This window comes from Mytilus trossulus, chromosome 12 (assembly GCF_036588685.1).
Source record: "Mytilus trossulus isolate FHL-02 chromosome 12, PNRI_Mtr1.1.1.hap1, whole genome shotgun sequence".
In the NCBI taxonomy this organism is placed as follows: Eukaryota; Metazoa; Mollusca; class Bivalvia; order Mytilida; family Mytilidae; genus Mytilus; species Mytilus trossulus.
The window spans coordinates 18,252,042-18,322,161 of NC_086384.1; the positions used below are offsets into that span (position 1 = coordinate 18,252,042).

Below are 70,120 nucleotides of genomic sequence, written 5' to 3' on the forward strand. Positions count from 1 at the left end.
ACGAGGACAGATAATATTATTTGTATATTTAGGTATAGCCAATGTTTATAGTGTTGGTAATAATCCAATAGTTTTGGATTTTAATCCAATGAAATATCTTATCTTAACTTATATGGTGTTTATGTGTGCGCTGTTTTGATTTCTATTCTATTAATCATCCTAGATTTTAGAAGGTAATCATAATAAACATACCGGTATGTCGATCTATCAATTTCTCATTATTACATTATTACTTAGAGGAGTTCGCTTCTTAGTTGCAAAATTATTAGCTTTTCGAAACACTAGTTTATATTGATAGGGGATTAATAAAGGAATCAAAAGAACAAAACCAACATATATTGAACAAAGTGCTTGTTTTCGAAATATTAGTCATTGAAATTTTGGTGGGAACATATTTTCTTTTGACTTCTCTTAGCTTTGTCATTGACAAGTTTAAGTTCTCAAAAACTATTAAAAAATAATTTAAATTCTATAAAACACTCACAAATGGCTTATAATTATACTTGTAAAAGATATAGAAAAATAAAAATGGGGGTCAATGGGCATTTTGTTAAGGCTTTCAAATGGATAAAACTAGAGGATTCCGAAAATTTGACAAAAATTCCAAAACATGACAAGCAAACTTACGGAAGCGTATTAGCGCCACACATTTTTTTTTTTTATTTTTCTTCCTATGTTTGCGTTATAACGCAAACCTTTGCGTTATAACGCAAACCTTTGCGATATAACGCAAACCTTTGCGTTATAACGCAAACCTTTGCGTTTTAACGCAAACCTTTTGCGTTATAACGCAAACCTTTGCGATATAACGCAAACCTTTGCGTTATAACGCAAACCTTTGCGATATAACGCAAACCTTTGCGTTATAACGCAAACCTTTGCGTTATAACGCAAACATTTGCGATATAACGCAAACCTTTGCGATATAACGCAAACCTTTGCGATATAACGCAAACCTTTGCGATAAAACGCAAACCTTTGCGTTATAACGCAAACCTTTTGCGTTATAACGCAAACCTTTGCGTTATAACGCAAACCTTTGCGTTATAACGCAAACCTTTGCGATATAACGCAAACCTTTGCGTTATAACGCAAACATCTTTATTTCAATTATTCATTAAGTTTTGTATATATGTCCGTCTGTCATTCATTTCGGATGTGATTTACTAGTAGATAAAAAAAGAAACATACAGACAAGGCCAAATCATTATAATAAATATGCATAGGAATAATGGAATAATTGAAGTGCAATTATACATAAATTAAGACTGATTTGTGCATCAGAAAAGTATATAATTTAACAAGAAAATAGATATAGTATATAGTCATATTAAAATTGAAAGATCAAAAATAATGTCATACAATTGTGAAACCTCCAAGTCAAATAGACAAAATGATCTTTCTGCTTTAAAATGAATTATTAATAAGGAAACATTTTTTTTAAATCTCAGAATATGATCAAGATTCTTTGATAGAAAGTCATTGAATTTTCATTTCAATATAATGAAGTATTTTTAAGATGCTTGGGTAGCAATTTGAATAGAGAGAACATAATTTTATTAATGAAACATCTTCATTCTATACATTTATTGCCAAAGGGTAGCTTGTTTGAATGTAACCTACTTTACACAGTTCTCAAACGAGAGCTTACTTTGGAAGTATATTTATATTCGGTTATAGCTATATTAGCAGGGTTGATTTTTTTCTTAGGTATAACCTCAATTTACTCAATTTTCTTTGTAATATATATACTAGTAGTAACTTGGATATCGTTTTTGGGGACCTTATAGTTTGTTGTTTAGTGTGAGCCAATGCTCCGTGTTGAAGACCGTAATTCGGCCTATGATGGTTTACTTTTACGAATAGTGACTTAGATGGAGAGTTTTCTTATTGGCACTCATACCACATCTTCTTATAGTATTATGCTCATTATTAGTCATTGATATGATCTAATTATTCAAGTAGTTTACTTTGCAATTACTACAAAGGTGATAAATTTTATTATATCCAGCCTCCTCCATTAATAACTACTGTTTCCTTTGAATCTTAAAGAAGAAATAAGATAAAACAAATGTTTGCGTTATATCGCAAAGGTTTGCGTTATAACGCAAAGGTTTGCGTTATATCGCAAAGGTTTGCGTTATAACGCAAAGGTTTGCGTTATAACGCAAAAGGTTTGCGTTATAACGCAAAGGTTTGCGTTACAACGCAAAGGTTTGCGTTATAACGCAAAGGTTTGCGTTACAACGCAAAGGTTTGCGTTACAACGCAAAGGTTTGCGTTATAACGCAAAGGTTTGCGTTACAACGCAAAGGTTTGCGTTATAACGCAAAGGTTTGCGTTATATCGCAAAGGTTTGCGTTACAACGCAAATGTTTGCGTTATAACGCAAAGGTTTGCGTTATAACGCAAAGGTTTGCGTTATAACGCAAACATAGGGAAAAAAAAAAAATGTGTGGCGCTAATACGCTTACGTACTATATCTATTTTCTTGTTAAATTATATACTTTTCTGATGCACAAATCAGTCTTAATTTATGTATAATTGCACTTCAATTATTCCATTATTCCTATGCATATTTATTATAATGATTTGGCCTTGTATGTATGTTTCTTTTTTTATCTACTAGTAAATCACATCCGAAATGAATGACAGACGGACATATATACAAAACTTAATGAATAATTGAAATAAAGATGTTTGCGTTATAACGCAAAGGTTTGCGTTATATCGCAAAGGTTTGCGTTATATCGCAAAGGTTTGCGTTAAACGCAAAGGTTTGCGTTATAACGCAAAGGTTTGCGTTATATCGCAAAGGTTTGCGTTATAACGCAAAGGTTTGCGTTATATCGCAAAGGTTTGCGTTATATCGCAAAGGTTTGCGTTATATCGCAAAGGTTTGCGTTATAACGCAAAGGTTTGCGTTATATCGCAAAGGTTTGCGTTATATCGCAAAGGTTTGCGTTATATCGCAAAGGTTTGCGTTATAACGCAAACATAGGAAGAAAAAAAAAAAAAAAATGTGTGGCGCTAATACGCTTCCGTAACTTTCATTAACATTTCCACATTTTTATTATACATTGTTCCGGATTGATCATATGATTATTTTAAGTGTCACATAAGAACGACATTTTGACAAATGATATCGGATATGTTCCTTACGTCATAACTACAATCCCCTTCCCTTTCATGAATTTGACCTACCGAATTAGACTATTTTACCGGATTTGTAATCACATAAGCAACACGACGGGTGCCGCATGTGGAGCAGGATCTGCTTGCCCTTCCGGAGTACATGAGATCACCCCTAGTTTTTGGTGGGCTTCGTGTTGTTTATTCTTTAGTTTTCTATGTTGTGTCACGTGTACTATTGTTTTTCTGTTTGTCTTTTTTATTTTTAGCCATGGCGTTGTCAGTTTGTTTTAGATTTATGAGTTTGACTGTCCCTTTGGTATCTTTCGTCCCTCTTTGATTTAGATATTATATTTTTTAAATCTGACTATTAATTGATACATTAAAATGTCATCTATTCATCAATACATTCTATAACAAAATCGCATTTTATGACAGTTTGAAAGCAACCTTTTCTGAAAACATCATTCTCTACAAACATATCGTGTTTATATAAAGTTGCGATATACACACATTATTTTCATTATGAATGACCAATTGATATTCTATTTTTAACCGATCAGAATTAATTGGTGCAGGAAGCCAGAAAGCCTGGTCAGAACAACATACACTCGGCAGGAAAGCTGACTATTTTGGTCATTTTTAAAAGAGTACATTAGTTTCGGTTACAGAGACCATTATCAAATTTTCAAATGTTTTTATTGTTCAAAATGGAGAACGTAAACAAATCCTCGAGTTTTGCATTCAAGTTGTCAAAAATGATATTTAATTTCCACAAACTTTCGACTCTCAATAAAAAATTGAAAAACTCAAATTGATTTTAGTTGTTTTTGAACATTTTAATGTGTGAATATCCATCTTATGGTCATTACAATTGGTCACCATACCTTATCTTATCTACGGTGATTAATTTATGCAAGTTTGAAAACCGTGACCCTCAAGTATTCGGCTTTAAGCGTTCCTGATGAAAGCATATAAAAAGCGCTTGGGAATCAGGATATTTTTAATAATGTTGTTTTCGTTTCTGTTTTATTACAAACTTGTGTCGATACCACTGCTGATGAACTTTTAGTTCAAGACGATATCATCAGCTCAGTAGTCAGCACTTCGGTATTGTCATCATTTATAACAAACTTTTCTCAAAGTGTCCGTTTATTCCTCCAATTTTTTTTAGTAACTCGACCTTCGTCAAACGGTGACCTTAGATGTAATAAGCTACTTATGTCAGGTGCAAATCCGGTGGTCCAGTCTATCTAGCATAAATTTGACCCTAACCCGAAAGTAATTGCAATAGAAGATTTTTAAGTTTTAATCTTTAGCATTATACCCTAGATATAAATAGAAAAAAATCCCATAAAATCTAACTTGAGGAAGACTAAAAAAATCCCCATGGAAAATTCCCATGGAGATTTGCATTGATAAGGGAGATAACTCTTACAAAAAGGACAGAAATATCAATAAAAATTGATACACAATTATAACTTTACTGCTTCTATTTATCAGAATGAATTGATTCTTGATTTTTTTAGCCGTCTTTAGATTATAACAAACATCTCTAAAGGTCTTTTCATATATTCTATCAAGCTATAATCTAGATTTCGTTATTCATTAGTTGACCATTTATTGAGTTTTAACATGTCAAGGTAAAGAATCTCAAATTTAAGCATGTATTCTTCTTTTTGTGGTTAAAAATTTCTTTAGATAAGTAAGTTGCTAGAAAAATATAATATACAGATATAAAAAAAAATTCAAATTTCACATTATTTTTTCAAAATGGTTACAAAGCTTCAAAGGAATAGGTCCGGTAAGGACCGATTTATGTAGAAGACGCATACTACTGTCCAATAATTAACCAAAAGTTTACATTTTAACAATTTTGTAAAACTGCTATATGTTGGGGCCAAAAAGGGGTCTTACTGGACCTACTCCTTTGCAACTTCTTTAATAAAAAATGCATGAAAAAAATAAAACTACCGATAACACTTCGGTTTTGTACATTTCATGAGCAGACTATATATTATGTAATTTAGTAAAATACAAATTTATAACCCCATTAAAGTATCATACTTTACATAAATTTCAAGAAAAACAACCACAAACTGACAAAAAAGACTCATTTGTGTAAGAGTTACCCCCCTTCCAATGTTAATTTCCATAGGAAATTAAAAATGCTGATTTTTAATTTTCCCTCAAGTTAGACTTTATGGGACTTTTTTCTGTGGATATAAAGGGCATAATGCTATTGATAAGAACTAAAACATTTTCTTTTGCAATAAGTTTGAGGTTAAATCTTAGTTTGACTGGACTACGGTCATGATGCTCAATAACTGTTTCAGATTTAACGCTTTTAACGTTCCTTGTCAAGCTAAATATAAAAAATATATATATGAACTTGTTTTCCATATTTTAAAATATGGCCGACTAATCTTTTATAGTTTTTTTTAAAAATGGTATGGTATTGACATGTATTATTATTCCAAAAAAAAGTAAAAATCAAAAGTACTGAACTCCGGGGAAAATTCAAAACGGAAAGTCCCAAATCAAAGGATAAAACACATCAAACGAATGGACAACGACTGTCACATTCCTGACGTGGTACAGGCATTTTCAAATGTAGAAAGTGATGGATTGAACCCTGGTTTTATAGCGCTAAACCTGTCCCTTTAATGACAGTCGCATCTAATTCCGTTATTTTTACAAGGATGCGTGATCAAAACAGACATAACCGGTAAAATAGTCAAAAATATGGTTACAGCAGTCATCAATGTGTAACAATATTAAGTCTAACAAACATTTACAAAAAACACAAAAAAATATCTATCAAATTAAAAGAAGACATTCCTTGTTTTGCGTGTTGGACGTCAGAAAATGCAAACGTCACAAAAAAGAAATTTTGTTGTTTAATGTATATTCAAAACAATTATAAATTCACATATAGGGAATGGTGGGATGACCATTTTCCTACTTTTTATCCTGTTTTGTGATTGATGTGAAAATAAAATATCTTCTTTTAAGTGTATTTGATTTGAAAATTGAGGAGATGATAATTATACAAAATTTATCACCATATAAGCGCAGTTTTGTGAAACTGAGTGTTTTTTTTTCAAATTTCACTAACTGTTGACCGTCATTCATTTTCATCCCGTCAAATTTAGATTTATATTACTGTAATACTTGTTATTAGACACGTAGCAACATAAACCACAATATTTTCCAAATGCCTAAACAACTGATGCGTTTGCCAACACAATTAGCACACCACTACTTATCATATATAGTAGTTCACAACTTTTGTGTTAGCTCTTGTATATTCTATGAACACTGGTGGATTCAATGCTTGTGTTCACAGAGAAATTTTCATTTTAGTGATGTCAATGATAAAGTCAGTAACAAAAACAAAAAGATCAAAAGTCATTTTCAAATAGATCATAAAACAAGAATTTCGATCAGAAATTGAATTCATAGCAGCGGGGATGTAGAAACCTGAAAATTGATCATCAGATATACTGAGATGTTTTTGATTTGAAGATTTTTTCATGAAAAGAGACGTTGGTATTAAAAAAATAGTAAAATCACAAAAAATACTGAACTCATTGCAAAATCAAATGACAAAACACATAAAAAATCGAATAAACAAGAACTGTCTAATTTCTGATTTGGTACTTGGCACAGGCATTTTAAAATGTAAAAAATACAACAAATGGAAGTTTTTAACGACCTTGACTGGCTATACAGCCCTTGCACGGTCGGTTGTAAAAAATGGTGGATCTTAAAGATTTCACCCAACTGCAGTATGTCTGTCAACTCTCAATAAAAAAAAATTGCTTAACAAATTTTATTGTATTTCTTTTAATTAGCCTCACAAACTAACGTTTTGTGCAAAATAAATATTTAGTTTTTTCCCATTTCATGATAATTCACCTCTGAAATGTGTAAAAATGTAATTATGTGTATCCCCATCGAAAAAGTGAAGTCTTTGTATTTGATATTGAACATTTTTAAGTGTGACTATCCATCAAATTTTCATTTCAAAATGCTCGCTAATCTTCGACCCAAAGTGAGCAATTTATGAAACTTCCAGTCGTTCAAATATTCGTCGTTGAGCGTTTTAATAAAAGTAAATCCAGAAAAGCCCCTATTTAGCTCACCTTTCCAAAAAAAAATATGTGAGCTTTTCTCATCACTTGGTGTCCGTCGTCGTCGTCGTCGTTAACAATTTTTCAAACATCTTCTCCTCTGAAACTACTAAATGGATTTGGATGAAACTTGGCATGATTGTTCCTTAGATTATCCTGCACAAACTTTGTGCTTCGATTTTTGATCCGTCAAAAAACATGGCCGCCGTTACTTAAAATAGAACAATGCAGTTTTTGGCTTATATCTAAAAAACGAAAGCATTTAGAGCAAATCTGACAAAGGGTAAAAATGTTCATTACATCAAGATCTATCAGCCCTGAAATTTTCAGATGAATCAAACAACCCATTGTTGGGTTGCTGCCACTTATTTGGTAATTTTTAGGAAATTTTGCAGTTTTTGGTCATTATCTTGAATATTATTATAGATAAAGATAAACTGTAAACAGCAAAAATGATCAGCAAAGTAAGATCTACAAATAAGTTAAATGACCAAAATTGGCAATTGACCTCTTAAGGGGTTATTGTCCTTTAATGACAGTTTTTCACAATTTGTTCATCATATTTGCTAACTTTAAAAAATCTTCTCCTCTAAAACTACTCAACCTAATTCAACCAAACTTCAACTGAATGATCAGTAGGTGTATAGAATAAAGTTTGTGCTTTATTTTCTATTTCGTCAAAAAACATGGCCGTCATGGCTAAAAATAGAACACAGGGTAAGATGCAGGTTTTGGCTTATTTCTCAAAAACTCCAGCATTTAGAGCAAATAAGACAAGAAGTTAAAGTATTTATCAGGTCAAGGTCTACCTGTCCTGAAATTTTCAGCCGAATTGGGTAACTGGTTTTTCAGGTATAATGCCCCTGAATTGATGATTTTAAAGAAATTGTGCAGTTTTTGGTTATTGTCTTGAATATAATTATATATACAGATAAACTGTTAATAGCAAAAATGTTAAGAAAAGTAAGATCTACAAATAAGTCAATCTGACCAAAATTGTCAATTGACCCCTTAAGGAGTTATTGCCCTTTAAAGACTTTTTTCAATATTTGTTCATCATGTTGACTTACTTTAAAAAATCTTCTCCTTTGAAACTGCTGTATCAATTTCAGCCAAACTTAGGCTAAATGAGTTTCAGAGTATCTAGTATAGATTTTATATTTTATTTCCTTGTATGTCAAGAAACATAGCTCCTATGGCTAAAATAGAACATAGGAGAACATGATTTTTTTTTGCTTTTGAAGAAAATAGGACGATTCAAAGATCATTTAAAAAAATTGAAAAGCCAAAATAATCATTGATGAGAGATTTAACCAAAAAATTAAGGTGAGCGATTCAGGCTCTTGAGAGCCTCTTGTTTACATCACTGGGTCAATATTACTGCTGGTTGACCATCGATGCCAGAGGTTATCATTTGATCAGTACTTAGTACTTTTGGTTCTGACATCGTTTATTACAGACATTTTTCAACGTGTCCGTTTAGCAGTAGATCAATTATTAAAAAAACAACAGCATAAGGCTTATGCGTATCATGCATAACCCTGAAATAAATGCTTCTGTCCACAGATACATTTTCATTTTAGTGGCGGCAATAAAAAAATCAGCTGCAAAAATTAAAAAATCAAAAGTTTGAGATTTATAAGCCTATTTTAAATAGATCATTATACAAGAATTTTAATTAGGAATTGAATACACAACAGCGTGGATGTAGAAACACTTTTCACGATTAAATTTGATCGTGAGTAATACTGAAATATGTGTAAGTTTTAAGAGTATTTTCAATCTGAAGATTTTTCGTGAAAAGAGACGTTGGTATTCAAAAGTAATCGTATTTGTAAATAAAAAAAAATATAACAATTACAGTATGTTAGTCACCTCTCAATAAAATTGTTTGCGTAACATATTTTATTGTATTTCTTTTAATTAGCTTCACAACAAACGTGTTGTGCAAAAATAAATGATAGTTTTTTTCTCTTTCGATTATTTGATGATATTTCATTGATGAAATACATTGGGTCGATATCGCTGCTGGTTGACCATCAATGTTAGAGGATATCATTTACTCAGTATCTAGTAACTTTCGATATCGCTGCTGGTTGACCATCAATGTTAGAAGATATCATTTACTCAGTATCTAGTAACTTTAGATATCGCTGCTGGTTGACCATCAATGTTAGAGGATATCATTTACTCAGTATCTAGTAACTTAAGATATCGCTGCTGGTTGACCATCAATGTTAGAGGATATCATTTACTCAGTATCTAGTAACTTTCGATATCGCTGCTGGTAAACCATCAATGCTAGAGGATATCATTTACTCAGTATCTAGTAACTTTAGATATCGTTGCTGGTTGACCATCAATGCTAGAGGATATCATTTACTCAGTATCTAGTAACTTTCGATATCGCTGCTGGTAAACCATCAATGCTAGAGGATATCATTTACTCAGTATCTAGTAACTTTAGATATCGCTGCTGGTTGACCATCAATGTTAGAAGATATCATTTACTCAGTATCTAGTAACTTTCGATATCGCTGCTGGTTGACCATCAATGTTAGAGGATAGCATTTACTCAGTATCTAGTAACTTGCGGTACTGAAAACATTTATAACAAATCTTCCTCAAATTGTCCATTTGTTTGATGTGTTTTATCATTTGATTTTACCATTTGATTAGAGACTTTTCGTTTTGAATTTTCCTCGGAGTTCAGTATTTTTGTGATTTTACTTTTTATTGATTGTTAAATTATAAACTATTAAAAAAACTTCCTACGGCAATAGTTGACATTAGAAATATTTATAGCTATCAATTTCAAGTGCTGTTATGGTCATATTGCTCATTGTTTTAGTTTTTCATATATATATATATCATTGGCTTTCAAATTACGTTAAGGCCGTGAACGTTCCTGGTGAAGATAAATCAAGAAAATACACAATGCAATGTAAAGTGTTGTTTTCCATTTCAAAAAGATGGCTGGCATGATGAGATTTTTTCATGCATTTTTATTCCAATGTATTGACTATTGTTCTATTCTTTATCACCTTTTTGTTGTTACGATGAGATTCCAACAAAGATGATCATAAGCATATTTGTATATTCGAATTGGAAATAAGGGGAGAAGTAGGACATTTTAAAATAATTTTTCACCTTATAACCGTTAAAAGTTTGTACAAAAAATGGTACCTCAGTTATCTCTCTTTGTATATTCCTACATATAAAATGTTGAACAGTTGATAATCAAAATTTTTCTTGCTTCAACTCGTGTTAAAGCTAGGACAATTATGATTTTGAAACATTTTCTACCGTCAATTAATTGCCCACGGTCATACGTGTTATATCCGAGGGTTTGAATGGATTTATAGAGAATAATTGACAAAAAATGTAAAATAAAGGGAAGAATAATAAAAGGAGAAAAAGAGTAAAAATAAATTAATATATAAGAATAGAAAATTATTCGATGTTAAAATATAATTAATTGAGGATAATGAGCAAAATAAACAAAACAAAAAGAGAATAATAGTATAAAAAATGGAATGAATGAAGGACCTCCAATCTAGAAACTAGTCAACATTTCAATAAATATATTTTCAACTTTGATGTTTAAACAGTATAAAAACTTGTTTAAAACGATGTCTAAAAAGTACCATTAGTTATAAATAATATTCCATAAATGCTTACTTTAGTATCATTGACAAGTTATCATTTTATATTAACGTTCTCTAAAGGCTACAGGCTAATACAGAAATAATATCATCTGTAAAACGTTTTCAAAGTTCATATCAACTCAAGATTTTATAAGTGAATATAGTACACAAAATATAATGATAACTAATCAATTTCAATTGTTAACTTAAATTAACTGTTAAATGTTCATTTTATCTTGTAACTTGAATTATCTTGGTTTGATGATCGGTATTATCATTCAACTTTTTAAATGCTTCAAAAAGTGACAACGTGGGAAAATTCCATTTTGAATTGAGGTATGAAGATTCATAGATATTCTATATTCTAAGGTGTCAAAGTAGAAAGATCGAAAACAAAAGATTATCAATCGAATGCACCGTCGTACCACAGTGTCACGCTACGTCATTGTCGTCTGCTGTTTATTAAAAATTTGTTTGATCATGGTCATGACAAGGTTTCTTCTTATACAATTACAGTCAATAGGTTTAGCCTATAAAACAATAACAATACTATCTGATTAATTATAAAACTTTTTGATTGAAAACGGCTTTTTAACAGAACTTGTAACTGTATATTATTTCACAATATACCAATAAAGTATGGTCCCCTTTGTATGTGCGGTTACCGTTACAATCCAAACATTTGAATACGAATTTTCCCAACATATCAATTTCTACTTTACTTTAATGAATGAAGGTGGGTCTTCTTCAATTTCGAATTAAATAGATAGTGTCTCGAGCTCTGTGTCATGCAGTATTCTAACCGCAAAAACAAATGCACCGACTACGTCTTTTTTGGGTTATTTTTTAACTACTGAACTTTACTCAAACTTAAACAAAATTCATTGTAAATACAACACAGCGACAAAACATTTAGTTTAAACATATTTATTTATAGTGAATTGTAAAAAAAGTTTTTGCAACTAATATCAATTCCTTTCCACTTTGCGGGTGCGAGTGCTGCCTTGTAGCGGCATTAGCCTGCCCTTTTTCGAAATATACAAGGGTGTTTTACGTGCAAGAGATATGGCGCTCTCTTAACACGGGTCAGCTATTTATCGTCCCCTTCCAACGGACTATCATCGTTCCCTCAAGACCATACTCGCAAATGGTGTCAAGGGAGAGCCGAAAATTCAGTCTCCGAAATTTTCATCCCAGACGGGAATCGAACCAGGGACCTTTGTGTTAGTAGACAAAATATTTATAGGATTTAGTTGATGTTTGTTGAATTTCTACACAATAACGCACCCATCATCAACATTTCGATAGAGGTATCGATGCTGTAGATCGTCTCTTTAACCCTCTTGTACTCCGTAACTTGTAGTGGCTGGTTTACGGTATCAACGCTTAAATATCCAGGACTACTGATTTCTAGACCTGAAATAACATTGATTGACTGCTGTCTTATTCCTGTTTATTTTTTCTTTGAATTTGTAGTAAAAAATTTTGAAACAGTTTTAAATTATTATTAACGAAAAACCGTACACAATCATCTGTGCAGCGATAGAATACCAAACTTATTGAGGACATAGAAAAAATAAATTATCATTGAACATTTTTTTCAAAGTCAATAAAAAAAAACCAAAAAGTCAAATAATAAGAGACAGAACAGTCATACCATAAAGGACCGAAACATCGGGTCATTTCAAGGACATATTTTAAGTTAATTTACCATGTCGTTCGGCAGCCTTTTTCTACTGCCATTCAAGTGAATTCCATTCGACAAGTAAAGATATATTATTTGAAGTTGAAAACTATTTAAAATCAATTGAAATGTCATTTGATTTAAGTATACATTAATAAATGTCATCGGGGTCATTATGAGAGAGATGGTCACGTGTGTAGACAAAATCTACAACAGATCTATTCATCTTTATGCTTTAGACACGTGGCGTGTTTTACATGATATTATATATTCAATACAATTTTACCTATTTTAAATCCAAAACCTCATTGAAAAAGCTTTTTGTATTCACTAAAGAGAATCTTTTTATCTATACAGGACTGAACAAAAATGTTTTAAGTAGGGTAATTTTTTAAAACTAAAAAATGATAATAAATTATTCATTGTTTTTTATAGTGTTATCGTATGCATATTGGGGAAATTGCAAGCTCGTGCAATATATATTCTACGAGTGACAATATTCCAAAATATTCATGCAATAACCCTTTTATTGTATAGCAATTTGATATTTGAAAATGAATTTTGGTTTTAACTAAGATTTTGTCCTTGATGACGTCATAAGTTTTGAATATTTATTGCACTTGTACAATATTAGAATTTGTTGCACGCTAACTTTTGGTTACTTTCCGTGGAATATATTATATTGCTATGCAATAATATGTATTATAAACAATAAAACTTAGTTCTGTTTTTCTGGTTTAAAACATTTCGCAGAGAGGGACTTGACATCAAATGATAACTATGATACCATTTGACATGAGCGATACACCAGACGTTAGAAGTGGAGCAGAAGCTTCTAATATTGATTGAGCACATGATTATCCTTTGGTTTGTGTTACTCAGACTATGCTTATCTTTTAAGCTAATGCTTTCATATTTGACCATTGTGATGTTTTGTTTTTATCGACTTTTGAGTTTTGATTGTGGTATAACACTTTCTTCTATTCCTTACAGGAAAGCTTTTGATACAGGAGTTCCAAAGTTTAAATTATCATGTTTCAAATTTTAAGGTCGCCATCATGAGCTGGTTCATCTTTGAAGAATATCTATTTCACAGGTGACGGAGGATACATTTCAATCGTCGTAACCATAATCATGTTCTATTTTACTCGAATGTAACCTACAACAGCGGATTGTGCTGTCATGAGCAACACAATGCCTGCCACTTGTAGAGCAGGATCTGCTTGCTCTTCCGATACACCTGATATCACAACCTATTTTTGGTTGACTCTTTGGTGTTCAGTGTTGCTTTCTATGTTGTGTTATGTGAACGTATCCACATATTTTCGTCGTTTTTCGTTTTTGCCATGACATAGTCAATTTATTTTTGTTCTAAGACTTTAGACAATTAATGTTCCTTTGACGTCTTCGTTTCTCTATCTCTATACTTTCAGTTCATGAGATAATACACTTAAGCATGAAAGATGCCAAAGGATCTGGAGAAGACAGTAAATTGTTAGTGTTATCTGCTCTACTGTCCATATTATGTGGATTTCCTCAAGTATTTCTGACGTTTGAATATAGAATTGGTGTAATTTGCTATGCGTTACGATTCAATTTGAAGTTTAACAAGTGTGAATAAAAATCACAATTCAAAGACTTTTTTACCAGTGGTCTGCTCTGCTCAAATGGAGAAGGTCGTAGGTTCAAAATCGGGACTTTTTTTTTCAGGGTTAGTGAGTTTTTTATTTTCCGTGTTCAAAATGAAACCTGTAGAAAGGGTTTTCAAGTTTAACTGTAATCACAATGCCATCATCTTTTCATCGAATTTAACCTACCGAATAAGATTTATCACTGGATATTTACGAACATGACAGTGCCAAACCTTCTAGAGTACTTTAGATCCCCTATTTGTGTTGCTCAGTCGTCTGTTTTCATTGTTGTGTGTTGTGTGTTGTGTACTATTCGTCTTTTCGTCGTTTTTGTATTTTGTCATGATATTGTCAGTTTGTTTCAGACTAATGAGTATGGATATCCCTTTTTGAGAGTTATGAAATAACACCTCGAGCCAAGCACGCTATTGAATCGATCTATTTTATTTTGAGTCGAAATCTTCACTTTGGATGTTTCAATAAGGCCTTTATTTTGGAAGTTAGTTGTAATTTATGCAGGATACATGGACTTCATTGTTTGCCTATTATAGCCAGCGGCATCACAGTTCACCATAGACTTGTGGCTTTTATTTTAGAAAACTATTTTCCTTTCTTGTTTATGGCATCAACAAATGCAACTTTTCAGATTTTTGTAAGGCACAAGTAGAACGGACAATACACAAAATATTGACAAATTATCTTCCTGAAAACTTGTATTCGTATAAATATTAAGATTACATTTGAGTTCATCTACTCGATCATATTGATAATTTAATTCAATAAAATCAATAAATCATCTAGATATAATTTTATGGCAAAATGAATGAAATCCAAAATACTTTCAAACCCAAAGCTTGTCTAGGTTTAATGTGAAATTTCAAATAAGAAAGCTTTCTCTGACTCGTTTGCCACTAGAAGACGATTACGCTCTCTGTCGTATTGGATTGCTCTTGGTTTAATCAACCCATCTGCTCGAGAGAGAAGCTGCTTTCTTTGAATACCATCAGGAGAAATAACTATAACATTATTGAGTTCTTCGTTTGTTACAAACACGTTTCCCATGCCATCGACTGCTATACCACCAGGCTTCTTTATGACAGCATCATCTTTAACGGACCAGATATTATGACCCTCCATGCTACAACAGCTTACAGTGTTTAATCTAGGGTCGCAAATATAAAGTTTAGATTCAAAAGATGTAATTGATGCGTTCCATGATAAATTGATTTTTATTGTTGACACCGTTTTTCCGTTTTTAGCATCGATATTTATAATGCCTAATTTCGGAGAAATGGTTTGGAATTTGCCATCATTAAATGTAAGACTAAAACATTGATGTTCAGTTTTGATAATTGTCATTTCTTTGCTTTGTATATTTATAGACACAATGCTCTTTTTTTTCAAGCGTGGACATGTTACAGCAACAGTATGCTTATCCATAGCTACTACATCATATGCATAATTCGGTTGTACTGGTATGGTGGTCAAGAGTCCTCCATTCGATTCAAATACACATATGAAATCAACCCCTGATGGTGGGTAGTTACACATTACTATATTGCCGTCTGGTAAAAAATCACATCCATATATTGAATCAGCTATTGTATTTATAGAATGTACGAATTTGACAAAAATGTCTTCAATAGTATTTAGTTTTTCGATGGTTTGTGCCTGTTTATCCTTTTGACTTTCAAGACAGAAATTTCCTGGAATTTTTTTAAACTGAACTAATCCAAATTTACTCACAACATTAGAAAAACTGGCAATATTTTCATCCAACTCAAATGCAATTTTAACTTCATCCAAACTTCCATTTTCTAGTAAAGACCTGAGAAAAGATTCATCTGCGATAACGTCAAAGGATAAACGTCTCAATCCTAGAAATGTTTGTACATCTGAGGCGTACATTGTGATGTCTTCCAACTGTGTCTTTTTTCTAGCAGTATTTAACTTCTTCTCATCTAGATGTTTAAGTGTCAGTTGCATGTCCTTTTCAGCTACATTTTTAAGTTTAGAGAGTTCCTCTTTGAGTCGTATCTCCAGAGTATCCAAGTGCTTGTTTATTTCTTTTCGAATCTCGCACATCTGATATGAAATTATTTCGGGGCAGTCTTTTATACTTGTACAATTTGATTGAACTTCTAATATCATTTTATCGATGTTTGTTTCCATATCTTCTAAAGACATGCGTACTTCATTAAAAGATTCGGAAGTCTTTATGTTTTTCGCAATTTTGTCGATCGATTTGATATCAATACATTCTGAATGATCTTCAATGCAAGTGTGACAAAGGAGTTTGTCATGAGTTTGACAATACAGGTGGTACCTCTCTTTGTGTTCCTCACATATGTTACCAATAGATAACATCGATGTGCGGAGTTCATCATATTTAGCTATTGGTATGGTCATATGATTCAGAGAAATATTTAGTAAACTATGGTATTCCTTGCAATCTTTGCAGAGGGCTTGATTACATTCGGAACACCAGTCTGTACTTGGTTTTGAAATGTGACGCCTGTCACAAATGCTACATAACTTGTAATTTGAATCCATAGCGCACTATACCATTTCAGGACTGGAATAATAAAATATAATAGTTATTAATGCCGGAAAAAAATGTTTGCAAAAAATAGTACGATGGAGCCGACATTCGGATACTAATTGTAAGCGGAAAAGACTATATAAGCTTCTTCTTGTCAGGAAAGAAGGGATAGTAGAACCCACTTGTAGATCGTTAAAATGCAAACAAGAAACTCCAAATAGATTGAACGGCTAACCCAATCAGGATATGCCGTTTAGTTATATATGTGTTCTATGTCCCCTTAGATCAGTTATGTAATGTTCCTATACAAATATAATTAAGCTGATCGTATTTGAATGCAGTTTGTACAAATCTGTTTTATTTTTGAGGTCATTATAATAAAAAAAATTAGCTAACGGTAGCTTAATTACGAAAAATGCCCCCACCTGAAGGCGTCAAATAAAAATAGTACGTGTTTGTAAAGCCTGTATTGCTGATAATTAGCTGTTTTTAAGTACATGTCTATATTTCATAGTTCAAAAGATCAACGACAAAAACACATACAATAACCATGAATTAAGGACCATTTCTCCTTAAGGTTGTCACGACGTATTTGTACATCCTTAATATTGAATGATTTTTGCCGTTTTCATTTTCCATTTATTTGTGATAGTTCAAAAGATCTAATATATAATAAGTTTTTGAGTACAAAGGCAAAACAAATATAAAAATAAGTCAAAATTCGTCATTTCAAGATTATTACTCCTAAAGGAAATACATCTTTGGTTATTTTTAGTAGATAAGTTTCTATCTATCTATTAAAGGTTTTGAGATAATTGACAAAAGCACTACTATAAGTCAAAATGGTCAATTAGCATTAGTATACTTTGAGTTTTGTTTTTTAAGGCAACCATATTTAAAAATAAAGACACAAAACTCAGTTGTATTTCAGCCACATCGGCCATTTTGTTGACCTGCCGGCACAAATTACACAAACCTTATACTAGATACCCTAGGAACGATTTGTGATTTCTGACAAATGTTAGACCCTTTATTCTTTTCTTTTATATTTGGATAATTTTCTCTTTTCTTTGTATTTCGGAACACCAATATTTGTTTTTTCTGTTTTGGGTCTTTTTTTACTATTTATTCTTTATATTTTGGCCCTGTATTTTGCACTTTTTATCCACAAATCTGGATTCTACAATCCCCATTCAGACCCTCATACCTATATCTTCTACTTTCAATATCTATAAATAAATACTCTGTGGATATCTGTTTCGAAAAAGTTTAACAATAAAAAAAAGTCATTAAACAATTATCAGGAACATATTTCAGTTTGGGTTCGTGCATGTCACAAGACCAAACAAGTCTTGCTTGGAGTAACAATGGTGTGTTCTTTTTTTGTTAGATTCTTCTTTGTGATAAGGTGTTATCCTTCTTTTTCTTATTCGATTTAGTACTGATTTGTTTCACCCATCAGCGATTATATTTGTTTTATATGAACAATGAAATATTATTGCTACGTACTTACTTCACACTGGGTATACAAGGTATTAAGAATCTCAGTTGTACTGAAGTATGCCAAAAACGGAAGTAGAATCGTCACATGATATCATAACTTAACAATACTATTCAGGGTAGATAATTTTAAATCATGTAGTATTTAAATAATCATCACTTGTAAAGCATTAAAATCATATTTTGAAAGCAATAAAATCATGAAAAAGATAAAAACAGGCATACATTTACATACGATATCTGAATACAAGTGAAGAAAAGAATCATATAATGGTCAAATTTTAAATACAGCCAGTGTCAGTTGATATTGATTCACTGATTGTTGTAAATTCAAGGTGCAGAAGAAAATATTTCACACAACTTTTTTTGGCACAACTTTTTTGAACCTTTGGTCCTCGATGCTGTTCAACTTTGTACTTGTTTCGAATTTCAAACTTTTGTATCTGGGCGTCACTATTAAGTACAAAATGCACTTCTAACGTATCAACATTTTAAACTTGTTGTCTTTTGCTATAATTTGTGTGTTTCTTCGTCAATTGTGTTCTCCTATTTATTTATATTGTAGTCCTGTAATGTTGTGCTGTCATTTTAATGTTATATTTAACATGGCCATAAAAGAGGGAGGTTTGGCATGCCACAAAACCAGGTTCAACCCACCAATTTTTCTTTAAAAATGTCCTGTACCAAGTCAGGTATATGGCCATTGTTATATTATAGTTCGTTTCTGTGTGTGTGACATTTTAACGTGGTGTTTCCGTTGTGTCGTTTGTTTTCTCTTATTTTTGAGTGTGAATTCACATTACTATAAGACGTGTCACGGCACTTATCTATCCAAAATTCATGTATTTGGTTTTGATGTTATATTTGTTATTCTCATAGGATTTTGTCCAATACTTAGTCCGTTTCTGTGTTACATTTTAATGTTGTGTCGTTGTTCTCCTCTTATATTTAATGCGGTTCCCTCAGTTTTAGTTTGTTACCACGATTTTGTTTTTTGTCCATGGAATTATGAGTTTTGAACAGCGGTATACTACTGTTGCCTTTATTTATCATGCATTTTCATGAAGAGAACAAATGACCAAAAGAAACAATAGGTTGTCTTTTATTTCCGGTCGTCCTTGACTTTAATGGACGTTGCTGCGTAATAACACTTCCAACAAGTTTACACGAACGCCCTACGTTGAAAAAGAGGGGAGAAAAATACCAATATATCAGTCAAAAACATTGATCAAAAGTAATCTGACAATGCAATAGCTAAAAAAGAAAAAGACAAATAGACAAATAATAGTACACAAAAACCAACACCGAATACTAAAGCTTAAGCAACGTTAAACCCAACCAAAAACTGCTGGGGTGATCTCAGGTCCTCCGAAAGTGTTATACTGTCAATTGTTTGGATGAGGACCACGAAATAAGTAGACAGAAAAACATCATGAGGCTCCGACCATACAGCCATGTCCGTTGACGCCCCATACGAAACTTTATAACATTGAATAAAATTTTAAAGTTGACGAAAAACAGACAACAACATTTAAGAGAATCATATCTGTTTGTTTTGAGACATTTTGCCAATATTATTTCGAAATAGGCAATAGTCTATGATTTCCAAAGAATCTCTTATAATTTTATTTTTTTTACCTTATCTAGTATATCTTTAACATGAAAATAAATCTATCTCAAACAGATTTGTAATAGAATATTTAATAAAATTTCATTATTCATCATTATATATGAAAAAGAAAATTAATGACTTTATTGGATACATTAAGAATAACACGATCCATATATCATCTTTTGCACAATTGTCACGTGGCATGTCGCAACAGGTTACGAGTGTGTATACTTATTTCTTTACTAGTATCTAAATTCACAAAAGCTTTATTGATTTATATGTTTATAATGAAATTTATTAAATCAAATTTTATTTATGTTTGATTTAAATTGTAAACTGATTTTAAATACATCTATATATGTGGGATAACATTGTGTGAGGGAATTCGATGTTTGCTGTACCACTGTCCACTCCAGCGCAATTTATGACAATACCACTGCATCAATCAGAATTATTTTTTTGCTGTGTTTTAAGAAATGATTTTGCTTTGTTGTTACGGGGCGCCGAATGGGACTCTTGTGGTTTTGTACTCAAAATTCAATTTTGTACGGACAAAAGTGACTTTTGTTCAACAAAAATGAGTTCAGTTTAACAAAATTTGTATCATACTACAAATTTGAAATTTTGTCATACAAAATTATCTAGCAGCGGACAAAAGTCACTTTTGTCATGACAAAATTCATTTTTGTTACACAGACTTGACTTTTGTTACCTAATTTGAAAATTGAGCGACAAAAGTCAATTTTGTATTTAAATTAGTTTAGTTTGGTTTCTGTGAACTAATTTGCATACAAAATCGACTTTTGTTACACAAAATCGACTTTTGTTACACAAAATTTACTTTTGTTACACAAAATTTACTTTTGTTACACAAAATTTACTTTTGTTACACAAAATTTACTTTTGTTACACAAGATTTACTTTTGTTACACAAAATTTACTTTTGTTACACAAAAATTACTTTTGTTACACAAAATTTACTTTTGTTACACAAAATTGACTTTTGTTACACAAAATTGACTTTTGTTACACAAAATTGACTTTTGTTACACAAAATTGACTTTTGTTACACAAAATTGACTTTTGTGAGACAAAATTGACAAAATTGACTTTTGTCTCAACAAAATTGACAAAATTGAATTTTGTCTCAACAAAATTGACAAAATTGAATTTTGTCTCAACAAAATTGACAAAATTGACTTTTGTCTCAACAAAATTGACAAAATTGAATTTTGTCTCAACAAAATTGACAAAATTGAATTTTGTCTGAACAAAATTGACAAAATTGAATTTTGTCTGAACAAAATTAACAAAATTGAATTTTGTCTCAACAAAATTAACAAAATTGAATTTTGTCTGAACAAAATTAACAAAATTGAATTTTGTCTCAACAAAATTGATTTTTGTCTCACGAAAGTCAATTTTGTCTCACGAAAGTCAATTTTGTCTCATAAAAGTCAATTTTGTTGTTACAAAATTGAATTTTGTCATCACAAAAATGAATTTTGTCGTCACAAAATTGACTTTTGTCTCAACAAAATTAACAAAATTGACTTTTGTCTCAACAAAATTTACAAAATTGACTTTTGTCTCAACAATATTAACAAAATTGACTTTTGTCTCAACAAAAATGACAAAATTGAATTTTGTCTCAACAAAAATGACAAAATTGAATTTTGTCTTACAAAATTGAATTTTGTCTCACAAAAGTCAATTTTGTCTCACAAAAGTCAATTTTGTCTCACAAAAGTCAATTTTGTCTCACAAAAGTTAATTTTGTTTCACAAAAGTCAATTTTGTCTCACAAAATTGAATCTTACCGTACACAATTGACTTTTGTGATTTAATTACCATATCAGGTAACAAAAGTCAATTTTGTATGCAAATATGTTTATATTTGCATACCTTTAAGACAAAATTGACTTTTGTCATGACAAATATGAATTTTGTCTACAAAAATTATTTTTTTTCATGACAAAAATGAATTTTGTCTACACAAATGAATTTTGTCTACACAAATGAATTTTGTCATCACAAAATTGAAGTTCTCACAAAACAAGTCTGTAGCACATAGTTTTGTAAGACAAACATGATTTTGTTATGACAGAATTGAATTTTGTACAAAACCACAAGAGTCCCATTCGGCGCCCCGTAGTTGTCGCGTATTAGTTGAGAAACATTCAATGTTTTAAAAAGGCGATTTTTCTGTATAAAGTCAATGATTATGTTGACTTTTGAAGGCCAAACTTTCTACAGCCTTAAATACGCTAATGAAAGATCGAAAAACTTTACCAATACATAATGACATGTTTATAAAATTATAACCAATCTATTGGTGAACAAATTTTTATTCGTAATTGCAAAATAAAGAACTTAAAATATCTGACATTTTCTCCCTACCCAGTTTACCCCTATACAATTTAATGATGTGGACTGGTCATTGTTATTAAATCGTAGGCAATTTGATTGGATTAAAGTGTTATTAGTTTACCTTCAAACTTGTTTATGCTATTGATTAATTAAAACGTGCATTTCTTCTTCCGTTAACACCCATATACCACAACCCCTGATAATAATCATACTAATAAATAACAAAAAATAGTAAAGTGCAATACCACAGGACAGAGCCGAGGGCCGAAAACACAAAGAACGGGAACATTTAAAAAGGTGATCTATATCATATAATAAAGATCTGAAAATAATGCTAGAAATTATCCAAAGAATCCTTCACGATAATATCGTTTACCGTTTCGGAACACCATCTACCGTGTCTCTATAAACTTTAAACGTAAATTAGCACCTTCAGACCTAATACTGTGAAACCCATAACATGTAATATCAAGAACATACGACAGAACACTTCAATAAAGAGCTCGCGCATCCTATAGTATGACACTGGCGTATTCTTTTACGTAAAACATCAACATCTAAAAATTTGGAAAATATCCAAACAAAAAATAGAATAAAATAAATAAATAAGTAACCTCATCAAAATAGCTAGAAAAATCAGCCCAATGCAGAAATAAATCAAATGTTTCACTGACACTTATACGAATGACACTGAATCGCCTTCTCTCAATCTGTATACGCCTGTTTTGAAACGTTAAATGACAATAGACATATAATGATCTAAAATAACTTAAAATAATCACATCGTCGAATAGATAGCAACTCAACTCGTAAAAGCACTGAAACACGTACAAATATCAAATACGCTGATTATACAAGTCACCAAAATAAAACATAACAACCCACATTATATGCAGTAATTCTACCGAAACAGGCTCCTTTAAATTCGGAGGAGTAGGCAAGCTACGCTTCACATCTTCTAGTAGGTTAATTACTAAAGACGTATTCGTCGGTACACATGATGATCTAATAAGAGAATGTATCCACTGTAAAGAGTAAAACGGTTGTTCAACTGGACTAACAGTATTTATCGAATGTGTCAATACAGCTAAATATAAACCAACGTAAAAAGCTTTTGCTAGTACAGTATAACCATTTTCAATTCTGTTTGTTATTCCAGCGTAAAATACTCAGATAATATCCTTTATAGTAGAAACTGCTAAGATTCCTACATTAGTTCTGAGAGAAAATTCACTTTGCTAACTAGTGAAGCAGGTTAATTCTGCAATTCTTCCGGTGAGTGCCTGCAAAAATATATTTGTAATTAAAAATGAAACATAACTAATAAAAGCAATCTAAAATTATAACTATCAGCTAAGTACTATGCATCTTATTATCCACAAAAAACATATGAAATCTCAAATCTAAAACTGACATTCAAATCTAGTAAAGCTAGTAATCTATACCAAGATATCAAGAAAGATCAAGAGAGATCTATCATATACATGCTCACATCAAAGTGATCTATAATACATGCTCACATCAAAGTGATATTATACATGCTCACACCAAAGTGATATCATACATGCTCACATCAAAGTGATCTATGACTGGATGAAAAATCCATCATTAATGCTATTAAATATGCAAATGTTAAATCAACATTGCCAAATATGTTCTTTTTACTCTACCAGCTATATAAGCATGTATGTAAGTAGAAAGATCCATAAAATTTGTCACTTCAGAAAAGAAACCATCACCATATAGAAAAAAACATCACCATATAGAAAAAGCTTTAGCCAAAAAACCAGCAGAGAGCCAGTATAAAGAGTTTAATTTTCACTGTCGAAAATACTTTAATTCTTGTGGGAACAAAGAAATAGGGGAAACGAACAACCCGTTAATCCCTCGCCAATCAACCGTGAAAGCGTCAATACCTGACGAATTCACATTCCAAAATCTGGAATAAAAAACTATTAATTTAAAAATTGCCATCAGAGGCAAACTAATCAACCTCATGAATAGTCCAGTCGAAATGTGAAACAATTGCTCAGAAGGTGGTAAAAGCATCAAACTTTGCAGAGTGTTAGTTGGGTTCATTACTAACATTTATAGCTATGGACCCAATTCAGAAAATCAAAATGGCGGCTCTGGGCGGCCATTTTGAAATCATGTCCAAAAAGTCAATAAAAATTATTAGAAAAAATATGAAAAATATGTTACTAAACTAATGTTGATAAAGTTTCGTATTTCTTATGACAAAGAATATAAACTGACGACTATTGAAGTATTTAGTGGCCATTTTGGAAACGTAAATTTGCAATATCTTATTATTCGCTATCCTAAATTGTTTTTTGAATTAATACTAAGTTTTATATGCATTTACAACTAGTTTTGCTAATCATTTATTAATGACGGTTGCTTTTCATATAAGATATATTCACCAAGTGCTCAAATAAGGTATGCTTATGTTAACAAATAAATGTATTCAAAGAAATACGTAAATTCTTTTAATTGCAGTTTTGTATGTAGGGCTTAGGTAATTTTTTACCATTAAAAACATCCGTATATAAAATATGAGCACTGTATGTTGAACAGGAAAAATACGTAGGTATCAAAATCACTAGAGTGACCAAATCTAATAAATAAATAAAGAATTCTGCAACGGGAAGAGAAGACACGTGATGATTTACAATGCCAAGCAAATACAAAAAGAGCAGACATAGACATTTGAGCTGGTAATCAGTCATTTTTTGTAAGCATACAACTGTTCAACGTTGATGAAGGCCATACAATGGGAGAATCAGAAGGCAAAAGTCACTAATCCTGTCAAAGCAAATCTTAATATATATACTCAGGAAAAACAAAATGAGTCACGGATTGAAAAACCCAGTAAAATAACCAGCCACAGTTGTGATAAATCAACAAGAACAATGATTGCAGATATTTCTTTATTTCTTTGTGATGAGGTATCTGACTATTATCATGAAGCATCAACAATTGTGATTGACAATAGAGTATGTGACTGTCACTTGAACTACTAACCATTGTTCTTTTAGACAGATACAGTGCTGAAGATTAATATTTCAGGAGCCGATCTCATGCTAAATGTGTGTTAAAACTGCACAACAAGTCAATAAGACAGAATTCGAGACACAGAAAGAAAGTCAAAAATATGTTATCCATTGCAATGGGGCTTGCCAAAATAATAGAAAACAGTGACGGCTCATAGTCTGAAACAGATATTGTTTTGATATTTGAAATTGATGATATGGAAAAATGGTACAGTAAACGTCCTTAGTAAATATTAGTTGTCATGGAAGGGATGATTAATACAACATTTATGAAAAATTGAATACTAGCTACCATAGATGATATGCAAGCACACACGAAAGGTTGCGTCTTTCTCTGGATTTTCAATGAATATGTTGGGGAAGTTCTGAAACAGGCCATGTCTTTTACAAAATGTTTAAGTCGTGATGGGGAATGCCTCTTCATAGTCAAAGTAACTAGAATAGTTTGAAGGGTTAGGCTTGCTACTTTAGAAAGGTTTACAGGGACATTCATTGTAGGCTTTCAAAATGAATCCGTTCCACAATCTTTGAGACATCTTACTCTCTATCGGAGGACTGATCAGTTGCAGTTGCATCCTTTCGATGACGAATTGCACAATTGAACTATTATAGCTGAGAAATGACGAGTGTTGTCTTCCACTCATCGATATTACTGGATGTGTCTCAATGGTTGGCCATCCTGTATCTTTCATACTAAGGAACCTTGTATGCTTGCAGATATCCTTTGTTAGTTACATTCCTATTTTGTTAGATGTGTTGCATCAGTCCTTTCTTCCATGATAACTACAAGTTGTTCCAGGCGTTTATTGTACAATTAAGCGTGATCTGCAAGCTTGGAGATTGGTACAATACCTCTGCCTGACCGTGTGTCGTCAATCTATTTTATTATTTTGAAAAGCACAACTCCAAGGATAAAAGATTCTTGGCTTTCTTTCTATGTCTTTTATTCTGCCTATTTGCCATGTCAAGTTTTATCAATCATTAGGCAGGATACTGGTGATTTGACATCTCCAGCTCTTACTTTGGCTAAGGAAATATGTCTTGTAGTACAGGTGCACAGTCATGTCCCATTTTTTGTCGATTTTTAAATTTCGAAGTATCATGGAGATCTTCAGATACATCACCACAGAAAAAATACATTGCAGTCATTGTTTGCGTTGATTCAGTATCACTTAACAGTGTCTAGTTACTTCTTGTTTTCTTTCAACTGGCAATTTATCTTCAACATCAGAAGTATGTTTTCCCTTTTACTGATGAAATATTTTGAGATCTGAAAATTTGTTTGACAGGAATTGTGCCGTCTGGAGTGCTTCTGCAGTTCCATAAACCTCATTCAACTGTTTCAAATTGAGCGGAAGAAAAACAAATTCAAGACCCAACATTGTTGTATGCCTGCATCAAAAAGCGTGATTGCCAGCTCAAAAGTCTATGTCTGTTCTGTTTGGATCTGCTTGCCATTGCATGCAAACCCTCACATGTCCTCTCTTGCCGTTTCACACATTCCTTCTAGTCTAAACCGTCATTATTTTCTTCTGATATCTAGCTCCAGTGTTTTGAAAATCTACAATTTTGATATTTTCCAACAACAACGTTCAGTCATAACTTATTTTATTTTCTTAATATCTGTTTTACAAAGTTACTTAGGCAAACGTGTAAGTAAGAGTTAGAAATTCTTATACTGATATCTTTATTTTGTAAACATGTACATGCCTTATCTGACCATTTTATAAATATATAATGCATATTAGTAAAAAAAAGTGTGAATGCAAACAGTGAATAAATAAGATTAGCGAATAATGTCATATTGGAAATTCATGTTTTCAAAATGGCCATCATTCTAAATGGCTACCAAAAAATAAATACATATGAAGTCCTCAGATGACAGTCCTTGTCATCTGGGAAGTATATACCATATGACTTTATAATAACTTCCTGCAGCAAGCGCTTAACTGATAAGTCAAAGTGAACACGGTTATTAAGGAAATGCAAATGTGTAAATGCAGTATTACGTATGTAAATGTGAAGGACAATGTGATAGAACATGATAGACAGAGTGAGGTTTGACAAATCATGTACATTTCATTTTTGTTAAATATCATTGAGAACATTTGAGCAGTTGGTCTTCCTATAACATTAATTACTTGTCTGATATGAAATTCATTATGTCTGCAATCAAGGTTTTTGAAAGTTGTTTCAAATGAACAATATCAACAAAACGAATTATCCTGTAATCAGCCAACTATTATAAATGACAGGTATACAAACATTTTCTTGCTTTATCTATACTTGTAAAATAAAATCCTCCTGTTATTCTATGTTGAACAAGCGGTGGCAGGAATATTGCTTTTAGAGTAATAGTTCATTTTATGATCTTCTTCGTGGTCGCGTTTTAACTATGTCGATTACTTTTGAACATTAGAGACATGTACATTGTCGGAAAATATAAAGTAATTTGTACCCTCTACGAAACAGAAGAAAAACTCGGGGAGGGGGGGGGGGGGCTGGGTTCATAGGCTCGCTTTTCGTCCTGTTTATAGAGCTCAAACAAATACATTTGTATTTCTTCGACATTGGTTGTTTTTTTTAAATTTTCATCAAATAATGACCTTTTTTGGCTTAAAAAACAAAGATTTTACAAGATGGCCGCCATTCAATATGGGTAATATTTCCAAAAACTTTATTCAACAAGACAATTGGAACAGCACTGTTATTTTAATACCCAGGTTTCATGTCAATATCTTCTCTAATATTTTTTTTAGATTTTTTTTTATTAATCTTTAGAGATCAAACGACCGCCATTTTAAAATGGCCTCCTCTTTCGCAAATTTTGACTTTCAGAGTGGGTCCATAGCTTAAAATGTTGTCCATGACATATACTACCACTATTCCAAATTTCATGCTTTTACCCCAATCTGAGCAATTTTGTCAAAAATCTGCACAAATCGACTGGACTAGAAGTCCCCTAAGGGATTCAACTATCTTAAATACAAATTCAGAATTAGCCTGTAGCCAATCATGTTAATCAACAATCCGACTAAGATAATCTGCTCTCTTATCCTCAGTACGAAGGCTCACTACCATGTCAATATAAACATTGTGCAATATATATGTGCTAAAATGTCTAAAATCAAATTTTTGCAATACTGATGTCGTGCTCCATTTACTGACAACATTTTAGTTGTGGTTAATAGTAATCTTATATTGTTGCAAGCTAAAAAGTTTATCAACGACAAAAATACATATTTCACTACTGTGAACTCCTTCCATTTGGAACTTGTAGAAACCTCACATTCTATAAACCACATATCGTGAACAATATTACATGGGTTTTCACTGTACGCTAGAGTCTGCCAAGAACTTCAGATTTAAAAGGTTTAAAATTGGCTTCATGTGCATTTAAAACCTTAAATCTTTTTATTAATAAGACCAATACTGTCTACAGATAAATGTATATTACTGTTCCTGCATGAATGAACATTATTTATATCATTAGACAAATGTTTTGTCAATAAATATACAATATTGCCTATAACTTGAGAAATAGATATATTAAGCTGTCATGGCTACCAAAGAAGCTATATATCCCTAACAAATACTTTCCATTTTTGCTAAACACAAATCAATGTATGAAATGATATTCATTATCTGGTTTATACAATTGTCAGTAATAGTAAAAACTCCTTCATCTTAGCCCCTGAAAATATAAGGTTTTAATAGTAGTCCACAAACGTCTCAGCCTTGGGTATAAAACCGCTACTTGTTGTATTAATTAATTCCTCATCGTCATTTGCACCGAATGCATCGTCTAAGTACATAATAATCTGCTTATTTTCTCCTCTCCATTTTAAAGAGATATTCTAGTAAAACTATAACAAGCAGAAACACCGTTAGAGTCCCATACAAATCATAGATATTTAGTATGAGGTGGAAACATATAGACTAATGTGTAACACACTTAAAAGTATATGAATTGGTATAAATGTAATGTTTTGCAATACGCATATCTTCAAAGTTTACACTTGTCTTCCGCAAATACCTGTCATATTCTGTCTCAAATCTGATTTTAAACGTGTTGTTTAACTGAACAGAAACAGTTAACGGATTCACAACAAAGTGAATATTTGACATCCCTACAATTAAATCATAGCTAATAAATTAGTAATCGCTGATTTAACAAAAGAGGTATCTTAAAAATAATAAATTATTTGACAAACAATAATCGATATTGTATTTGAATAGAAAGGTAATATACAACCATCTCTAATAGTATCTATAATAAATATAGGCGTATCAATATCCATCTAAAATTGAATGTTTCTTTCTGCTAAGTCTATCCTTAACAATAATAACAGGTTGAACTACTTGATATTCAATAAAATCATTGTTCAAATTATAACCAATACAATTATCTATTATGGCTAAAAATTATAGATAATTTAAATACTCATCTTTCAAAATTTCACTGAGGCCAGGTTTGGTGGTTAATTGTCTACTGTTGACATACGGACTGCTGGACCTGAAGTGTGTGTAGGACCCACAAGAGTAGTATGTTCCCTTTTTCTTTTCTCTTCACCTGGCAGTGGTACTCCATCAACTGATTAACACCCTGTAACTTATCCAAGTCCATCAAATTTCTCTCTACCACCAATAATTGCCGACTCAATACCTTTACTTTGTTGATTCAAAGCAGTTAAAACAGTTCTCAATGAAATATCGGGTTCACCTTCATAATCCAAAACTAAATTCGAACGTACTAATCGACCAACACAGCAAGAAAAATTAACGTGACCTATCGAGTAGACCCTGTCGTGCCGAATGATTTAACCGCCAAATCACACAAACCACTTAACATAAACGCCACCTATATGGGCAGACAATTCAGAAGAAAATAATTTCATTCTAATTCATAAAATCAACCGACTGAAATTATATGAATGTTTACGGTCACTAAAATGACCTTCAGACTGGATACTGGACGAGTCAATATTATGTCTTATCAATGAAAGTTAAAGTACGAAAGGTAAGAATTGCCAATTATTTTATTTTCAGAATTTTCGGAATATACAGTAGAAAGGTTATTTTTTAAAGGCCTATTGTGAAGATTAAAGAGAAAGTTTACAAATAATACGTTTTGTTCCATTAAACAAGTGATTTTCGTAAGAGAAATGCCGAAATATATTTTACGCACGACTACGGCAGCTAAAATTATTATTTATCATAATAAAAAAAAAGCATTTTTCAGTCTCATTGGAATATGTTCATTACAATTATTCCGAAACTTAAAAGAAGTAAGTAAATAAAGTCAAAGTAAATCCGATCTGCCTATTTCTGCACATCAAAATTCAATACGATCGTTTAAAAGTCAATTTCGTCTACCTCACACAATCTTGTTAGGCACTATAGTTGATTAGGTAAGTCAACGATCTTGGGTCGGGATATATAAGTACCCGGCCATGTCCACTTGTATTGTTGTCCATCTGATGAGTTAAGCCTTTTCAACTGATTTTTATAATTCGTTCTTATGTTGTACAGTTATACCACTGTCCCAGGTTAGGAAGAGGGTTGAGATCCCGCTAACATGTTTAACACCGCCACATTATTTATGTATGTGCCTGTCCCAAGTTAAGAGCCTATAAATTCAGTGGTTGTCGTTTGTTTATGTGTTACATATTAGTTTTTCGTTCATTTTTTTTAAATATATAAGGCCGTTAGTTTTCTCGTTTGAATTGTTTTACATTGTCTTATCAGGGCCTTTTATAGCTGACTATGCGGTATGGGCTTCGCTCATTGTTGAAGCCCGTACAGTGACCTATAGCTGTTAATGTCTTTGTCATTTTGGTCTTTTGTGGATAGTTGTCTCATTGGCAATCATACCACATCTTCTTTTTAATATTAAATTACTTTACTGAAAATTGGTGTTTGTGAAAACACTATTTATAGAAATAGAAGAGATAGTGACAAAGGTATTTGAGTCGTGAAAAGAGCAAAATGTTAGTAAACACCATGATGGATAACCTTTCTCAAAAACATTAAACTGATATGCCAATAGTTATAGTACAAAGAACTGTCAAAAGAGAAAGAAAAAAGAATAAATATTTTGTATAAAAAAGATTGTTTGTTTAAACATATTGAACCCAGACATCAATATAGTGTATGCACTTGTTATGCAGCACGAAATCTTAACATAGAAGATTCACATCTCATTTGTTTATGCAGCACGAAATCGTAGTATAGAGATTCACATCCCATTTGTATATATTTTTTTACCTTTAGATTGTGTTTGTGAAATTCTAATAAAACTACAAGGGCATGTAGAGATTATTAAATCCTTTTTATAGCGTCTAGAATCTAAAAGCTCGCAAGGTCTAAGGGTTTCAAGTGTTTACATCTGAATATCACAACCTGTTTGATTTGTTATCATAAAATTGAGAAAGGAAATGTGGAATGTGTCAAAGCGAAAACAACCCGAAACAGCCGAAGGCCACCAACGGGTCCTCAATGTAGTGAGAAACTCCCGCACCCATAGGTGTCCTTTAGCTGGCCTTTAAAACTATGTATACTTGTACAGTGACAATGGACGTCATACTAAATTCCGAATTATACATAAGAAACTAAAATTAAAATTCATACACGACTAACAGAGGCTAGAGGCTCCTGACTTGGGACAGGCGCAAAATTAGGGCGGGGTTTAACATGTTTAAGAAATCTCAACCCTCCCCCTATACCTCTAGCCAATGAAGAAAAGAAAACGCGTAACAATATGCACATTAAAATTCAGTTCAAGAGAAGTTCGAGTCCGATGTCAGAAGATGTAACAAAAGAAAATAATATAAAATGACAATAATACATAAATAACAATAGACTAATAGAAGTTAACTGACATGCCAGCTCCAGACCTCAATTAAACTGACTGAAAGATTATTTCTTCATCATATGTATATCAGAAACAATCCCTCCCGTTAGGGGTTTAGTATCATACTTTCATGAAATATATGACATTGTATGAGAAGAACATAACCCGTGTCATGCCAACAACTGTTATATAATTAAATGTGTTTAGTTCCGATGCAAATTCAAGAGTTTGCATTTCACTCAATTAATTTTAAGCATAGGCAAAGACCTTTTTTAAAAAGATTTTATAATAATTTTCTCTCTTCTCAAATTGATTTACCATACTATTGGTACTTCAGGAAAATATTATAGTCAGAAATTGTTTATTGGTTTGAGACTTTGATTTTTCTGAATTTTCCTCGGAGTACAGTATTTTTGTCATTTTGATTTGTAAAGACCAAATGATTTCATGTATTAAATCACTCAACATAAACGTGAAGTCCTCCATAAATATAGACATGTTTGATGCATCAAATATTCAAATAATTTAACTTCAAGTTGTCAAAACAAACAAACCATTACATAATCTATATATTTACTGAAGAATGTAGTTATACCGCTCATGAAATGTTTACTTGTGTATTAAGATTTTTATGCAGCCTAGCAGAGTTGTACAATTTGTATTTCTGGCTACATATACGTTCTAAATAAGTGTTTGTCTGCCGAAAATGTGAAAATTGCCACTTAAAAACTGAAATTTATATATTTAGATGAAATGCTATGTAAAACGCCTTTAGAAAAATACAGATAGAAAATAATATTAATATATATGTAATTTGGTAACGTGATTCGATGACCTTTTCATGTTATGTAATCTGGTACCCCTCCCCCCAAACAAAAAAAAAACCAACAAAAACATCACAACATACAACCTTATATTTGTTAAAGTTAGGCATTGCTTTTTTTTTGTTTTACCTTGTTTATATTTTCCCCCAAATACACATATCAATCGTTATCAAACAAGAATCACACGATTTGATGTTCAGGCTCTAGCTGTAGGATTTCTAAACCTACCAATTCTCAAGAATATAGTTCGCAGGGGGGAAATAATAACCAGACATAAACTTAGCATTTGTGCATCAAAGTCTACCAGTTTTATTCGTACTATTGAATGGTACGTGATTCGTGTAGAAGCAGAAAATAATTGTTCTAGTCTTCAACATTTTACCCCCTGTGGACCGAACAAAGGGGTTTACACACTTGTGACAATTACTGATCACACGATCACAATATTCGATAGGTTATGAATTGAAGCAGACTTTTAAATGATAATGGTAGTGAATATAAAGGGCATTGAATACATTTATTAATATTTAAAAAACAAAATCATTCGGACATGCAATACAGAAACAAAATTAAATGAAAGTTTACAAGGTTTGGTACTGAACATCCACATCTTGTGAGAGTAAACCAATGGATTAAACCATCCAGCAGAAATGAATCTAACAATCTTAATTTGACCTATTGATATTATTTCTAATGCTTTTTTGTTATTTAGTGTTAACATGGATCTTGTCTATATACCTTAAATTACTACAAAGAATTCTTCGTACTATGAACATCAAAGTTTTTTCATGTATCCTTAAATACTGTTCCGGAACCTGAACAGAAAGAACACGAAGTTTTACCAAACAATAATTGTATAGTTTTATTGTTGATATTCACCCCAAGTGTTAGATTAGTTTTATTGATAAACACGAAATTTCCTGGTATTCCTAAATGGAAGATTATGATCAAAGAAGAAGAAGCATACCTGGAAAACGGACAGAAAGTCACAGGACAAAAAAAGTAAAGGGACATAATCCACAAATTAAAAAGGACAAAAAGTCAACAAAAATTGTTGAAATATATTTTTAAATATTTTCTTTTTATTACATATATACATTTTTAAGCTAAGGAAATTGCTCATCGACCTTGATAAATGAAAATGTATTAAAATTCTAATCATGCAAAGGATATGTTAATTGGCAAAATGAAGCCATTTATTTATCAACCTACTTTGACATTTTGTTTTCGTCACAATTATTTGATCATTATTGACATTTATTGAATAAATTGAAATATCAAATTTGCTTCCTATATAAAACTTTGAGAAAAATACATAAACATATTTTCAAAATAAGTGCTGTTTTTTTCAAAGAAAAATAATCTCAAAAATGAATTGTGACTTTTTGTCCTGTGACACTTAATTTGTATACTTAACAACAAAATTATTTCCATTTTCATGTGTATAATAATAGGTTTTTTTTGTCAAAATCTAAAATTGTGTAACATTTCACAGCGTATCATACTTTAGTTGAAACCCGTTTATTTACTTTTAACCTTAATTATTTATCCCTTATTTTTGTAAACAATGTATTGTATCGCAGATCAAATTTATTCGTTCATGTTCGTGTGTTAATTTGCGTATATTGATTGAGTTAAGCCTTCCAATTGATATTTCATAGTGTATCTTCATATGCTGTGATGCTATACTATTGTTTCAGAAAAGGGACAAGGTTTGGTACCATTAATGCGTTTAATTCCCTACATATGTTTGCACCTGTTCTAAGTCAGGAATCTGGTGTACAGGTGTTGTTGTATGTTTATAAAGTTTATAAGTGTTTCTCGTTTCTTGTTTTTATATAAATTAAACCGTTGGTTTTCCCGTTTGTTTAGTTCTACACTAGTTATTTGGCCCTTTATATCTTGCTGTTCGGTGTGAGCCAAGGCTACGTGTTAAAGGCCGTACTTTGACCTATTTGGGTTTACTTTGATAAAATGTGACTTGGATGGAGAGTTGACTCATTGGTACTCATACCAAATCTTTCTATTTCTACTAACAAGATATAAATAATTCATAAACTTCGGTTTTCATCTTTTATTTCCTTTCAATATTTTTTTTCAAAGTTCGTTTTGTTTTTTGTCACCTGGTAAAAAGACTCAAATTTTAGTTTGTCTGTGATGCAATCATTGTTACTTGTTTGAGAGGTCATTTTATGGAATATCGATAACCAAATGATTCACGTACATGTATTTCATATGATACGCTATGCAAATGGATGTCAATTTGGCAATAAGATGAATTTGCGGTGTATGAGTTTAGCTGTTGTCATTTTCAGCTGCGGATACTAAGAACACATCATGCCGAATATAAAAATTCAGGGAGTGAACATAATCAAAACAAGTTACTACTTAATAAATGAAAATACCAAATCAACTTATAGGCTTGAAACCATTCTATACATGTATTTTATATTACAAAAAAAATAACCTTATTTCTACTGTTTATTCAAAACTTTAACAAACCTGTCAGCTTTTATTTAGAACAATAAAAAGATTGGCATTATATATTAAAAGCAAATATCAACAGTTATTGAATATGTTAATAATGGAGATTTAAAGTTAGTATTTTCAGATGAAACTATTACAAGACAAAAAGAGAAGTATGAAGTGAAATTTCAATTATGCTCTCACCGCGTGGATGAATGTTGGTATGTATTACTCGAAAAGTAACTGTTTTGAGCTCCATATATGTGTTTATTGGCAATGCTTACAATTAATTGATTGATCCAATGCTTCTATTTTTTTCAAGTCCTCATTTAAATTGCTTCAAAAAAGGCTTTGCTTTCATATTTGATTATTGATGCCGGATATATGTTATGGAATATCAAATACAAAAAGACATGACTTCATGTCGCGGTTAATTGCATCAACAAATCATTGATGTTCTTGTTTATGAATCACTAAATGTAACTTTTTACAAGATTCAACTTGCTATGTGTTACAAGGCGTGTGTCTCAATGGATCGGAAATTTTAAATCATTCTCAGGTATTCATTTCCAGTTTTCTGTGTGTATGTGTGCTCAGTGTAATGTTTTTATCACTAGTGTTGGCTTTTTTTTATATTTTGGCTTAAGCTTTTGGCTGTTTTTCATCAACTTGTGGTTGGAATATCTTAATATTCTTTATACTATTGCCAACCAAAGACACTGGTGGGTTGTAAAAATGTGAACGAATTATCTTCCAGAAGTATAACCTTTATACAAATAAACACTATATAAAATTATCAACATTGAATGTTATTTGGCCTTTTCAAATTTTTTATTCAAGCGTCCTCATGAGTCTTTGGTCATGAAACACACGTCTGGCGTACAACATGTATACTATGGTATGATGAGTTTAATTACATACGAGATTAATCTACTTGTTTATGTTTTACTTTAGTTCAGATAAAAGAAATCATCATTATATGATTATATTGTTAGATGATTTAATAAAAAATAATATCGCCTTCTTTTAGTGTACAATATCGAATAAGAAAGCTTTATCTTCCTCGTTTGCCACCAGAAGGCGATTTCGCTTTCTGTCGTATTGTATTGCTCTTGGTTTATCCAACCCATCTGATTCAGAGAGTAGCAACTTGCTTTGTTTTCCATTAGCAGAAACAACAATAATATTATTGTTGTCTTTGTTTGTAACATAAACATTTCCAATACCATCGACTGCGATTCCACTAGGCGTCTTTATCACAGTATCATCTTTTAAAGTCCAGACTGAATTACCCTCCTGATAGTGTTTAATTTATGGTTGCAAAAATAAAGTTTAGATTGAAATGTTGTAAGTGATGAGCTGTAGGGTAAATCCTTTTGAATTTTTGACAATATTTTTCCATTTTCGGCATCAATAGTTATTATGCCATGTTGCGGAGAAATGGATTGGACTTTGTCGTCATTGAATGTAGCACTATAACATTTATGTTCAGTTTTGATGGCTGTTATTTTCTTACTGTGTATATTTATGAACATGATGCTACTTTCGCGATCCGTTGGATATGTAACGGCAACAGTTTGATTATCCAAACTAATTACGTCAAATGCATAATTCGGTCTTACTGGTATGGTCTTCAAAAGTTTTCCATTCGATTCAAATACAGATATGAAATCATCAAATCCGAATGATGGGAAGTTACTAAAAACCATATTGCCGTCTGGTAAAAAATCACATCCCGTAATTAAATCACCTTCTGTATTTATAGTTTTAACGAGTTTGACAACGATTTTATCAATTGATTTTGTATTTCCTGTCGTTTGTGCCTGTTTACCCTTTTGACTTTTAAGACGGAGGCTACTCGGAAGTTTCCGGAGTTCAACCAATCCAAATTTATTGGTGGCATTTGAAAAACCAGTTAAATTCTCGTCCACCTTAATTGACATTTCGACTTTATCACCACTTCCTTCTAATAATAAAGACTTAAGGAAAGCTTCATCTGTGATTACTTCAGAAGATAATTGTCTCAATCCTAGAAACGTTTGTAGATCTGACGCGTACTTTGTAATGTCATCCATCTGTTTCCGTTTTCGGTCATTCTGTATTTTTTTCTCCTCTAGACTTTTGATTGTCATTTGCATATCATTTTCAGCTTCATTTTCAAGTTCAGAAAGTTCATCCTTCAGTCGTTTCTCCAACATATCTAAGTGCTTGTTGATATTTTCTCGAATCTCGAAGATCTGTCGTAAAATTTTTCCTGGACAGTCTTTAGTACTAGTTTGATTTGATAGAATTTCTGATATCATTTTATCAATGTTGGTATCTACATCTTGTAAAGACATGCGTACTTCATCGAAATATTCGGAAGTCTTTATGTTTTTTGCGATCTTGTTTATTGATCTAATGCCTTTGCATTCGGAATGATCTCCAATGCACGTGAGACAAAGAAGTTTGTCATGAGTTTGACAATACAACTCATATGTCTCCGTATGGTCATCACACATGGTACTAATAGATAAAATTGATGTCTGGAGCTCATCGTAGTGAGAAATTGGTATGGTCATATGATTCTCAGAAATGCCCAGTAAACTATGATATTCCCTGCATTCTGTGCAGAGGGCTTGATTACATTCGGAACACCATTCTGTACTCGGTTTTGAAATGTGACGCCTGTCACAAATGCTGCATGACTTGTGATTCAAATCCATTATACGCGCTATAAATTGAAAAATATTTTCACTTAGAAATTATACATATATCATTTCAGGTCTGGAAAAATGAGTACAACAGTTAATAATGCTATAATATTTTTTTTGGTGAATAAAAGTACGCATGGGGTCTCTCACTGGTGGATTTTAAAAAGGGGGCAAAGAATTCAATTTATGTTCTTCTCATATATATTATGATGGTATGATACTAAACCCCTAACGGGAAGGAGTGTGCCTGATGTTCATATGATGAAATCATAATCTTTCAGTCAGTTTAATTGAAGTCTGGAGCTGGCATGTCAGTTAACTGCTAGTAGTCTGTTGTTATTTATGTATTATTGTCATTTTGTTTATTTTCTTTGGTTACATCTTCTGACATCAGACTCGGACTTCTCTTGAACTGAATTTTAATGTGCGTATTGTTAGGCGTTTACTTTTCTACATTGGTTGGAGGTATAGGGGGAGGGTTGATATCTCACAAACATGTTTAACCCCGCCGCATGTTTGCGCCTGTCCCAAGTCAGGAGCCTCTGGCATTTGTTAGTCTTGTATTTTTTTTATATTAGTTTCTTGTGTACAATTTGGAAATTAGTATGGCGTTCATTATCACTGAACTAGTATATATTTGTTTAGGGGCCAGCTGAAGGACGCCTCCGGGTGCGGGAATTTCTCGCTACATTGAAGACCTGTTGGTGACCTTCAGCTGTTGTTTTTTTATTTGGTCGGGTTGTTGTCTCTTTGACACATTCCCCATTTCCATTCTCAATTTTAAACTATATAAAAGGAATAGTCGATAACAGTTTCACGTATAGAGAAATAATATCATATTTTTAACCTTTTTACAGGCATTTAGAGTTGATACAAGAAAAGGATCAAGTAAATCAAGGAAGCTTGACTTTTTCATGTGACTAATATCACACTAGTCAAATTGATAGTATTAACGTCGTTATATTTGCTTCTCAACGGTCTCAGAACAAGATGTATAATTAAAGTCATAAGTAAGCCAATGAAATTGAAAACTTGATGATCAAATTAGACTGAATCGCTCACTAGGTAAGTATTCATCGTGGATATACATACGAGACCAATACTGTTTTGTTTACTAAAAATTCAAAAGTTATAATGCACATAGATGCTTCCTTCTATTCAAATTAGGGAACCTGTTTTCAAAGGTCACATGTATTTATAGACCACTTTTATCATCTCCCTTGAATGATCTCTAATTACAGGTTTCACTGTACAATGTATATTCAATCAGTATATCGTAGATATTGATATACATTGAAAATAAACTGTTTTTAGTTTTTGAGAAAATTTTAAGACACATAAAAAAGGTATAATTTAGTAAAAGTTGTGTTGATATATACCATTTTACTTTTGCGTCTGTTCGTTATATGCGGTAAAAAGGTTAGTATATTCAATTCTTGTGGTGCATTAAATTTGTTTAATTTTCAACTTAATGTCACAGGCACCTGTCTCTGAATTCCAATCGACTAATGTGTTAGAGCTTGTGATTTTGCCATTTGATAAATGATTTTGCATTTGTAATTTTCCTTTAAGTTTGAAATTTTGGTTATTTTACTTTTCACATTTTAGTTAACGGTACAAAAATGTATGTTTATGCGATCTATTTCGATCCAGTCGTTACGATGATTTTGGGATTTGTGTAGATCTTTATTGGTAATCATTGTTTTCTTTAACAGTTTCTTCCTATCTAATATATTTTTTGAGTTAATAGGAAAAACAGTAATAATTAATCAGAAATCACCATTTATAGATGATAACTCTTTGAGCAGTACGCTGGAAACTTTGGTGCAAATAAAGAGAAGGAGAAGTATCATTTTCAGCATTTTGCACATCATATTTCTGTTCCATTTTACGAGACAGTTAATTCAATGTTCTCTTTTTTAGACGGATGTCTAAATATTCAACATTCAACATTCAACATTCAACATTCAATTTTTTTTTTAGCCATGTCGGTTATGTTTGTTCACAGATCTATATAAGAAAAAAGCATAAGTAATTTAAGATACCATTTCGATTTGTAAACTAAGTTTGGGTTGAAATTGTCTTAATTGTCTCACAGGAATACTAAAAAATAGAAGATTTAACCATTCTGAGGCCTTTTTGTTCTATTAAATTTCCTATGTTTATTATGATTTTCAAGATATGCAACAAGAAACAAAACTTACCGTTTTAAATGTTCTTATTTTACCTTTGTTTGCCACTTTGTTTGACAAAATATGTGTTAGTCATAGTCCTAATCAATGTAAATGTGTCCAAACCTTGAAAATGTACACTGAATTCAATAATTTGGAAGCCCTGATACAAAGATACAAGAAAAAATATGAAAATGAATAATGATGTGAGACAGATTGGTGGTTTAAGAACATATAACAATTAACGTTTTTGACATATTCATTATACTTTTTGATTTTTTACGTTAAGGTCAAAACATAAAAGCATTACTTATTATTATACCAAACAAAAACATTTAAAATACAAATTTTTGTATATATGCTGCTACGTTAATATATAGATAAAAGAAAGAACAAGAACTTACATAGAATACCCAAACTCATTTTAAAAAGGTCTACTTTACCGGAGGGCTCACTTTTTTCTTTTTTTTTTTTGCATGTAAACACGAGGTTCTGGGTGGAAGGAGGTGGTTTATGTTCTTTATTCTTTAACTTTTTGCCAATAATTTTTGTGTGTCTTTATTTATTTAGACCGTTTTCTCTATTCCTTATATATCAGAACCTCATTGTTCTTTTTGTTTTAATTTTTTCGGCCTATTTCACGTTACTCTTTATTTTTTGGTCTTTTTATTCTACTCTTTTCATTCATTACTCGTATTTTGCAAACCCTATTCAGACCCTCATATATATTTTGTACTTTCAATATCTATAAATAAATGCATTGCTGATATTTATTTTCACAACAACAATACAAAGCTGAGTAAACGATTTGACGGAGTGTGAGGTCACTTACGTTTTAAGTTTTGATTCGTGAATGTTGCTTTAATAAATCTTGACTTGGTTTAACAACGACGTGTTGTATTTTATTTGTCATATGCGTCTGTTTGCAAATGTGTTGTCTTTCTTTTCCTTATTCGACTACGAGTTGATTTGTATTTTACTTAGGAACATGTATTATCTTTGTATTTATATACACAAAAAATTATCATTATTACTTCATACTTACAATGCAAAGGGGACTTGAAGTATTATTCTCAGTCTGGTATCCCCAAACCGGAAGTAAATTCGTCACATGATATCATATCTTACAGCAATATTCAAGGTAGATAATTCAAATACTACATTTTATCTTATGAAGTCGGAGAATTTTTGAATATTATTATCTCTATACTCCGCTCTTTGGCAATTACAATCATGTCTCGAAAATTATAAAATACAACGAAAAAAATTGAAAATACAGCAAATCAGAGAATCCAGTCAATCTCGATGAATAAGTTGATATACGAAATGAAAGCATGTTTTAAATTACAACAATGTATGTCATCGTCAAACCCTAGTGTTTCAACTTTACTTCATTTATATGACCACACTGTAAAACCAATGGATGTGAAGTCTGGGGTATGTTTTCTTTAAACTCAGCTGCATGTAAGAAAAATGATCAATATATATTAGAAAAGGTGTTTTCAAATGATACATCTGAAAAATCACATATCAAATTCATGAATTCAAATATGTTCTAGGTGTAAGTAAGAAATCCAGTAATCTTGCTGTGACTTCTGAACTAGGGAGATACCCAATGTATTTTTATATTATATTAGCAATGTTGAAATATTATCATCGACTTAATAATTCTAAGAACATTTTATTATATGATGCATATGTATGTAGTAAAGACCTTCACAATAATAAAGTGAATACATGGTTTTCAAGTATAGACTGTATTTTAAAAAAAATAGGCATACAAACATGTAATTTAAAAACCAGTATCTACTCTTTCACAAAATTTATCAAAGATTTCTGGAAGGAAAATAGAAATAAAGTTTTACAATCAGATCAAGGTAAACTTACTACCTATTTTTCCTTTAAAACTCTATTTTGTTTTAAAAAATATTTGGATCTAAAAGATTTTAGATTAAGACAATCAATCTGTAAAATTAGAATGAGCGCTCTTCCATTAAGGATTGAGACTGATATATATGCCAAACTGTTTGTGAATAAGACACTCAGAAAATGTTTATACTGTACTTTAAATAAAGTTGAAGATGAGATTCACTTTGTAACTGAATGTCCACTATATATTGATAACAGAAATGATTTTTTTACTGAAATATCTCTAAATTGTAATAATTTTCAATCGTTAGACAATTTTTCAAAATTTTTATGGCTATTTACACAAGAAAATTTTAATGTGTATAAATGTTTAGGAAAGTATTTATCTAAAAATCTAGAGATAAGGAGAAGTTAAAAAATAATGAATACAAATTAGCCACAAATATACATATTTTGAGTGGTATATGATTTTAAATGGTATATTATAAAGATCTAAATTGTATTGTCTGGTTCTTTCCTGGCTTTTTATACCATTTTTAATAGTACTAAACAATGTTGTTTTCTTATATTATATGTCTCTAATTTATGTCTAATCATATGTACTTGTATGTAATGTCATGAGAGCTCTTTATAGGGCCCTTTAATTGGAAATAAAATATTCTTATTCTTATTCTTATTCTTATTATACGTGATCTGCTTGCAATTGAAGAAGACAGCAGCAGTTAATATTGATTGATTGATTATTTTTTACCTAACATCCAGTGGCAAATACCTATGAATGTTCTGGAGGAGAACAAATTATTAATACATACCATACTAGGAGGCAGTGCTTAATGAGGGGTCGTCCTTGACGTCTTCGGAAGTTGCTGTGTATTTACAGCTAATCAGACACGATTGTGCTGTTGTATTAGGAAGAAGGCCACTACGAAAGACGTTGTGCCCCCAACAATGGAGCCAGGTCTGCAGACGTCCCAAAAATGTTAAACTAAAAAGGTGAAAAGGAACTAAAAGTCGAAAAAATAAACTATGGCATACGGTAAAAGACAAACATTTCTACAGATGTTTGTTTGAACTGTTCGTAATATTGAAGATGTATATATTTGTTTACCTTTAGAATTTTTTTTAATTTAAACTTACAAGGACATGGAGAGATTATAAAATACTTTTATATAGTTTCCAGAATCTGAAAGCTCTAAAGGTCTAAAGGTTTTAAGTGTTTACTTCTGAATTACACGACCTGTTAAATTTGTTACATACATTACAAATACACATTGACAAGTTTGCATTTCACTCAGTAAAAGTAAATTACAGGCATTTTTATTTTGTTTAAACCAGAAGAGTTTATAATAATTTGCTTTCTTCTAATATTTTTTACCTTCTATTGGTACGTCAGGAAAACACCAGGCAGCAATTTGACATTTGTTTGATGTGTTTGAGTTTATGCCATTTGGTAAGGAACTTCTCATTTTGAATTTTCCCCGGAATTTAGAATTTTTGATATTTTGCTTTGTAAAGACCAAATAATTTCATGTATTAAATCACTCAACGTAAACGTGAAGTCCTCAATATAGTCATGTTTGATGCATCAACTATTTAGAAAATTTAGCTTCAAGTTGTTAAAACAAACAAAACATTACATAATCTATATATTTACTAAAGTATGTAGCTATACCCCTCATGTAATGTTTACTTATGTATTAAAATTGTAATGCAGCCTAACAGAGTTGTACAATTTGTCATGTATTTCTGGCAACATATACTCTACATAAGTGTTTGTCGGCCGAAAATGTGAATATTGCCACTTAAAAATTACAAGTTATATATTTAGATGAATTGTTATGTAAAACGCCTCTAGACAAATGCAAATAAATAAATATTGAGATATATGTAATTAATAGATATAATTGAGGGAATTGATCACGTTTTTCCATTGCATTTTTATCTAATATAATCTAACTACACCACTTGAGGTTTGCATTGAAACACTTTCTTTATTATTGTTTTCACATTTTTAAAATCCAGATTAACCATAGTCATTGTTATCAATAAGGAACTATGTCGTAAGCTGTCATACAAGTGAAAATGTTTGCTACCTATATAACAAGGTTTAAATAAACACAACTGAGATACCAGAGTTCAAATTTTTTATTCGCGCTATATTCTAGTTTCGTCTACAAAAAACTCATCAGTGACGCTCAAATCAACAAAAGTTAAAACGGTAAAAAAAACCTGAAGACCCGTCAGGATCATAAATACCTGAAAGGTTTTGCCAAATACAGCTAACGTAAACTATTCCTTAAGTAGAAAAGCCTTATTATTACAAAAATGCAAAAAAACAGTTTATTTATCATAATGACCATATCCATGATAATTTCTTGTCAATACAGAAGTGCTGACTACTGGGTTGGTGATACCCGCATGGAATAATAACTCTGAGGTCGAATGTGTCGTCATAAATTAGGAATGCATGAAATACAGTTTGAAATATCAATCTCCTTGTTTGGTCTTTCGTACAAATTATCAAGTTCAAATAAAATCAGATTATAACAATGCAAGAACAGCTCAATGTTCAATATAAGGAAGACAAAGTAACAAGTTACTGAAAATAGACATTAGACAATAATTAAAAAACGCCGAAAGAGAAATAAGTTGATATTGACCTATGTCCAAAGCATATTGAACATGATTTATGACTTAAATATGGTAAATAATATTTGTGTTGATTAAAAAAAATATTGCCTAAATTTAAAAATCATTTGAATACAACCTATCTCTTGATGTAACAGATAAACAAGTGTTAGAGAAGAGACAGTCAATCATTTCCTATATTATGATTTGATTCCAAGATATTGCTGTTAAAAGAGACGTAAGGTAAAAAAATTATAAGTAATCTTAAGCTCTCTCGCATATTAAATTGACGCCTACATGTTTTCAAAGAAACCATTTAACGAAACAAAAACTTGATTTTAATGACAGATATTTGTTTTTATTATGTAACCGTACTGTCAATTTGTATTTACAATACTTAACCTGATAGGCATTAAAGCAAATTTCAAAGTACTTGGATAATGGAGATTTTACGTAAATATGTTTTTGATTGCTCTGCTGGTCTTTCATCTAGGGATATAAAGAAAACTTACATAATCCCTAAATGCATAAAATTCTTGTAATAACTACTTGTCGTCTCGTAAATTTAATTAGTTAATAGGTTGTTAGTTGTCCGTGTGCTTTTGGAAATTTATAATGCAATACACATTATTTTCTTTTGAAGCTGCCATGCGCGTTTATTTATTGTTCGTGAATTCCTAGAAATAAAGAAAGTATAATTATCGAGATCTACATTACCGGTACTACTTGGCCATTTTAGAAGATTGAACCACAACGGTAATCAATAGCTCTTCATACCAAATTCAAGTATTCATTATTTGCCTGTTGTTACATGTACAAGAGGGAAAAAAAGGCTATGTGGTACCTATCCATGACATAAACATCAGTACATAAAGCAAAATAAAAAACAAAAAACAAAAAACAAAAAACGTCAAAGGAACTGCGCGGTTTTTGTTTTTATTCATTCAAGTCACAGAGAGGCCTTGAACACGGAGCAATAAAGAAATTTCACCTCACTGCAAGTTTGAGACGGTCACTAGATTTGTGAAAAATTGTTAAGAATACATGCACGACAAAAATAACTAGAGGACATCTAAAGCAGCCAACAACAGACAGGCCAATCATCCAGTTTTACCAAATATTTGACAAAAACAATAAAAAAAAGTATATGTCTATAATCTGTCATCAACACCAAATTCTTTTTTTTTGTAGGAATTTTATGCCTTTTTCTGTTATATACTTGATCGAATGTGACAGTAATACTTGCTGTGGACGTTTTCAATCACACGTAATAGATATAATTAAGTCAAAGACATCATAAGACAACAAATTCAAGATATGGCAATAACAACTAAATTAACGAGCCACTTTGGACAGGACATTTGTGTTTGTTCGAATTAAATAGTTATTTAATATTTAAAATCTCCTACTTTGTTTTCTTAATCCATCTATAACTGTTGTGTAATTATGTAAATGATCCTTTTCAAACATCTGATTTAAAAGAGCAAACATAAATTTTAAGATTTAAACATGATTACACAACTGAAACAATTGAATAATTCAAATATAAGAAAGGAATGTTTATTTTGTTTCTTTGTCCTCACCCGTTACTTAAGCAATATGTTTCAGTTTAATACGTTGGTACCTACGTAATTCATGAGTTTAACATTTCTTGGTTATGTGTCATTGAATTCCCTTTAGGGATTCTATATTTGATTGGCTTGACTGGATTTTGTCTCTCTCTTGTAATTGAAAATGTCCACATAACACTTATTACTGTCACGTTCGATCAAGTAAATATCTGGAAAAGGCATAAAAAATCACATTCCGACAAAATTAATTAATGGAATTTATTGATTGGACGAAGTATGATTTCCTTATGGAATACACCCATTAATTGGCTGGTGCTCATTTCATAAAAGAGTCGTTTCGTGAAATCATTTACCTATTTATCTCAGTTGAAGCATAGAAAAATAAAGCAATAAATATAAATGTTTTTCAATTAAATAGGAATATAACTGTTTGTGTGTATGTTCATTGCATATTTGCTATAGCAAAATAATATTTTGTTGTTTACCAATTTAAGAATATTTGATCATTATCTTCATCAATATTGCAGACTGACTAGTAACTAGTAAAAATGATTACCAATACAAGATCTAATAATCCAAAAACAACACAACAGGACTCGCATGTGAAATAAGATCTGCTAATCGTTCAAAAGCACCTGCGTATATTTGTCATTTTCCAGTTATTCTCACAGTTTAAGTTACAAGTTATTTTCCAATATTTATATTTCAACTGTATGCATTACAATTTTGGACAATGTTGGACAATATAGCACCGCAGAACTTGTTACCCGCACTGTGTAATGTGCTGTTTCTTGTTTATGGCTGCGTCTGTTTCAATACGAACTTCATGAAACACATGACATATTAACATATTTTATATTTTATATTGATAACACGACATCTCCTCATGATAGGTAGATCCTACTCAATATTATACCCGTCGAGTGAGAATATTCATTCGAAGATGAATGTATTGAAATATAGAGGTTGTGATTATTACTACATCAATTGGAATTAATGATTGATCATCTGTGTTACACATATATTGCATACAGTCATCCAAATTTTGATGGTGCTTGTTAAACTTTTTGAGTGATGACTTAAAAGATGGACGAAAGATACCAAAGGTACAGTCAAAGTCATAAATCTAAAACAAACTGACAACGCCATGGCTAAAAAATGAAAAAGACAAACAGGAAAAACAATAGTACACAAGACACAACATAGAGAACTAAAGAATAAACAACACGAACCCCACCAAAAACTAGGGGTGATCTCAGGTGCCCCGGAAGGGTAAGCAGATCCTGCTCCACATGTGGCACCCGTTGTGTTGCTTATGTGATTACAAATCCGGTAAATAGTCTAATTCGGTAGGTCACATTCATGAAAGGGAACATATCCGATATCCCTTCAAACTGTTGCATTGGTTCATTACAATGGCATTTCTGAAAACAGTACTTCTCTTTCGTAATGGAAAAAATAATCTCTTGAACATCTTTTTCACAGAGAGATACATACTTCAGAATTTTGCACTGTTGTAATTTTGCTAAACAGAAATGGGATATCAAATATCCAAATATTTTTGAAAGTTATCGAATAATAAAATTGAGAATGGAAATGGGGAACGTGCCAAAGAGACAACTACCCGACCATAGAGCAGACAACAGCAGAAGGTCACCAATAGGTCTTCAATGCAACGAAAAATTCCCGCATCCGGAGGCGTCCTTCAGCTGGGCCCTAAACAAGTATATTTAAGAGCACATTTTACACATCAAAGTTTTCCTACCGTCTGTCAATTGTTGCTGCGGGATAGAACTGACACAGTAACTTTATTCAAATGACAGATAGAAAGGATTGAACTTTGATTAACTTTAGAAGAAACCTAGTAAGAACGATGTACACGTTAACGAGTTAAACAATACTACTTTTTGTTTATGCTCTCATAGCAAATAGGATAGCTTTAAACTATTGGGCCCAAATACACATCCTAAAATTTGTTCAATTTTACAAAATGCAAGCCGATTATTCGAGTAAACACCAACTGTGCAAACATCTGTTTATTTTGTAACAAAATGCCGAAACATCTGTATAATGGAGGTTATGTGATAACTTGTATATTGTATCAATTAATAAATAAACAAACACTACACACTCTGACCTCAGAAACGTCCTGTCAATTAATAACCAGTTATGTGTCCTTTACATGCAACATTAGATAATGATGAATAACCTACTAAGATCAGTGATATTTGATATTGAAAAAAAATCACATTTAATGTTGATTTAATTGATTATTTCGCTGATCTTTACCTATTATAAGACAAAAACAACACTTGGGAGGTGGTTAACAACAGGATATCCGCATCTGTGTAATTCAGGTCTTTCGGGTTAACAAGCAAAAAAAAGTCGTTTGATTAAAAAAATAACGGATAAGATGGGGCTTTACTTCAATGAATATTGTCGTTATTTTCATGTTATTTTATGATTCAATCAGTTGAAAAATAAGACATACAAGTACAATTTGTATATGTTGCAACGACATTGCATTTACTATGTTTCTAGACTTAACTAGTGCTATAATGTTAAGGAAAGAAACTTAAAACTTGCTGCACAGTACCTTAAATAGCAAAAAGAATATAAAAGTTAGATTATAACAGAAACCACGGTCATGTGATATGAAACATAAAAAAACTGTGAGTTTTTAAAATAAACTCATCATAGATACTACAATTTAAGAGGTGTGCGCCAGAAAGGGCATTTTGTCTTAAAATATGGTCAATGACACAATAAATAAAGGTAACAGGCCAAATGCTGAGTTGACAAGCACTGAGGACAAATAATTGCGAACGATTTTACTACATACCGCTAATGTAGTCTATTCCTTGGTACAAAATTTCATTATTTCGAAAAGTTTGGTTAACTGTTCGTTTATAATCATAACCATAAATCAACATTTGAGCGCACACTTTTCTGGATTTATAAGACACATCATTACGGTAGTGTACCGATATCAAAACATTTATAAAATAAAAATCAAGATGTAAAACAAAAGTTGAGAATATTGCTTGAAGTTCAAACATTTGAGAGCCAATGCGTCGAATAGGTTGGTGTCTTCTGCTTTGCATGCCGCACTTAAATAGAAATATTACCAAAGTCAAAATGTCACACTTAGGGATACGAAACAATTTACAAATTTACAGATCAGACAATTTTTCTGCAATATTTCTGAATCAAAAATAGTTAGTTTTAAAAAAAAAAGTGTCTCAAGTTTGTTAATCTGTCAATCGTTTAAATGTCCTGCTGAGAAATCACCTAGTTTATAATTACTTAGCTTGAAAATTTAAAGTGCAGATGCTTTTTTTTTTCCATCTTAGCGTATAACATGTTTACTTAAATTAAACATCATATATCTTTCTAACTTCAACAATTGAGAACAGCATGATAATACATTGTAAATCTGCTTTCGTTTTTAAACGGTAACATGAATGTGGTAAAAGAAATATGAATTTGAAATTTGTCATACGCAAAGAACACATCAGTACTTGACTGCCTCGAATATCTACATTGACATTACTCTCAGCTAAGATTTACATAAAGGATATCGCTCTATGTACAATTATGAAAGTCAAAAGATATTTTACGAGAAGTGTGATATCCATCTGTATTTAGATATAGGAAGATATGGTTTGAGCCTTTAAGGACGGACTTTTATATAAAAAAAATATATATTAGTTTATTCCTAAATTTTGCAAAAGTGAGTAATCTTTGAAATATTAAGCTGAGACAACATTCATCTTAGATATACAATCATAAACTTAACTAAGGATTTTCTCTACTACTGCTTTAGACTTTTTCCAGATATTTGAAGCCCTTTTGATAGTGCAAAGGAGCGAACATCTTTAGTGAATTATATAGTGCGTCAATTTGAAAATCAGTTTTCCATGTTTGATGTCTGTGATATTGGTTTTTCGTAAAATGTTTTGTTAACCTGGATTCTCCATTGAATTGTTACATATTTTTCATGTTGGGGAAATTTATGGCCGACCATATGGTATGGATTTTTCTCCTTATGATACTCCGTACGGTTGCCCCTGATTACAGATGTCCTTATCATTTGCACTTTTGAAGATAGTTGACTCATTGCCAAGCATACTGCATCACCGTTTTTCATATTTAAGTGGAATTACACGACGGTCGTTACATTTTTGCAACTTATGTGTTATTGTCTTTCGTCTTAATCCCAATCTGATTTTTTTTAATATTAACCCATTACATAATGAAATGATAATGTCATTTTATTTCCTCCGAACATATTTCTAGCCAGAGCCCATGTTTTTGGTATAGACAAATTTGAATAGAGGTTTTTTAACAGTAGTCTATCACCTTCGATGTCAGATTTACATCAAAATCACTTTCGGGAAAAGGCATCGAGCGTCACTGATGAGTCTTTTATAGACGGAACGCGCGTCTGGCATAAATACAAAATTTTATCCTGGTGTCTGTGACGAGTTTATATACTACTATTTATATCCAAATTGTTTGATTTTTTATCATTAAGTCAACAAATTACAATTTTGTTAAAACTTGAAAGTAAAAATGTGAGCTTAAATCTAAAAATTAAAATATTTCATACAACTCGGCGTATAATGACGAGAACATGTCTATAAAATATTTTGCTTATCTTAATTTTGAATCTTTAGGAACCTCGCAATTGTTGCAAAGATATTTCTAGGATATACATTTTTTCCATTTGGTTTCATGCCTCTAGAAGATAATATGTGATCCCGCCTACACACATGCATGATTATGTACTAAAAGACGATAACATGGTACATATGCATTTTAAATCAGAAATAAAATGGAGAATACCGAAAGGATAATCATATTTCAATACTCGGGAGAATATAAAGATGAACATATTCCTAAGAAACTTTCCGAATGTTGAAGATTATATAAACGTCTTGAAGTCTTTTGTGTTTTTGATCGATCGATATTCCATTGAAGTATATTAACTTTATTCCAATTCAAGGAAACTACAAATATAGAAGTGAAGAAGTTAAACAACGTACTTTTTTTAAAAGTGATGATAAACGTTTTTATGTCATTTAAATCTTTATTTAAATAAGTTTCACCAACCATATCTTATTTTTCTTCAATCTAAATCTATATAAAACATTTTTTTATTTATTGTCATGGTGAAAATAACTGCATTTTTTCAAAAATGCAAAACATTTTGGTCCTCAATGCCCTTCAACTTTGTACTTTAATAGGCCTTTTTAACATTTTTGGATTCGAGCGTCACTGATGAGACTTTTGTATATATATATATTTTAAAATATACTGAACTACGAGAAAAGTTCAAAACAGAAAGTATCTTATCAAATGGCAAAATCAAAAGAACAAACACATCAAACGAATAGATGACAACTGCCATATTTCCTGACTTGCAGTTGGTACAGGCATTATCTCATGTGGAAAATGGAGGATTGAACATAGTTTTATAGCTAGCTAAACCACTCACTTTTATGACAGTGGCATCAAATTCAATTATATTGATAACGATGATTGAATGCCAGATAAAATTCCCCATGTATTATTGATATATCTAGTATTTCTGTATACTGGAAAACGTTTTTATTCATATGTAACTAAAAAAATGTGAGATAGATGACAATCGCTTCTTTATACGTTATAAGTATAAATACAACTTTTGAAACAATGTTTTAGAAATAGACTTGTTACTTCTACAATGAAAATTGAGATAGTAAATTAGGAATTTGTCAGAGACACAACAACCCGTTCAAAGAGCAGAAAACAGCAGAATTCCACCAATTTACCTTAAACACAGCGGGAAACCCCTGCAACCGGAGTCGGGTGTGTCAATAGTAGTTGATTACATGTAGTTCCCATAATAAGCTTATATAATTTACAATTTTTCAAATAGGATACATTCAATTTGAATATATGATCGTTATCCTTTTTTTCAAAAGTTAAAGAACTGTTCTTTTATTTTCCCAATGTGAAAAGGCAATAAAGTAAAATTTTTAAAGAATGTAAGTCCAAAAGAAATTTAAAAAAAATGTATAATAAAAATACATTAACACTATAAATAATCTATTTTATTGCTTTTTTTTAATTCTTTTTCCTGCATGCTACTATCCATTGTATGATGACTGTAGTTATACTGTCGTTTTATAAATTTTCAAAAACCTAAACTAATTTGATGTTTTGTTTTCGTCATTTATTTGGTTTTCTACAACGTATAAAACAGTTGTTTTAATTTCTTTGTCTTCATGTACATTACTGGTGTTATCTATAATTCAACGATTGTGTTAGTCTATATAAGCACTTTCAGTATTATATTTTTTAAGATTGAATTGTGGAATTGTGTTTAAATGTTTTATAATGTCTCCTTCGTTTATTACATTTGTTGTATAATTTTGATGTGAAAACCTTTCTCAAACTTTTTTAAAACGCTTACGTTTCTAAACACTGTTAAGTACACAATTCTATTATCTGTATATAAGATTGATGTAGTTTATTCCGTCTCAAGTTAAATTATTGTAATAGTGTTTTATACAATAAAAACACATCACTACTTTTACTTTTATTAATAAAATATCGACACCATTTGCAAGTATGGTCTCGAGAAAACGATGATATTCCGTCGGAAGGAGACGATAAATGGCTGACCCGTGTAATGAGACAGCCATATCGCTTGCACGTTAAAGACACCCTGGTAGATTTCAAAAAAGAGCAGGATAATGCCACTACAAAGCAGCATTTGCACCCGCAAAGTGGAAAGAGGTAAATATAATTTTCAAATCAAACTTGTTTCCCAATCCATTATAAATATGTTTAACTAAACAAATAAAATATTAAGTTTGTTTGCGATCCCTTTCATGTCAAATTTAGCAAATTTTGATTTCTTATAAAATCTTATGTGCATGAAAACTATGATTGTGATTAATTGACATCCGTTAGAATGTAAATTATCAAAATTTCAAGATAAAAATTCATACGAAACACGGAATGAAATCGTCTGCACTTAAAGGTCGATGATCTCATGGTATATGAATGCAAAATCGTTCACATACTATTCAATGTACATGATAGAGGAACACATTTATGGAAATAAGTAACATAAAAAAAAACCACCGGACATCGAGGAAATAATAAACGGTCAGTCAAAATAAAATGGCAAAATCAATAAGTTTTAACACATCAAACGAACGAATTGACAGCTAATTAAACTAGAGAGTTGAAGTAAAAGGGTAGTTGGTTTCCTTTTAGTTTTGTTTCGTTTAAAACCTGATAAAGTTTTTTGACCTTGCAACAAAATATATCATCATATCATTTTGTCAACTAGTTAACGGGAGCAGGCAACATAATAAAAAATGTATTAACCACTTAATCCAACTAATCATAATAGGTATGCGAAAAACAACATGCTTGAAACAAACCAATAATTTCAGATTAACTGTTTACAAAACCTTTAACTATTTTTAATCATTTGAAGTTCTACTCAAGAATGATATTTTGTCAGCTCCATTTGACAAACATTCCAAAATATTGCGTCCTTCTCTAATTTATGGTCATTAACTTCGTACCTTTTTTGTCCTTTATATTGTTTTCTTCGAGCGTCACGGATGAGTGTTAAAAGGTAATAAAATTTTTAAATTTATCATGAGATCTGGGGAAGCAAAAAATGTTTGTTTCAAGTTTTTAACAATATCCATAACAAAAAATACAGAATCAAGAATAATGTAGGTAAATATCCTGAGAACTGCGTATAATTTGTGTTTCTCAGGGAGTAGAAATCAAGCAGGATGATTGTTTTTATTTTGTCATGTTAAATCATGTATCAACTTAAATAGTAAAATTGTAACACACGTTCTACTAGTACTAGTAACCTAATCACATCTTTTTATATGTAATCTTTTTTTTAGTATTCAATTGACGTATATCTGTGTTTTTTGTTGACAGCTGGCCAGTAATCGGATAATAATAAGGTCAAGTCTGCTACGATATAAATAAACGGTATTTATCAACGAATGTAAAAGAGATATGTACTTGTCACAAACTTGAATGGATTTCATTTCATATTTCATCTTGTACTTCTTATATATTTAGCTATTGGTAATCTCAAATTAATATTAAGTTGATAAAAATATCAATGTTATTTATACCACTGTTGCTAAATATTGTCAAATATTTATACATGAAAATACTAAAATGTATAATAAACGAGCAACAGTCTAAACCATAACATTAAACATCTGTCCTTATTTCGTTCTTAACATTTGAACAAGATAAACATGTACAGTGTATATCACATGCAAATTTTACCCAACTCATGTTTGTACGGCTGTCCTTTAACTTTCATCTTAAAAAACAGTGGGTAATATAAAAGCGTAGGCTTCTAACCAGTCAGTAAAAAAATCATAAAAGCTGAAAATTCAAACAATTAATGATTTCAACCAATAAAACAGATGGATAGCTCATGGATTTTCTAAACAAAATGGTAGGTTAATACAGCAAGTATCACGCCTTATAGAAGTTCCCCTTGAAATTTTGTGATAAACAGTATCATAATATTTGTTCTTGCTGGACCTTATATTCTATATTGCTAAGTTGCTAAAAACAATTATAGTATCCCTTTCATTGGGTTTATTGAGTTTTAGTACTGATTAGATCCAGTTTTTGAGAAAAAAAATGGTTACTTTTAAAATGTCATATAAGTGTTTAAGTGTTTAAATAAACAGTCGAACTAATACCATTTCAGATGATACATTATTTCAGATCTTTAAACAACATACATAAAACATCAGGCAAGGAACGTAATACTTCCATTATTATTTGAAAAGTGACGCAAAAGATATATTACAATACAGTTAGAGGGTGTATTGTCTAGTTATACTGAACGCGTATAAATAGTATTTCAATCAAAAAAACAATAATGGTTATTGTATCTGACAAACGATTCTACCTGAGATCAACCCCAGTTTTTGGCGAGGTTTGTGTTGCTTAGTTTGACTCTCTGGTATATTTTGCCCCTCTTTTACAAACAGTCAATTTGATTCTGGTTTTTGATAATCTGACACTGTACATACTGTATGCGAAATAAACAGATTCTAAATGGCAATGCACATAAAATATAAAAGAAGGAGAGACTATATAATGGTCAAAGTATCAACGTAAAACAATTTCGACACAGAATCAGACCGCAAATTTGAGACTGAACAGCATGATCCTATTTTGATTTTTTTGTAATTGTTTTCATGCGCCAGACCGAAGTCAGAAGCCTATAGTCCAGTGGTGGTCTATTTTTCGCCTCGATACTATTTGTTTTCGAATTTTTGAATTTTTTTTTTTAATTAATCTTGAGTAATCATGTTAATAATATTTGTATGTTTGCACATTATTTCATTTGAAGATATTTTAAAGCCGACTATAAAGTATGTGTATTTCTCATTGCTGAACGTCCGATTGCCTTTTATTGGTAACAACACTTCAAGTGAACTCTTGTGGATAGCTGTCTCTTTGACAATCATACATCGGACTCGGACTTCTCTTGAAATGAATTTTAAATGTGCGTATTGTTATGCATTTACTTTTCTACATTGGCTAGAGGTATAGAGGGAGGGTTGAGATCTCATAAACATGTTTAATCCCGCCGCATTTTTGCGCCTGTCTCAAGTCGGGAGCCTCTGGCCTTTGTTAGTCTTGTATTTTTTAAATTTTAGTTTCTTGTGTACAATTTGGAAATTAGTATGGCGTTCATTATCACTGAACTAGTATATATGTTTTAGGGGCCAGCTGAAGAACGCCTTCGGGTGCGGGAATTTCTCGCTACATTGAAGACCTGTTGGTGACCTTCTGCTGTTGTTTTTTATATGGTCGGGTTGTTGTCTCTTTGACATTCTCAATTTTATCATCTACTAAATTTTATATTGAAACATTTTATTTTTTCAAAAATTGAATGTTGTCGACTTAATTTTATTAAAACTAAGAACTTAGATAAATGTAGCATATGCAATTTTCAAATAATGAAACTCTGTTTGTTTGGATAAAATATAGTTGAGAGTCACCTTCACTTTCTTAACTGTTGTTCTTTGGAGGAAAATTGTCTCTTTGGCAATTATACCCCACCTCCTAATTTTGAAATAAATAGTAATCTTAACTGTCATTTTCTTTCTTTTGTATAAACATAAATACTTGCGCATCTGCTATCTATGTTGTTAGGATTTAATTGATTTTCAATAATGGATTGGGTTTCACAATTTTCGAAACTGGGCTTCGCTAAAGTACTCTTCATTTTTTTTCATTTTCGGAGTGGCCACTTAAAGACCATTATGATATGGTAAAAGTGTCATTAGAATCTGTACAAATTATAATTAAAGGCTAAAAGATCTTCTCTTTTACCGATTTGACTAATAGTGTCATTTAAAGTCTAAATACTCTCTAAGATAGTAATCAGATATCCAAATCCTTGAGTACTGTAACTTGTGAGGTCAGAATTATAAAACTCAGGATTAGGTAACCTAGAATCCACGAAGAGAGACAAAATCAAAATTAATTTAAAAAGAGAGGCGAAAGATTACTAAATGAACATTCAAACTCGAATTTAGAAGAAATCAAACTAGCAACGCTATGAAAAAAAAATGAAAGATGATCAAAACCAAACACGAGACTACAAACCCAAATTGAGGAAGCCAAAGACAGAGCACCACGAACCCAGCCAATAACCAGGAGTGTTCTTATGTGCTCTGCAAAGGTACTTGACATATCCTGCTCCACATGTATAACCTATAGTGTTGCTCATGTAAGTACTAACTGGTTCCACTGTAAGTTTATAAAACAAAGTTCAAAGAAATAAAATGAAGACCATGTCGAATCTCTTTTGCTTTAGGTTACTGTAAACCAACTTATTTTGCGGATTATTTAATTCGCGTTTTACCCCTTCTTGACCACTTCGCGGCTATTTAATATCGCGATTTTCTGATTTACTTGATGAAGTTTTATAGGGAAAGATTCAAGGTTTTCATATTCGCGTATAAAAGTCGCTAAAATAAATCGCTCTCGAAAATAAGTTGGTTCACAATATTCAATTCTTTCTTGTTTCAGTAAGTTACCGAGTTTATTTTGTTTTTATGAAATCATTATCCTTCATACAATTGTAAAACTTTATCAAGTCAGAATTTGTTTTTTTTTCATTTATTAACATGGTGGATTAAGACTATCGTTTGAATTTATCTGTTAATTAATACATTTTTTACCTACATTATATCAGAACAACATGGACATAGCCCATTTCCGCACAATTATGTCTAGATAAAAGAAATACACTTTGGAGTAGCAATTGTATTAGCACAGTGAAAAATATAATATGCATTCAATGTAATATGGTTACAGGTGAGAGGGTTAGCTATCTATAAACAAGGTTCAATCCACACATAAGTCAAGACTATGGCAGTTATTATCCATTCGTTTGATGTGTTTGAGCTTTTGATTTTGCCATTTGATTAGAGACTTTTCCTTCGAAGTTTAGTAGTTTTGATATTTTCATTATTTTCAGTTTGATATCAATAATCGCTGACCTCGTACACATTTTTGTTTATGCCCGCGTCACACTGTCCCAAATTTTACGCCAATGGCAATACGATTATGGAAATTTTCAAAATCGGGACAAATCGTATCTAGATCGGACTATTCGTAGTGCCATCTTTAACCATCGTAAAACCATCGGCCACTTTTTCTAACCTCAGGGACAACTTCGGGAAGGGTTCTCAATATTTTAACATGTTAAAAATTCCCCGAAGGTGCGTCCGATGGTGAGGATTTGTATTGAGTTCGTATCACCATCCTCGCCATCGTAATGTCACCGGGAATGCGTCTTTAAACATCGTATTGCATTTGTGTTTCCATCGTTTTCATCGGGCAGTTTTGACATTACGATGTCTACACGAATGAATCACGAAGCTACCCGAAGGTCTTATGATGGCATCCCGACTTCGTGAAGACCTCGTATTCTCGTCGTGTTGCCATAGAATAAAAGTACGAAGGCGACAAGATGGAACTACGACGGCAATAAATCCAGCTAAATGCAAGTTAATTTTTTGCGCTAAAATACATTTAAAGTGCCATGCGCGATATGTACTGGTCAGTCTAATGCGACAGTTAAGAAAGACGTTCACAAAAGTTGGAGCTCATATCATATGATTCTATGAGAACACGAAAGGCGACAGCGTTGTTTCTATTAATTCAAATGGAACAAGAAGAGCAGCTATTGCAGGCTCAGGATTTACTTTTACAAGTAAAATAATTTTTTTTTCAAGTGTTTATCAAGTAACATAATGAAAATCATAAACGCGCCTCGTACACCAACACTGCAGGTATACGTATATAGGGAAACCAACTTTTTCTTCATTATACTGATTTTTTATGTATCGTCTGAGTTGTTGTCACACGAATGTTTACTCCATAACCATTTTGTTTTAAATATGTCATATTTTGCCGCATTTGTTGCTTTCCCAACATCCTTTCTTTTGTCTTTATTTTTGATGATATTCTCCTGGAAAGAGCTCTTTTTGAATAAAAGGGATCAACGAACCCTTTATCCTTACCTTTAAGATAGATCAGTAAACATGGGCATAATTATGGGTGATTTTTCAGACTAGTGCACACATTTTACAGTTCAAACAAGGCAATGCCGAGCGTGGTGGCATCCCCTCGTATGTAACATATTGGGGACAAATATGGACACTATATTTGTAAATGACACATGCAGAACATGGTAAATTGAATATGTATATTTGATATTTTTTTTTTAAATCAACCAAAACATTCAGTAAGTAGAAATACCTTTAATATTGTCTTTAGAACCAGCAGGTAAAAAAATGAGCAACCGATTTCCTGTGTATTATGCTATTTCAAGGAGAAAAAACAAGTCCATCTGCATGAACTTGACCTTTGGCCTTGAACGTAACAAATGTCAGATCATTACAAGGAGGAACAATATACCAAATGTGGTTAAAATCTTTTGAAGCATATTGGTATTAGAGTGTCCACAAGGGTGATATTGCCTTGTATTACAACTACCACTGTGACCTTGACCTTTGAACTTAAAAGTCAATAGCGTTTAAGATATTCGTAACGAGTAACACCCTACCAAGTTTTGAGCATTTTGGTTCTAGAGTGTATATTACAATTTTATCTGCATCGTCAGCTGTACACGACGTCTTTTAGACATCGTATGGCCATCGCGCCTTCATCGTAATTCATCGTGTAGCTTTCGTAATTCATCGTATAGCCTTCGTGATCCATCGTGTAGGCTTCGGCTGAGATATGAAGCTTAAATTCCCGTCTTCGGTAAACCTCCTTATGTCCATCTTTTGTTATCGTATATAATTTCGGCACCATCGTATAGACTTCGTTATTCATCGTACTTGCTTCGGTCACTTTTTGGTATTTTAACGAGATCGGGACGAACTTCGTACGAACTTACAATTTTCGCATTCGGGTGTCCATCGTATACAAAAATCGGGACAGTGTGACGCGAGCATTAGGGACCGGCTTAAGAACAACTCCTGATGCGATATTTTCTCACTGTATTGAAGACCAACTGGTGGCCGTCGGCTGTTTCCGCTCTCTGGCCGGGTTGGTATCTCTTCGACATAATCCCCATTTTAGTTCACAATGTTATTCAGTATTGAAATTTCAGAATTACAAATACGTTTACTCGAATGTCCTTTGAGGTATATTAATTCTAATCAAACTGAAGGATACTATAAATATAGAATTGAATAATTTAAAACTACGTTAGGAATATAATGATTTTAGAAGTTATTACTTTTATTATTTCCTGCAGTTCAATTTACTTTTAATGTAAGACGTTTTAACGTCATGTAAATTACAGAATTTGCAAATCTTTTATTTGTTTTTTCGACCATTATTTATTTTTCTTCAATCGACATAAAAATAAATAAACATATTATTAATTGGTCGTAATGGTGGAAATAACTCCATTTTTCAAAAATTTAAAACACGTGTTCCTAAACATGCGTTAGTATCTCCTTGATACCAATGTTTTAGTTTTTAGTTTTTTATGTGTTTGAAAAAAGTAAAATCACACAAATACTGAACTCCGAGGAAAATTCAAAACGTGAAAGTCCCTAATCCAATTGCTAAGTCAAAAGCACAAACCCACAAAACGAATGGATAATAACTGTCATATTCCAGACTTGGTGCATGCACTTTCTTATGTAGAAAACGGTGGATTGAACCTGGTTTTATAGCGCAGATAAGAGGATACGAGTAAATGAATAGTACTTTATTCAACAAAGATTTGAACTTCTAAATCTTTTCATAGAATAACGCTTCCAGGATAAGAACTGTTAACGCTTATAACTTTTCCTTGTTTTAAGTCAACACTTATTCTAAATTGCCAAAAATGATATTGCTAATCCCATTGAATATTTGATAGATGACAATCGTTTCATAACACGTTAAAAAGCCAAAAGATCTACTGAAAAAAAATTCTACAAAAACAACTATTAACATGTTTAATGAAAATTGAAAATAGAAATTTGGAATGTGTCAACGAGACAACCCGACAAAATATTAGAAAACAGTTGAAGGTCACTAATGGGTCTTGATCACAGAGGGAACATCCTGCATCCTTCTGTTCATTAAATAACTAAAAGTTTACATTTTAACAATTTGTAAAACTGCTATATATTGGTGCAAAAAGGGGTGTTACTGGACCTACTCCTTTATTAAACATGCAAACTGTCTTACTATAGTTGTCGTAAAATGGATAGTCGTGTACAGTCAATAAAATAAATAAACTCATCATAGATACCAGGACTAAATTTAGTATACGCCAGACGCGCGTTTCGTCTACAAAGGACTCATCAGTGACGCTCGAATCCAAAAAAGTTAAAAAGGCCAAATAAAGTACGAAATTGAAGAGCATTGAGGACGAAAATTCCTTAAAGTTTTGCCAAATACAGCTACATGTAGGTTAATCTATGCCTTAGGTTGAAAAGCCTTAGTATTTCAAAAAATTCAAAAAATTGTAAACAGTAAATTTATAAATATAACAATATCAATGACAATTCATGTCAGCACAAACAGTGCTGACTGCTGGGCTTGTGATACCCTCGGGGAAATAAATCTCCACAAGCAGTGGCATTTATAGTGTTAATGTATTTTCATTATATTTTTTTTTTAAATAAGGGCTGCAATACAATGCACAGATATCGGGTAGTAGCACCAAAAGGTCATGCTAAATTACTGAAATCTACACATTTTTACCATTTTAGTTAAATTTTAGACGGTTTCCGTGTAAAACGAAAGTGGCCGCATTCTTGTTAATCCATAATAATCTGATAAGAGACATTTTTTGCCATATTTGGTAGATTAATCATATTTGAGCTTCAATCGGATCGTTTTTAAAGACTTAATCAGTTAATGGAGTAGGTCCAGTAAGACCACTTTTTGGCCCCAAAATGTAGCTGTTTTACAAAGTTGTTAAAATTTACACTTTTAGTTATTTATTGAACAGTAGAATGCTTCTGCTACATAAATATGGGCTGTTTTTGACAATACGATGTACATATATCGAGTACTAGCACCATTAAGTCATGCTAAATTACTGAAATCTTCACAATTCTAGCATTTTGGTTAAATTTAAGACGGTTTCCGTGCAAAACGAAAGTGGCCGCATTTGTGTTCATCCAAAATATTTAAATGTAAGTTGTATTTGATGATAATACATACCATATATAAAGGTTGAGGATGAACACGGATGCGGCCACTTTCATTTTTGACAAAAACCATTTAAAAAGTTACATATTTGGTAGATTTTTCATATTTAAGCTTGAATCGGAGCGTTTTTAATGACAAAATTTTTAATCTTCTCATGTTTCTAAATACTGTTGAGTCATTAATACCTAGTAGAAAAGTCAGGTCACAGCAGGATAATGATGCATAAATCGATAAAAAAAAAAGACAGAAAGAAAGCAGGAAAGTTATAAATTTTATGTGCTTAAAAGAGGGTTGAAAGATACCAAAGGGACAGTCAAACTCATAAATCTAAACTAAACTGACAACACCATGGCTAAGAATAAAAAAGACAAACAGACAAACGATCACGGAAGATAATTGATTTAAATTGGATTAAAAAATTACAGACAGTTTACCCTCTCGGTCTAAATGATAATATCATGGGAATTGGTAATATATCTAGAACCAATTCCGTTAACATTTTGGATATAGTTTCTAAAACTGTTCGTAAAAACCATTCTCACGGTCGTAGAACAAATCGTAATTAAAGAAAATTTCGGGCCAATCATACCAATATTTCGGACATATTTCTATTTAAAAAAACAACGGCAGACATTATCTGTTTAAACTCTGTTCGTTACCGGTTAATAAGTTAAATACAATTTTGGAGGATTGCAACACAATATCATATAGCAGTCCTAAGTATGAAATTGTTCAAATTATTATGGCATATTGTTATTCTAAATTATTTCCCAAAATTGATCGCCCTGGAGATCATAAAAAACATTTTATTAAAATTAAGTATGTCAATAAAGGCTTTGATTTTGTAAATATTGCCGGTATATTTAACGACCATTCTGTTAAAGAACAAATTCCTGGATATTTGGACAATACTGAGCTACCTCTTATTTGCTATATTTACAAGAAATCTACCTGGAAATTTGTGTTTTATTATAGTCAATTGTGTAAAGATGTTAATATCAGTGAAAATACACCTACTTCATGTAATTGCAGTATTCCGAATATATTTATGGACCCATTTCCCATTTTATAACAGGAGATCTTAACATCGTGCAAGACCGAGAGTGAAAACCATTCCTCAGTAAAGGACCTAAATATCGTCCCCCGTCAATTATTAATTGGAATGAGTGTCGTAATATCATCCACGACTCACTCCATACTTACTGTATGAAATGAATAAAACGGGAAAAACCTGACAAACAATCTTTGGACTCTTTTTTTAATTCAGTAATGAAGATAGTTGATATACATATTCAACATTTTAAAAAATATTTTACTATTAACAATAACCACAATAAACCTATTTATCGTATTAAACATAAACTAAAAGAACTAGCCAAGGGATTTGTTTTTTTCCCGGCCGATAAGGCTGCTAATAATATAATTATTGTTTGACGTAAATTTTACATTGAGGTTCTGAAAAAAGGAAATCACCAATTCACCAACATTCCTACTAACTCCATTTTCAGAAAACGAAATCTGCAACAAACATAAACTTTTAGCCACCGCTTTACAAGCAGAGCCAAATACAATGAAAGTCCCAACTATGTATTGGCTTCCGAAGCTACACAAAACCCCTTACAAATATAGAATTATTTCGTCTTCAAGCCATTGTTCAACTACTAAATTGTCTATTCTTGTTATCAGCACACTTGGTACAATTAAAAACCTGATAATAAATTGTTCAAATAAGGCCTTCGAAAAAAGTGGAATAAATTTCTTTTGGAGTGTCAAGAACTCGTTGGAAGTACTTGATAAATTGCATGCTTATATTGGTGATTTTGAATCTGTTCAAAGTTTTGATTTTTCTACACTGTATACCACATTGCCTCACATTCTCATTAAGAAAAAATGCACACACCTAATTAAATGGGCATTCAAAAAATCAGAATGTGAATATATATGTTCAAACTCTTTTAGGTCATTTTTTAGTAGCAATAAACAAAAAAAATATGTTAATTGGACATGCTTTGATACTATATATGCCCTTGAATTTTTATTAAATTACATTTTTGTTCGCTTTGGGGATTCCGTATATCGTCAGAATTCCAATGGGGACTTACTGTGCACCACTTATTGCGGACCTGTTTTTGTATTGTTATGAGTTACAATTTATGACAAAAATAAGCAAAGACCCATCGAAACAACATCTGATAAACAAATTTAATAATACTTTTAGATATTTGGATGATATTTTGGCTCTCAATAATGACGACTTAAGTATGTATATTAATGCAAATTATCCTGTTGAACTTACTTTAAATAAAGCTAATACTAAAAATGACCACTGCCCTTTCCTCGATCTTGATATCTATATCCCTAATGGAAAGCTGAATACTAAAATTTATGATAAAAGGGATGATTTTTCATTTCCTATCGTTAATTATCCGTTTTTAGATGGTGACGTTCCCTTGTCACCATCTTACGGTGTTTATGTATCTCAACCTGTACGACTCGTGTATGTAACAATGTTTTAGATTTTAACGAGAGAAATTTATGTATTACTGAAAAATTGTTACAGTCAACTTGCGAGCGATTGTACAGTCAATAAAAATATCCGACATGGAGAAAATGAATATATTTGAATTTCTACTAGAACAATGGCTTTGAAACTTTCAGACATGTAAGACTATATATCAGAAAAGGTACATGTGAAATTCCAGGTAGCAAACATTGATTTTTCGATGTTTATTTGACATTTTTGATCGCTGTTGTGTGACCATTTTGATTGTTTTACACGGAGCTCCACCATTCTAAGGAAAACGTTTCGATGCATATATCTTTCTTATTATTTTATTGGTTCATATTTACATATCGAATGTTTTAGCTATCAAAACTTGAAGCAGAAACGTTATATAGGAACATAAGAGTTCGTCAAAGTTTCCATCAAGCAACTTGTTATTTCTCGAATGTCGGAGCACCGCTTGACAGTCTCCCGAATGACCAAATTATTAGAAAACCGTACAGTTCCGTTCCCACACTGTGGTACCAGTTCGAAAAATATCCAATTTAATGCGATTAGCATACAGTCAAAATCATTTATCCAAACTATGATTGCGATTTATTGATACAATTGGAAAATTGCGATATTTCAGAAATGGTGTGGCTTTAGTCAATAACCATTTAAATCACTGTCAGCTGATTCGCTTGAATGTAAAGTATCAATTTGGCAAAATAAAAATTCATACGAAACACGGAAAGAAGTTGTCTGCGTTAAATGGTCGATCTCATGGTAGATGCATGCAAAATCGTTCACTTACTATTCAGGTGATGTACATGATAGAGCAACACATTTATGGAAAAGTAAAATAACAAAAACACTGAACTTCGAGGAAAATTATAACCGGAAGGTCCATATAAAAGGGCAAAATCAAAAGTTCTAACACATCAAACGAATGAATTTGGCAGCTGATTAAGGGTTGAAGTAAAAGGGAAGTTTGTTTTCTTTCTTTTTCTTTGGTTTCAAAAGCTGAAAAAAGGTTTTTGACCTTGCCACAAAATATATCATCATATGATTTTGTCAACTAGTATAGCTATAGGGAGCAGGCAACATAATAACAAATTGAAGACCACTTGATCAAACTAATCATAATAAGTATGCGTAAAATAACATGCTCGAAACAAACCAATGATTACAGATTACCTGCTACAAAATCTTTAATTATTTTTAATCCTTAGAATGTTCTACTTAAGGAGGAGAATATGTTAGCTCCATTTGACAAAACCTTCCAAAATATTGTGTCCTTCTCTAATCTATGTTCATCAACGTCAATACTCTTTAATTTGTACTTGTTTGTAACTATTTTGATCTGAGTGTCACTGATGCGTCTTATGTAGACGAAACGCGCGTCTGGCGTATTAGATTATAATTCAGGTACCTTTGATATATTCGTACCTTTTTGTCCTTTTCTTTTTCTTTTCGAGCGTCAAAGATAGATAACATGAGCGTGTGCGGTAACAAAAAGTGTTTTTCTCAAGTTTTCGAGTATTTCCATAAAATAAATACAGAAAAAAGAATGTATGTAAAGCAACCCTGATAAGTGCGTATTATTCGTGTTTCCCAAGGATTAAAAATCAAGCAGGATAACATTTTTATGTGTCATGTAAAACCACGTATCATTTAAAATAGTTAAATTGTAAATACAGTTTTTACTAGTACTAGTAACCTATTTACATCTGTTTATTTGTAATCTCATTATTAGTATTCAAATGTCGTTATATCTATGTTTTGTTGACAGCTGGCTAGTAATATGATTATAATAAGGTCAAGTCTGTTTCTATTGAAATAAATCATATTTGCGTCTGAATTCAAAATAGATATGTACTTGTCAAAATCGTAAAGGAAATATTACTTCACATTGAATGTTTGATTTCCTTGTATATTACGCTATGATAAATCTTAGCTTAAAGAGAGGCGAAAAATAACAAATGAACGTTTATACTCATAAATCGAACATAAACTGACATGCCATGGCTAAAAACGAAACAAAACACAACAGAAAATCTAAAAAAAAAACAGTTAAATTTCTTTTTGACAAAAATAACAATTTGTATTACTACATTTATTTTGATCTGAGCGTCACTGATTGGTCATGTGTTGACGAAACGCGCATCTGGCGTATTGTAGGCATGGTACCGTTAATTTAACCATTCGCATTTAAGTATATGTGTTATGCTCTTGTGGTATCTCATTAAGTGTTTCTCAAATTGCCATTTCGTTAGTTATGTTTACTATGGACTGAATCGAAATATATTTGTTTTGTTGCTAGTATGTTTTTTTTCAATTTCCCCCTATTCCTTTACGTTCAAGAACTATCTGAAATATGCAACATAGTTTAGGAAACAAAATAGCTTTAACATATAGTATATCCATTGATTTTTCTTTCATGGTTCCATTTGGATCAGTTTTATTACAGGATTCGTTTTATAATGTCATATAAGTGTTTAAGTTTTCAAATAAACAGTTGATCATACCATTTCAGATGATACAGTATTTCAGATCATTAAACAACATACATAAAACATCAGACAAGAAACGAAATACTAGTAATTCAATAATTCTTTGAAAAGTGACGCAAATAATATATCTAGATGGTTTATAATCTAGTTAAACTGAAAACGTATACATGGTGTATCAATTGAAAACCAATAATTGTTGTTGTATATGATTGATTGGTATAAATTTCGGTATTTTAACGCCACATTTTAGCACAGTTTTGGGCTATTATGGGAGGAGGAAGCCAGAGTGCCCGGCGAAAACCACCGCTCTACTATATGCAAGAAAAAAATAAGACTCGAAATGACAATCGAAATAATATATTAAAAGGGGAGACTATATAATGGTCAAAGACTCAGCATAAAACTATTATCGACACAGAATGAGACCGAAAATTATATATGGAGCAATATGATAACATTTTGATTTTTTGTCAATTTTTGTATGCATTAGTCCTAAGTAGTCAGAAGCCTATAGATCAGTGGTTGTCCTTTTAAAGTAGGTTCGCGTCGGTCATATTTATGAGTTTGATTGTCCCTCTGGTATCTTTCGTCCCTCTATCATATTTGTTTTTCATTAAAAAAAAATCATATGAAATATGCAATGAGTAATTATGTTTGTATATTTTTTTTGTATATTTTTTTCACTTTTTTCGTTTATAGACGACTTAATAGAATAGGATTTTCTCATCGATGAAGGCCGTACGATTGCCTTTGTTTGCTAACATCACTTTATGTTAACTCATTTGGAAAGCTGTCTCATACATCATCTACTAATTTTTATATTGACACATTTCAGGAATAATATTTTGTGTTGACTTAATTTTATAATTTTTGGAACTCAAGAGATAGCATCTGAAATTTAAAAAAAAATCAACTTGAAAATATGTTCGTTTGAATAAAATGGTAAATGTAAGTCATCTTCACTTTTTTAACTTTTGTTGTTTTGTGGGAAAACTGTCTCTTTGGCAATCATACCACATCTCCTTATTTTAAAATGAAACGTACTTTTAAGTGCACATTTTCTTTCTTGTCTTTTTTTAGAATATAAAAAACTTTTTCATAAACATTAAAAAAAATCGTGCATCTGTTATCTATGTTGTTAGGATTTAATTGATTTTCAATAATTGATTGGGTTTCACATCTTTAGAAACAGTGTTTCTTTAAAGTACTATTCAGATTTTTTTCATGTCCGGAGTGGCCACTTAAAGACTACTATCATATCCTAAAAGTGTCATTAGAATCTGTTAAAATTATAATTAAAGACTAAAAGATCTTCCCTTTTACCGATTTGGCTAATAGTGTCATTTAAAGTCTAAATACTCTCTTAGATAGTAATCAGATCCCATAATCCTTAACTACTGTGACTTGTGAGGTAATTTTTTTAAACTTAGGTGTTAATACAATGGAATTAGATGTGTCATAAAAAAGACAAAATCCAAATCAATACATAAAATACAGGCGAAAGATTACCAAAAAGTAAAATCACAAAAGTACTGAGCTCCGAGGAAAAATCAAAACGACAAAATGAAAAGCTCAAACACATCAGAAGAATGAAGAACAACTGTCATAATCCTGATTTGGTACAAGAAGTTTTGGCATTCAAATTAAAATTAAGTATGAAACAAACTAGCAACATCATAACGGAAAAAAAAAGAAAGATGAACAAAAAAACAACAAGAAACTACAAAGCATAGTATAAGAAACTAAAGACAGAGCACTACGAACCCAACCAATAATCAGGAGTGTTCTCATGTGCTCTGCAATGGTAAGTGACATATCCTGCTCCACATGTATGAACTACTCATGTAAGTAATAACTGGTATACTGTAAGAATCTAAAACAAAGTTCAAAGAAATAAGATTACCACCATGTCGAATATTTTGTGCTTTAGGTTTTGAAAATTTATCTTGTTTAAGTTAGTTACCGAGTTTATTGTGTTTTCATGAAATTTGCATTTCTTTTAATGTTATCATACATACAATTGAAATACTTTATCAAGTCAAAATTGACAGGTTTTTCTTTCATTTATCAACATGGTTGATTAAGTCTATTGTTTGAATTTGTCTGTTTTTATGATTTTATTAATATATATTTTTTTCTTACCTTTATTATATAAGAACAACATGGACATAGCTAAATTCCAAACAATCAAGTCTAGATTAACGAAATACAGTTTTGAGTAGCAATTATATTAGCACATTGAAAAATAGAATATGAATTAATTGTAATATTCTTACAAGTAAAAGGTTTAGCTATCTATAAACAAGGTTTAATCCACATTTGTTTATATAAGGAAATTCCATTACTAAGTAAAGATATGACAGTTGTTTTCCATTCGTTTGATGTGTTTGAGGTTTTTATTTTGCCATTTGATAAGGGACTTTTCGTTTTGAATTTCCGTCGGAGTTCAGTAATTTTGTGATTAAATTTTTTTTTAGTATGACATCCATTATCTCTGAACTAGAACACATTTTTGTTAAGGAGCTAGCTAAATACTGACTCCGGATGCGGACTTTCTCGCTGTATTAAAAACGCATTGGTGGTCTTCGACTGTTTTCCGCTCTTTGGTCGGGTTGGTGTCTCTTTGACACATTCCTCATTTTAATTTTTCAACATTATTCAGTATTCAAATTTTAGACCAATACACATTGATTGTATTGGCTTTCATTTTTTGGTGATTTGTTTTGTATATGTGACTCTTTGTATTTCTTTTGTGCTTATAACGTGACTCTGTACTTTAAAAGATCCCGTCAGTATGATATTTGTCTATAATATGTAATTATGATATATTTCTATTATGAATTACTATATACGTTGAACCACAAACGTCAAAATCAATCAATGGCGTAGTGGAATTAACAATTTTTGAATTCTCATAAATTCTATGTATAACTTTTGGACTAGTTAGAATCTCGGTCTATTTCTGTAATTTATTCTTACATACTTTTGAT

At 31.5% G+C, this 70,120-nt stretch overlaps 2 protein-coding genes across 2 annotated transcripts; both read right to left on the reverse strand.

The window, feature by feature from the left end:
• Positions 1-15,000: 15,000 nt before the first annotated feature.
• Positions 15,001-18,350, reverse strand: LOC134692903 (probable RING finger protein 207 homolog). Its single transcript, XM_063553535.1, has 2 exons — positions 18,286-18,350; positions 15,001-16,805 (listed from the first exon to the last, which is right to left on the reverse strand). Exon 2 carries the CDS (start codon positions 16,781-16,783, stop codon positions 15,095-15,097), a length of 1,689 nt encoding a protein of 562 aa, XP_063409605.1. The 5' UTR covers positions 16,784-16,805; positions 18,286-18,350; the 3' UTR covers positions 15,001-15,094.
• Positions 18,351-36,721: 18,371 nt separating this feature from the next.
• LOC134692283 (E3 ubiquitin-protein ligase TRIM39-like) lies at positions 36,722-41,420 on the reverse strand. The gene is made up of 2 exons (XM_063552734.1): positions 41,360-41,420; positions 36,722-38,163 (listed from the first exon to the last, which is right to left on the reverse strand). The coding sequence occupies exon 2, from the start codon at positions 38,153-38,155 to the stop codon at positions 36,722-36,724; it is 1,434 nt and encodes a 477-aa protein (XP_063408804.1). The 5' UTR covers positions 38,156-38,163; positions 41,360-41,420.
• Between the last annotated feature and the right edge of the window lie 28,700 nt (positions 41,421-70,120).

Bases quoted from the DNA above. Each gene is read 5' to 3' on its own strand.
- LOC134692903 (XM_063553535.1), bottom strand. From the start codon at position 16,783: ATGGATTCAAATTACAAGTTATGTAGCATTTGTGACAGGCGTCACATT.
- LOC134692283 (XM_063552734.1), bottom strand. From the start codon at position 38,155: ATGGATTTGAATCACAAGTCATGCAGCATTTGTGACAGGCGTCACATT.